The sequence below is a fragment of the Humulus lupulus genome, chromosome 8 (genome assembly GCF_963169125.1).
Source record: "Humulus lupulus chromosome 8, drHumLupu1.1, whole genome shotgun sequence".
In the NCBI taxonomy this organism is placed as follows: domain Eukaryota; kingdom Viridiplantae; phylum Streptophyta; class Magnoliopsida; order Rosales; family Cannabaceae; genus Humulus; species Humulus lupulus.
Genome location: NC_084800.1, coordinates 88,074,245 through 88,146,333, shown reverse-complemented (window position 1 = coordinate 88,146,333; position 72,089 = coordinate 88,074,245). Strand labels below are relative to the sequence as shown.

Here is a 72,089-nt window from a genome sequence, read left to right as displayed (position 1 = left end):
ATGTTTGTGCACTCGATCTGTAAATTTTTTTCTTTTCGCTTTGAATAAATTGGCGAAACTCTGGATCGGATATATAATTCAAATCTGTAAATAAAATTTTATTCTCTTATCTCATTCTAGCCACATCAACATTTTGTCTTAGAAGTTCATTTCTTTTAAAGTTACTCTTTTCTATAACGTTAAAAAGTTTTTGACTTTGATCCATTAATTTCTTAAATTGTTCATCATTTTTTTTTGTAATGTGTTATTATAATTTATCAAGCTTTAATATTTATGAAATTATTTTCATGTAATTAATAATAATATTTTTACTTAATGGATTAATTAAATAAATAAATGATAAAATAATATAATAATAAAAAGAATATTTTATTTTATTAAAAAATAATATAATAATAAAGAATATACTTCTTGGTGTAATTTTTGGTGTTGTGGTTGGAATAGAAAAAAAATATGATGCTAAGATGCTTTAGTTTTAGTGTTGGTGCAATACTATATATGATGTTATAGGTTGTAGATGCTCTAATAAAGTATTATTACGGAACACTTATGGTGTTGTAACACTACGGTATATAATAATTTAATTTAAAATAAAATATGTGGCACCAATATTAAGTTTAAGTGATGAACGCATGCAAAACATAATAACTATCACCTTTTGAGAGAAAAACATCAAGACTAAACCTTAACTCCTCTTTCCTATTCCAAACCTTTCTACTAGAAAATAAAAATAAATATGACAATTCTTTTCTAAAAAAACAAAAAGAAAAATATATTACACTAAGTATAAATAAATAAAAAGTTGTCTCATTTTTGTTTTGAATATCAGTGTTTTTACATTAATATTTATAATGTGACACAAAAAAATTTGAAGAAAATTTTATTGCATAATGTGCAAGTTTAAAGCCATGTATGGTTTAATATAGTATTTTGATATCGGTCCAAATATTTTGACTATGATCGTATAGTCATAAAGTTTGGATTTTTTTTTTCAACTTACGCATACCTTTTTTTATTTTATTTTATTTTTCTTTTTTCATATTCTAAAAAATACACATAAATAATATATATTTTAAATATTTAAATAAAAAATTAAAACAAAAAATATATAAAAACTTGTTAAAACAAAAAAAATTCTAAAAAATTATCATTATTTAAAAAAAAATGAAAACAATATAAAATAAAATTATTAAAATTAACAAAAATAGAAATTAAAGAATGTCAAAAAAAATATTGAGAAAAAATGTTAGAAATAATTTTTTAATTAATTGGGTGCATATATATATATTATTGTGGTGCAAATATAATGCCCCATAGTTCAATCATACCGAATGTTTAAACTTTTTTAATCGACCTTAGTCAAAATTGTTCAATAAGGTTTGAGTTTTCACGGAGAGGTCGTTTGGTATGAGGAGTTCACAGTTTTCATATTATTGAGGAAGTTGAAAAATAGTAATATGATAGTCTGGAAATTTATATCACTGTGTTTGGTTGTGCATTATAATTCTTTGGAATATCACTTTTTGTATTTAGTTGTTATAGGAATCTGTCAAATTTTCATTTTTTTTCATAAAATTAATATAATAATATATTTCATCAAAATAATAAATAATATAATTATAAATAGAAAATAACATTTTAAAAAATTACTAATTTTTTCCTTAGATTATAATTTATAAATAATTTTAATCATAAAATATTTTTTTTAATAGAATTAAAAAATACAGTTATTAAATACTAGAATCAACTATACTTTTTAAAAATATAAAAAAATACCCTTATTTTATTTTTAATAATATTTTATTTGTTATTTTAAACTAAAATAAAGATATAAATGATTTACATATCAATTTCTGTAAATAAATAAACATTATTTATCATTTTATAGCTTAATATATGTATATTTATTTTTATATTATAAAATAAGATTAGTTTAAGATTTTTTTAAAAAAAATAATAATAATTTTGAAGTGTTTTACATTTGGATATCTGAAAACCACCTGTCGGATCAGTTTCACTCGAATCCAAGATCAAGAAAAATTAAAACATTTGAAATATATTTTTTCATGTTAGAAAAATTCAAATACAGTACTAAATATGAAAAAATGTTCAGATTATCATTCTCGTCTCCATATTTCATAACAAGCTGTGCTTAATGTTGGAAGATGCAATTTTAATATTAGGTTTCATTTTTAATGAAAGTACAAGATAATTTTCAAACATCGGGTTAAAAGTATTTATCTTGTTAATATTATCATTATTTATAATAATATTTGTTTATCCTAGAAGATGTGGTAGACAGAAAGAGTCTCTCATTTTTTTTGTTTCTTTCATTTAGTTTAAAAATTTATATTGACTTGGTGACTATAACCGGTTAACTTGTTATGTGATGCGACATCTCTTGGCTCTTCAAATGGAACAATATCGCATTCTTGAGAAAACCAAAATTTATGGACTCAATCTTCATTACCAAGGAACATTACTTAATTATTTACTATCAATTCCTACTACACACAAAGAAAAAAAATCAGGAATTTTTATTTTTATTATCAAATATGAAAAAAAATCCAAAAGAAAAACATTTAGGGGAGATTAACATTAGGGGTTGCAAATTGAAAGATCATGTAAAAAGAATCTTTGGTTGCCAAAAGAGAAGTTGCAAAACATAACCCAAAATATAACATTCAATGACAATCAGATAAATCACCACATGGATTAGATCTGTCTTACTAGATTCAGCCAGCATATATTTGCTCTCTTTTTCTTCTAAATCTTTCATTTCACATGCTCAACCACAACAACAATAACACATCTTTATTCTCTCTCTCTCTCTCACCTTCTTCATAACATTTTCTTTTTTCCAATTCCATTCTAATTATTTGTACCTTTTTCCTTTTTATTAAAGTTACATTAAAAAAATAATCTTGGGTTCCCCACTCTCACAAAGTGGCATTTCATATTTCATCTTCTTGTCCTCTCTGCTCTTTTGTTCTCTCAAAAACTTTCATTTTTATTTTTTAATTTTTTGTTCCCATGATGAAAAACATTTAGACCATGTTTTGCATTTCTTTCTGCACTTTCGTTTTTTTTTTTGGTTTTCTATTGATCTCTTGACTGACACTAATTCCATATTCTTTCCTGTTCATTTCAAACTCCAAAAATGAGCTTCCCTTCTCTGGGTCTTCATTAGAATCAAATCAGTATTGATTTTTTTACAAAACAAAAATGGTGAACACCCAGATGCTCAAATTGATTCTTGCTCTTACTTCAACAACATCTTTAGTGTTTTTTGTTCTTTTCATCTACTTTTACTGTAAGAGAACGAGGAGAAATGAGAGTGAAGATATAGAGAAAACAGAGTATAGAAATGGAGACGAGACTCACGAGGAGGAGGAGGATGAAGAAGAAGAGGAGGACTTAGTGACTTTTCATGGTGGTCAGGACTTAACGGTTGGTGATATACTTGATGCTCCAGGAGAAGTGATTGGAAAATCCAACTATGGTACTTTGTACAAGGCCTTTCTTCAAAACAGCAAGTCAGTGAGGCTTTTGAGGTTTCTGAGGCCTGTTTGTGCATTAAGAGGTGAAGATTTTGACCAAATAATTAGGTTTCTGGGGAGTATAAGGCATCCCAATTTGGTGCCTCTTCTGGGATTTTATGCAGGACCAAGGGGTGAGAAGCTTCTGGTTTATCCTTTTTACCACTGTGGTAATCTTGCTCAGTTCATAAAAGGTACTTTCTTTCTTTCTTTCTTTCTTTCTTGTCTTGCCAATTTCTTCTTTTCATTCTGGGTTGTCTTGTAAGTACTTCAGAGGATATTATGTAGATCTTTTATTTCTTCTGGATTAACAAAAAATGGAAAAAGAGCTAACCTGAAAGAAAATGCATGAGCAGAGATAGAAGCAGAGTGGCATTGTTTGATCCATCTTTTAGTGTTTAAGAACTTGATGTTTAAAGTTGTAAAAGGTAATATGAAACTTAAAAGGAAATAATGGAAGAAGGGTAGATACAATTTAATAAAAAATTGAGCTGAAAACTATCTTCTCAGAATATCTATGTTGACTTGTTTTCTTTTCATAATTTCTTTCCCTTGATTTTCGTACCGTTTCATTTTCAATTTTATATTTGTTTGTACATGTTTTTGTTTTTATTACTTTTCCAATATCTGGAATGGTAAAATAGGTGCCATCTTGCCTGGGGAAGAGGGTGTTAGTAGTGTGTGTATTAGTGAGTTCAGAAGATGGTACCTTCGTTGTCAGTATAATGTAATGTAGCTCTCGTTTTTTCTTGCACGTCAAACAGCTGTTACCTTCATTTCTTTCCTGATCTTAATATCACCGTGCACCTACCATTGTCAGTATGCATTTCATCGTTCCCCAACGCACTGTACTAATTAATGATTTTGCTGCTGTTTCATTTCATCTCCATCAAAAACCTTATCTTTACATTCTTCAACTTGTTTTTGAGCAAGTCTTTTTCTCCCATCTACTTTATGGTTTGTATATACATATGTGCTCTAAATAGACCAACACTGGTTTCAATGGCAGACTGCAATAATGAGGCACAGAAGTGGGCCATAATTTACAAGATCTCACTTGGTATAGCTAAAGGGTTGGACTATCTTCACTCTGGCTTTCAGAAGCCAATCATTCATGGCAATCTCAAGTCCCAAAACATACTCTTGGACCGCTATTTCCAACCCCACATCTCAGATTCTGGCTTACATCTTGTCCTGAATCCAACTGCTGGCCAAGAAATGCTTGAATCCTTAGCCTCACAGGGTTACAAATCACCTGAGCTCATCAAAATGAAGGAAGCATCTGAAGTGACTGATATTTACAGTCTTGGGGTAATCTTACTTGAATTGCTTACAGGAAAGGAACCAGTCAATGAGAACCCAACTACACCAGATGAGGATTTCTATTTGCCAAATTATCTTAGAAAAGCAGTTCTTCGGCACAGAGTCACTGACTTATTCAATCCAAATATACTAATCACAAGAGATGACGATTATGAAGTACCAGTAACTGAGGAAAATATTCTCAAGTTTTTTCAGCTTGCTATGTCTTGTTGTTCACCTTCACCTTCACTTAGACCAACCATCAAACAGGTTCTATGGAAGCTGGAAGAGATTGGAAAATGAGGTAACTGGTAACTGGTTCCGAGTCAAATGTGTCTCCTTACAACAAAGTCTCTTCTCCAAAATCTGCATGAATCAAAGGACATGAAAATAACAACTACAGAAGCTGATGTTGACTTGTATAGATAGGATAAAAAATGCACAAATTGGAAGAGGGGTCTTCAAAGCTTAAAAGAAAGAAAAAAAAAAGGCATAAAATTTTGAGTACCCAACAAGGGAATTGAGAGATTGTTGATGTTGATGCCTAGAGATAAGAGGTAGTACATCCAAACTCATTCACTTTGTCCAATTCAACAAGGATCACAGAATATCTTATTTGGCTCTTTGGTTAATTTGTTTGTTTTGGACTTGAGATTTCTCTCTTGCCATGAACAGAATAGTGAGATAGTAAAGTCCCTACAGGGCCCCAAAATGTCCCAAAACTACTACAACAGTTTTGGCTTAAGTTGCAGAAACATGAAGTTTGACTATTGGATTATTGGTATGGAATCTCATTGACATAAGCTAATGGTATAACTCTATAGCTTTTAACCATATTGTTTATTGATTTTTTCTTCATTAAAATTTGATAAGTATGGGTGTGTGTCATTAGTTCCCAAGTTTCTTAGAAGTTGGAGCTGCTGTTGGGGTGACTCCATATTTCCATGTTAATCTTAAACATTACTTTTTTATTTTTATTTTTATTTTTATTATTATAAATTTATTTTCTTGTTTATTCCAAGAAAACGGCAACACTGCCATGTGAGGGTTGGTCACGTTGAGCTTGAATGTCATTTATGCTCCCTTTCCGCATTATTGTGTATTGACTCTACAACAACTCCATTTCTCCATCTCATTATTAGTTTATACGAAACTCTATCTATATATCATTTAATGTTTCTCTTGAATATAAATATATATATATATATTTCTATATAGGTAACCACTAGTATAAATTTTTTTTGCAACACTAGTACATTTTTATTTTTTATTTTAGCACCTGAAAGATATAATTATAATTATTTTTATATGACGGTATATATTGTAGGTATTTAGAATAATTTGTAAATTTTCAAGAAATTTTGAATAGTTTACGAAGCCGAAAACAGGGTTCAATCAGTCAAATTTTACATGCATACACAAAAAAAACAGACACGCGTGCAACAAAGAGTTTAGACCTGTTTCAGTACCATAATTTATTCAGAATTTTTTGAAAATTTATAAAATTTTCTAGATAATTATAATGTACACCATTATAAAAAAAAATTGAAATTATAACTATTCAGTGCCGAAACAGAAAAATAATATACCCGTATTGCAAAAAAAAGAGGATATGTTCCTATATATATATAAATAGATATACATACCAAAATATCTAGATTGCGTTAGAAAAAACTCTCATCCCAATTACTTATGTCTTTGTTAGTCTAAGAATACATACAATATTTGCATGTTTCTGAATCACTTTTTTTTTTGGTCCACTTTATATTTATAAGTGGCTAAAATTAATATCACATCAGATAAATTTTGGATAATCTAGCATAAAAAAACATAATAATCAGAAGTGAATGAGTATTATTATACTTATTAGTATATTTTAGAATAATTATAGTACTATGTGGTATTCATCAATCTAATTAATACAAATACAAGACCTTTATACAACTGTTAATTATTCTTTAAGATTTTGGAGATTGAGGTTTGGTGGGGTCGGAATGGAGAGGACAACATTTTATTTGAATTAACAATTAGTAAAAGCTAAGCACCACAAAAATAAAATTGTAGCTTTTTTATTAAATTCCTTTTTATGTCCCTAAAGTCAAAGTCGTATTGCCATTTCTACCCCTTAAGAACCATGGTCCCTACTCCTTGGGCAACAATCAACCAAGAATAAAATCTTTAAGCACGGTGGCAAAAGGTGAGGGCACTTAACATTAATGCAAAGAATAATGATATTTACAATAAATTTTTGCACCAAAATATTAAACCGATGACTTTTGACAATTTCATTTATCCAATCAAATTTATTTAAAGTATAATTTTAAGAAATAGTATCGGATCAGTTAATATAATTTTTTAGTGCATAATTTTAGTGCACTTATCATTATTCTTATTACAAATAAATAATCAATATTTATTCTTGCTAAAACCTTTTTTTTTCATTATTCTTCTTAGAATTTTTTTTTCTTAATTTTCAGTTTTCACCTTTCTAGGACAGTGATTGTTCTTGAATTTGCTTGATAAATTGTCTAGGGCAGAACTCAGCACCATATATGGGCACTTCTTTTCTTTAAGCAAAGAATGGCACTTCAATCCACACAAAATAATTTTTAACATTTATTTTAGCCTTTAAAAAGGTTTCTACTATATTAATATTAGTGCCCACTATATTAGCTAGAATTAATTCTTACTTGATTGGAAAAGTTGAAGTGGTCAACTTAGTTATCTAGGAGAATTTGTAGTTAAATTTGCATTGAGCTTTGAAAAAGAGCAAGATGAATCATTTTGTTATGTTCAATTTGAAGGCTTAATAGATAAATCAACCACCACATTGATTGGTTGGAGTTTTCCAAGTCTTAATATAGCACTAGATTTCTCACTACTATATACTTGTGAGTTGTCCAATAAATTTCCAAGCTGTGTGTAGATGGACCATAAATTTCTTAGTTCCAGATCTACTTCATAAATACTTATAAGAAATTAAAGTCCAAGAGTCTTTATCATGGGTTTTTTTTAATAAAAAAGGTCTTTATTATCATAATAGTACTTTCAATTTCATGGCCTCCATTACTTAATCTAGAGATCATCAGTTAAACACTTTGAAAAGATTTATTTATTTAAACAATGAAATATAGATTAAGTCAATGGATACATATTAATGATGATAAATCAACTAAAGAGAAAGAAAAGAAAGTAATTAAATTAACAATGATGACACCACAAACGGTTGAGCTTAATTATTTCCGTTTGAAAGCATATATACAATATCATCATATAGTTTGATGGGTTAGTTGTTCAATATTAAAAGGCATTAAATATTAAAATTCTACAAATGTGTTTACAAATTTCAGTGTAGCTCTCAATTCTCTAACCCAAATCATAGATCCTAATAACATCGTTTTCATTTAACCCATCTTCATTTCACTACATATGAAATCCCAAAAAGATCAATTTTACATTAACAAGGCAAGGATATCTATTACACATATATATTTCCACTTGTGGGCTGTTCGATTGATAAAATGAGGTCCATAAATTAATAATTAGACTTTAAAAACCCTTATGGTCAACTTTTTTAAGAAATATTTGTGTCTTAATCTGCCAGTATATGACCATTTTTTTAATACCATATATGAAGTTATTAACCTAACATGTCAACTTTGCTTGTTGCTTCCTATATTTGACATTGTTGTTTATACTTTATCGTTTTTTTTTTAATTTCCTTATGTAAATTAAATACAAATACTAGTGAAATCCCTTATGGGCTAACTTATGAGTCATATATAAATGTACTTTTGTATTTAAAGATACTCCATTTTTTTTCTATTTTGACTTTTTTCCTCTATTTAAAGGCACTTGATCAGTGCTTCAAAATATCAATTTATTAGTTTTAAAGTGTAAAATAGATTAAGTTTTAATTAATATTTTTATGAACTCTTTGTAATATATTTTTATAATTGAAAATATTAATTTATGTTTAATTTTCAGGAAATAAATTACACTTGAAAATTAATAAAAAAAAAAAGAGAAAGAATGAGTTGAAACTGAAAATAAAAAGTTAAAAGATGACATTTTTGAAGTGAAGTAGCCCAAGCCCATTTGGCCCAAACCTAGAAATCCAACTGCCTTCTCCTCCCAGCGCACCACATGGCACTTATCCCTCGCGCTACACGTTGGCCAGCAGCCAGCAGCTAGCAACCCGTGTCGTGACCCGACTCAGACCCGTGTGTGACCCGCGAGCCCCCCAGCCAGCTCCGGCCCAAACTGCCTGACCCAGCCCGCGTTGACCCAGTCAAACAAGCCCTTTCCTCCATTTTGAGCGTCCACGTGGCCTCTTCTTATTGGTTGCGGCTGGGTCAACACCACCAGCTGCCACCAGCCCATTTTGTGTGCTCTTTGGGCCTTGGAGCTTCCATTTTAAGCTTTCAAGCTCACATTTTGTGTTGTTTAAAAAAAATGGGCAGGTTGACCATTCACTAAAATAAATATGTTAATATTAATAATAAGATTTGATTTTTCAAAATCATATTTTATTATTAATGTTTCAAATTTATTTTGTAAACCCCATTTGTAGTTTAATTTCTTTTTAGTCAATTTCTTCTTCTACAAATAATGACTCTTCTTTCACATTTGGTATGTAATTTTGAGAGCAAAGAAACTATAGCAAAATTTCTATTCACTTTCTTTTCATACTTTCTTCTTAGAATTTTTGTGAGAATGATGAGCATAATGGTCTAATCTTCATAGGAATGTTAGGGATGATTCCATATGCTAGTGAATTAATTTTGCTACTTTGATTTACTATGTTCTTAATATAATGCATTTGAGTTGCTTATGTTCTTTCAACCTCATCTTTATTTTTTTATCTTTATTTACTTGTGCTAATAATATATAGGATTAGTCATGGTCTTTCTATGTGTTTCTAATTAGTAAAAGTAATATTAATACATAATTTACTTGTGCTAATAATATATCATCATGCACAACTAGGCAACGTTCTAAACGCAGTAAACTTAAATCATTAGATTTAATCAATAACAGGATATAAGTAACCATCCTAACAGTACATTTAGCTCAGTCCAATGCATCAACCAAACTCATCAATCAATAGAAACAGTAAACTGCAATCCACACTTCTGTTTATTATATAATGTTCAGGCTCAGCACCCTTAGGCCGAGTCCTTTGGTCTTATAGCCGACCCCAACACCCTTAGGTCGGGTTGCGTTCCGCACGCTTGCTATCAGCTCCCGACACTCTTAGGCCGATCTATAAACAAATATAATTACAAAGCACAATGCACAACAAGTATTCAATGGCAGCGTATACAAGCATGCCTATCCAGATATTCTCAGTTACAAATATGTTCACATTCATTAACAGGGATTTAAGCCCCCATTCACAACCTAGGTGCATTTTCTTACCTCAAGTCCCGAGCAGCTAGCATATGGCAGCCCCGAGCATGATCCCTAATCCTGAGCCCTTGTGGTATAACCTAGTTACAATGCGATAATGGATAACCATTAAAATCCTAAACCAATTAAAAACTTTGGAATAAAATACTAGCCTCTGGGACTTCGAATTCTACTAAACTGGGTAGTAGAAATCGTCTCGAGCGCTTAGGTTTAAATTATGAGCCCAAAAACCTATTTTGGCTAAGGCTGCCTAGGCAGGTTGCGACCTGGCCCTAAGGATCGCAACGCACCCCCAAGTCAGAGGCGCCAGTCCCAAGTCCCAGAGGTAGGCGGGCCGCGATTGGCCCCTTTAGGGCCCCAACGCACCTGCAAAACAGCAAGCCCCCAAGGCTCAGGGCATTACAAATGGGGTCATGCGGGCCACGATGCCCATGATCTAGGTCGCAGCGCACCCCCGTGAACCCAGAAATCCTGGGGCTTCTTAGCATTTTCTCCAAACCTAATTCAACAAAAAGTCATTGTAACCTTGAACTAAAACCATAATTGAGTCTAGGACTCTTAACAACATAGCCTCAGCATTATAGTTACCCAAAAACCAACCACAAATCTCACCTCAATTCAGCAATTAAAGCTACCATTAAAACCCAGCCAACGATCCAAACTAATCATAGAATTTATAGTAAAAATCAGGTTCTGGAACTTACCTCAGAAGTGATTCTGATCCTTGAGTTAATCCGCAACCAACTTTAGACTCAAATCTTTAATTTTCCTGAGTCAATCTCCCAAAAATTCCAAAAGCTTCCCCAGGGTTCACAAGAGAGAGAGAAAGAGAGATGTGAAAGATTGTTTCTAATTATTTCTAATTACTTCCTGAGGTTTCCTTGAGTATATCCCTTAACACCAAAAGGCCAAAAGACCCTCTAACTTATCCTTAGCCTCCTAATTCCCTTAAGGGCAAACCTGTCATTTTACCGCATTTCCCACTAATCCTCAAATAGTCCTATAAGTTCCCAATTAATCCCAACATGACCAACTAATCACCAAATAATTGTCCATTAACCAATAAATCCCAAATAGGCACTACGTCCCCAAAGTACACCCAGGCTCGCCCTGAGCCGGGTATTGGACCCCGTTGTGACTATTCTGCTCACTAGGATCGCCTCAAGCCGAATATTACAAATATATCCACATAATAATGTGACCTCAATCATTGAACGCATATAATCACATTTATACCATCAACGATTCAAAATTACAAATATGCCCTTATTAAAAAGAACGGGCCCACATGCATATTTAATACACATAAACATGCACATATGTTCATATTACCACGTAAATCATGTATCCAACATAGCCACACATTTATTCGCTTAATTCAACATATCTATCCTACTACGCCCTCCTGAAACAATAATCAAGGCACTTAGCCTTAATAGTAAATTTAGGATGTTACATATATTTAATTACATTTCACCGAAGTTCTTCTTCAAAAGAGTTGTGATATTGATGTTCATCAAGTTTGATCAAGTGAAAATCTTGCAGACTTATTCATAAAGTCATTTCCAACATCATCGTTCTAGAAGATGGTACTTAAGATCAAAATGCGCTAATTTAAAGATCTCCAAGAACGTCAAAATGAGGGGGAGTAAATGTACACTACATTCTTTTTCCCTTGACCGAGTTTTTGTCCCACTTAGTTTTTTTGGCAAGGTTTTTAATGAGGTAGATTTTATGGACATCAAATGTGGAGTGTTATAAATATTATATATATATATATATACATGGATGTCCATAATAATAGAAAATCCTCTTAGTCAAATATCATAATAATGGAGAATCACCAGGTTACTCAAAGTTAAATATTACCACTAATTTTTTATTGTATTTGTGATACTTACTTGATTTTCTTATATCATATTTATTTGTATAAATAGGAATCCATCCCCATGGAAATATACAAGAGTTTCACTCTCCTTTTACATCTCTCTCTATTACTTTGTCTATTTCTTTTCTTTATACTTTACATTTCAGCATTCTTAATAGTTTTATAACATTGCTATCTTTATCGTACATGAATTAATGCTAACCATCATTCATTACAAGTTAGAAGACCATAGCACACATCATCGGCTAATCTCATATATGACAAAATTTATACACATGCAACCATCCTTTCTCTAAAAACAAGATATTAACTTCAACATTTTTGAAACTCAACGTTCCGAAATATGAAGAGACTGCATCTAAATTCTAAGCTAAACTAAACTAAACTAAACTAAAACCCTTTGAAGCAGCTTTTAGAGTAAGCAACCCCATCACTCTATACAATCAATGTAAGTGTCCCTAAAAGAAAAAGAAAAAAGTTATTTGGTTTTATTTGGACTTCCAATCCATAATGGCAGAAAGAAGAGTGTAATTTGGTATTAGATTCTTGGTTGACAATGGCAAATTCGTCATTGGTGAAGTGTCATTGGATTGAAGCCACATTTCTATGGCTTTACGATCATAAGTGTATCCATCCGCCGCAGCACAAGGATCACTCATCACATCCTGTAGCCAAAGCCATTGGTTTTAAGATAATGACTATATATGAGCATTGACTGAGATTATAAGATTATGATAAACAATAGTCATACCTTAAGAATTGGGCAGATGAAGTGGTTAGGAGGAGGTGACAAGTGCACTTTAGTAGCTGAATCTCGGGCTTTATCAGCTGTCGCTTTCAATCTCTGTAGTGTAGGAAGTATTTGAGCTTGCAAATCAGGTCTATCTTTACGAAAAAGCTCCACACATCTGAGTCCCAATTCAGCCATTTCTTTTGTTTCTTCACTCGGCCAATTTCCTGCTGTTGAATCCAAAATGTCCTCTAGACGACCTTCCTTAACAGCAGTTTCCACTACATGGGCTAGTGCCAATGCTTGTTTTGCTGTCAGCAGTTGTAAAATCACCATCCCAAAAGCATAAACATCTGATTTTGGAGAGATTAAACCAGTCCTTTGATACTCGGGATCCATGTAGCAGAGGGTTCCAACTGGCCCTGTGTCCATAAACATGGATGATGAAAAAGATTGGTCTGACTGAAACAATGCAGCAAGGCCAACATCACCAATCTTGCTCACAAGATTATGATCAAGCAAGATGTTGCCTGGTTTAAGATCACGGTGGATGATTGGTTTGGGCTTGGACTTGTGGAGGAAGGCGAGTGCGGAGGCTACTTCCCAAGCAATTCTGTACCTATCAAACCAAGGGACGGGAGGTGTACCCTGTCTCTGCATCAACCTGTCCTCCAGGCTGCCATTCTCCATGTACTCATAAACAAGGCAGCCGCGATCTATACACGCTCCAATGAGGATAAGCAAATGGGGATGATGAATTTTGCCCAAGATGTCAAGCTGCAGGCCAACAGGAAACAAACATAAACCAGCTTTCATTATTTTCAAGATCTTGGTTAGTTATTCAAAACAGAAACACTAAGTCCACAATCTTTAACATTTAAAATCTCCGAGTACACTAGTTTTTTTTCCATCTTAAAAAAAGATAAATTTCTCTCCTATATACAGTTATAACAAAATAACTATTTTAGTTGATTTATTTGTGATTCTTTCATACCTCACGAAGGAACTGCGTATCCTTATAGCTCTCATTAGAACCAAGAACTTTCACTGCAACAGTTGTTTCATGAAGTTTGCATTTGTAGACAATTCCATACCCTCCAAGACCAATCTTAAGAGCCTCAGAAAAATTACAAGTGGCTGACTTAATCTCTTCCCATGTGAACAGCTGGTATTGTTGTAAAGGACCCGTGAGAGCGATCTCAAGCTTCTCGATCTCTTTAGCATCATGCATAGCTTTCATCTCTGCATCCTTCTTCAGAGATGTTTCTCTTTCAACACATTGCCTCACATACTTAGCCTGTCTTTTGGCGGCCTCATGTTTTTCTTTCTCTTCTTTTGCTAATGCTTTTGTTTTGTCCTCCTCGACGATAATTTCTTCAAGTCTTTTGGAATTATCCAACAGGTTTTTATTTAGATCTTTCAGCTGAACAAAAGAAATAAGTGTGTTATTCTTTCTGAATAGGACAGGTCAGAGTTTGACTCCCTTCACTATGTTTGCAATATGTGCCTATGGTCTATACTAGTTTTATGAAATCGTATTGTTGAGTAATCCTGACCCTCAACCATTGTAAGAGAAAAACTTCCAGATCTATTAGTACACAAAAGTTTGGAAGAGTGTTCTAAGAACTTTCAAAAGAAAAATGAATAGAAGATTATAAAGGAAAAGGAGTCCTTAGCAGAAATGACATTGAATGAGTTTAGATCAAGAAAAACTATCTAATCTGAGTATCTATGCAAGAGAATTTTAGAGCTTCTTTTACTATAAATTACTTGTTTGAACTTGAACCAAAATTTCAATCAACAATCTAAATTTGAGTAAGATTTGGTTTTAGAGAAATGTTTATAAAATTTTGCTAGCTGAAACAAAAAGTAAGATCATATAGTAATCTCCAGTTTCAATAACAAGAGTACTTGCCTTTCGAGAGGCATCATTTGTCTCGCTTTGAGCCATTGCATACATTCCTTTGGCATGTCTCAGTTCAATTCTCAACTTTTCTAGCTCAAAGTTGATATTTACCTGCCATATGAATGAATATCAGTATACATACATAATGCCTATGATACTCTGGATGCTTAATGCAACAGGTAAAGGCCATCAAAATTTAAGAAAAAAGAAGCCAGAAGACTTTACTGGGCTCTCAGACATAGAACTTTCTGTGTAAACATCAGAGGTGGAAGCTTGATCAGAAGTAAAGGAGTGGCTATCATTAGCAAAGCTCCCACTACTAGAGATGTGACTCACTGTATGTTCAGCATCAGAAATACTAGAACAAGAATCTGCATTATCCTTTCCTTCCTCAAGATCAGTCAACTTATTTCTAAAGTAGTAGCTGTCACATGAAAGTTTTCTTGTTTTGAGAAGAGTCTGATTCATAGTTTTAAGAGCTTGAAATCGTTGCATCGTAAGGGAAGAAGATTGGTAACTACAGGATGAAGAAACTGAACCAACGTCTGTGAATTCAAGAAAAAGAACAGGTTTTAAATCTTTCATCTACTTATTTATTGATAAATTAAGCATCATATTACTGCTTACTATTAGCTGTGTTCAGCTCATAGACTTTTTTTTTTTTTACGTATTTTAACACTAAATCAGACATATATAGCCCGATGAATCAAGGGTATGAAGCCTCAGCAGATAACAATTAGGAAAAGTATTTCAAATATTTGGTCAGACCCTTGAGACGATGCATATTCATATTTGTGTACCATACCAATATAGGTAGGTCTAATCAATGAGAAGGTGTATCATAAACCTCTAGCATTGTCCTTTAGAGATACATGTAAATTTACTAAAATAAACTGTATCAATTACCTGTTTGGGAACTGGAAGCATAGCTTGAATTAGATATGACAGAAAATGAATCACTATTGTCATTGTTCATGCTGTTGACACTTTGAACTCTCTCCAATTTTGATGGACGTACGGATGACAACTTGCCTTTCAAAACAGCATAGACTGTGCAAAAACTTGGAGCACATTCCGATATCTTGGAGGATAGACCCTTGAGTTTCCTACAAGTGTCAACAAGATAAGCACAATGTAACAAGAGACTTGAGATTGATAAAATGGATTATAAATCAAAGCTATAAAACTTAACAAAAACTACAAAAGAGGGGAAATTCAAAGTGAATAAGTTGTTGTGACATTACTTTAGCAGCAGCAGCAGCATTCATAAAAATACCTTGTAAACATGCTGCGAGAAGGTGCTCCAATGATGAGCTTGGTAATGGCTAATTCAGCAACCTTGGCTGCTATGGCATTTGGCACATCGTTTGATTCAATTACAACAATCTCTACCTCTACCTGTTTTCAAAGTAACATAAGTAATGGATTAGACTCTTGCTAATGACACCAGATCAAATTTCAACAAAAAGAAAAAGAGAGAAACTCAAGTACCTTTCGCTGAAGACACATTTTCTTGTAAGGAAGGAGGAGTTCAATTGCCTTCCAGTGCATTTCCGTTCTATAAGCCTCTGCAATGTCTTCTCGCACGTCCGAAATAGGAAGGAAATTTCCCACTGAATCAGAATAAGAAAAAGGTAGGTGCAAGAATGAAAAAGCTGCTATAATTTTGTTTTCCACTTTGTACTTTTCCCTCATATCATTTGGTTTATATGATCATTTGTACTTTCCACTATGCACTTTCTATGTAGCTATGGCAGAAAGAACAAAGGAGTTTTAAGTTGTAGAATTGAACAAAGAACATAAAAAGCAAAATCTTACTTGCAGTGGGAACAGACACAATCCTTGGATGAACATGTATCAATTTGATTCTAATATAATCCTCTGGGACAAATCTGTCCAGTGCCCATTGAACCATGTATTTGCTATTTTTGTTTCCATTGATTGCAATACCAATCTCTGAACTACATGAAGGTGTTTCCATTGAAAACATTTCATCTGCTTCAACCATTTCTCTTATATTCATTGCTCTTTTCCCCTCTTTCTTTTACTAAATTCTTTGCAGGAAAAAATAGATGAGAACAATATGACAAGCGCTGAAACTGCAGAAAACATATTGTTTGACAGAAACCCAGTAAGCATAAATCGATAATTAATTATGACAAACAGAAGACCAGAAATTTCTTCAAATGATATGACTTCTAAAAAAAGAAAAAAATCTCAGAAGGTTTTTCAATTTAGCTTCAAAATTAGTTTGAAGCCAAAGAACTATTATTACATTGCTAAGAAGAAAAATAAAAAATAGGAAGCATAGAATACCTTAAATAAATAATCTGTTAAAAGCTTCAAATAGTCATCCCTCTGTGCAGATCCCTTACCAACCCTTGATGTTCAAATCCATTTTCAGAGTTTAGAAAGTTCAGCCATCAGAAGGGGATGACGCAAAACGGAGCTACCACAAGAACAGTCCAAAACTTAATTTTGTAGACTAAACTTTGGCGTGATGCAATGTTTTTCATTGAAATTTACACACAATATAGAACAATATTATATATATATATATTATTGAATAAATAATAACTGGACGAGTTGTAACTTTGATGAAATGGATTAGTTAGTTTCGTTCTGTTAAGACTTTCTGAGTCTTCGTTCGTTGTGTTTTACAAAAATGACGCCATCATCCATTAGTTAGTTTAATAGTTTTTTTCTTCTTCTAAGTTTTTATCTGTTATTTATTTAATCTCTAATTTTATCTGCCATATGTGAAAAATCACTAAATCGTTGTAAAAATCTGATCTTTTCTTCTTCAACTTGACCATACCTGTGGATGGTTTGTTTGTTCACATGCTTATGATGATTTTTAGCTCAATAAAACTAACACGTTTCTTTCTTTATTTTCTTCTAATTATTCTCAAGTCTTCTATATAGACTTGTACTTAATAGTAGTATATATTTGGACAAAATTTCTTAATAAAGAAACTCGTTTGTATAACATGAAGTAAACTAAAATTAATTAAGATTCAATAACAATTTATGTATAAACATTAAATTGTAAAATGAAATTATTGATTTACATAATTGTCAGTGATAAACAGTGGGTTGGACCCATATGTAAACATCACCCAATAAATATCATATTTTTAAAACCATATAATGGGAAAATTCTCTATAAAATATCAAAACAAAAAAATTATCTCAAATATGTACATATTAATTTCTTTTTCAACAACCCACGCGATCATCATGAGTAGCCAAAGCCAAGAAAAAAAAAAGCAAGTCAAAAGAAACCCTTCTAGAAAATATGAGACTTTTATGAGTGATCACTGCCTAACACCTGATTATAATTACATGTTTTTTTTCCCTCATAAACACAATTCATACCATGATTTTTCATAACATGATCGCTAAGTTTTATTCCATCCAAAAAAAACTTAAGCAATTATTATTATTGTTGTTTAATTTATAGATTTTGCAACTTAAATCTGAAAGGCAGGTTTGGACTTCAAAAAACTTGAATAAAAAAAAATATATTGCTTATATCTAAAAGAGACTTGGTAAAAGTCTTCGTTTTTTCTGCAGGTTTTACTTAAAAAGGCTCTTAAATTTTTCTTTTCCAATCCCAACAAATTCACAATTTTTTTTTAACAACTAACAAATTGCACGAGTATTTGGAACTTAAATATCCAATAGTTTTATAGTTTTTTTATCCGTCACTTTTATTTATTTTATATATATATATATTTATCGAGATTTTTGGAAACTATACTAATGAATGTTAGCTAAGACTAATGATATGGAATTTAAAAGATTAACACAGGGTAGTCAGTTGTATTAGAGCTTGGAAAGTCTTTTACAATGGGGTTTCTCTTTATATTTTGACAAAGTAACTGTATATAAGTCGAAGAGAGACCCTTTTTCCAGTGTTTTACTGCCCGTATTTATAGGCTCATGGGAACACTGGGTCTGGGCCGGGTATGACCCGGGCCCATCAGAGATATGGATATTCTTGGCCTCTCTGGTGGAAGCCCAATATAAAAGATAAAACATGTGAAAGTTACACTTAGTACCCAATTTAAGTTAACCTCTTTAATTTTTACCCACTTTTTAAAACTCTTTGATTAATACCCAAACTATTAATGACTCTACCCATTATACAGTGGTCTATTGGAACTGACAGTGGAATATTATTTAAAGAGGGAAGTAAATGACACGACAGAGGCAAAGATTGAGATTTTTACATTGGACTTCTAGTAGTGTTTTAAGGGTAATATGAGAAATGTGCTTAAAAAAATGAGTATTATTCAACTAAATATTATTAGTAGCTATTTTTAGTTAACTAATCCTAAAACTGGGTATTTTTCAAGTTATCCCATAAAACATACATAAATTCCAGACCAATTAAAGCTCAATAAGGTGGCCCAAGACCTATGTTTCACCCGACAAAACGGTGCTTTTGGTCTGGACACTTCGAGTTACGAGGCAGATTCAGGGGACAAGACCAATCAGAGTACTTGGCAGTGCAGGTCTGAAACAGCGACGTGCAATCCCGAGGTGGCCTTTTCCGCAGGCGAAAAGCAGGGACAACATCCATTCGGAGTGGGGCGGCTTCAGGGTCCGGGACACTTTTGCCACCAACCGGGGACGACGTGATCCGGGTTCGTTTACCTTTGTCCCTCTTCATTTACCATAGGCTCGGACCGTTACCAGGCTCCGGGACCAGGCACGTATACCGCCAGGGGGTCTGAGCTGCCTGCATGTCTCCCGGATGATTGTCCCGGATAACCATATCGGACCCCCGTCTGGCCCAGAATTGCACTAGGCCTGTGCCCCCTTGGATATTCCCGTAAGAGGCATTGGGGCGGGCCCACATTTTGAATGCCCTGACCATGGGCCTGGACGGTCATTCCGGGGCCACGCAGGAAATGGGGATAACATTTACCCCCCAAGCCTTCGCCTAGGCCCGCCAGTGTGAGGCTTGCATTACTCCCGGACGCTCGCACGGTTGTCTTCCCAGTTCCTGCTTGGGATCGTGGGTCCGTGACTGAGGGCAATGATGCTGGCCGTATGCTGGGCCCGGACCGTTTACCAGTGTCCAGGTACGTTTACCTTAGTCCCGCTTCCTGGCAAGGGTACACGTGTCACCGGGTGATTGCTGCACGGATCTTGAAGGGTCGCCTAGCCATCTCAAGGGTCGCTAGGCCTAGGCTAGTGTGTCAACATAGGTCACAAAGCGTCCCATCCGCACAGGGGTCCATCACTAACACCTTTGGGTTGAGGTGGACCGTAGGATGGGGCGACTTTTGGCATCCGCCCCTCCTGGGGCGTTAGATTTGGGATGGCGAGGATCGGCTTGAGAGGGCTCATAAATACCTCTGTACGATTCTGGATCGTCCGATGGGGAGATACCTGTCCGTTGGATCAGGGGCCAGGACTTGGGGCCTTTATAAATACCTCGTAGACGCTCACCTGACACCTTTACACTCTCGAGCCATCTTAAAAATTGATCAGTTTCGCCTGAGCTTTGCCCGAGCGTTGCATGTTCGATATTGTCGACGACATCCACTACCGTCTGCTAGCTCTACACCGTCGCCTATTTCCAACACCCCCAACATCAGTCCATCCGCCTGAGAGCACGCCCGGGGAGTGCCCTATCGACGAGCTGTTGAACCGGCTTCACCACTTCAAAAACGAAGTTCTGCCGTCCTTATCGCCGGACAACCACCATCCTCCAGGCCAACAACTCACCGTAAGTCCTTCTGACCTTCTTGATGAATATATGGGCTTGGGCTGTTCTTTTAATTCGCTTTTTTAGGCTGCTAGAATATGAATACATTTAGGAGTTGTTAGGAAGGCCGCCTGGCTCGGGAAGCTCCATATCTGGAGGCTTCCCGGACAGATGGCGGGGCCTTAGTTCTTCCGTTCTCGATCGGGGTCTCGAGGTTCCTTGGTGATCCCGGACCCAATCCGCAGGGACTCCAAGCAGTCCTTAGGAGACCCCCTGTAATGCCCCAAATTTCCTAATAAGGTTTAGGACCTTGATTAGGAGGCCGGGAGGGCCATAATTGATTTATTATAGTATTTAATGAATATATGCATGTTTACGTGAATTATATTATTATATGATGGTGGATGCATGCATATGGGAGAATTTATTATCGTGAGGGTATTCTGGTAATTTGGCCGCTGTGGGTGTAATTGCATAATTTGGGTGCATGATTGTGATTAATTAATATAGCCACATTATAAGGTGGATTGGTTCGAGCTAGTCGACATGAGACGATCATGAGATGCGAGAGTTCGGTCTAGTCATAACGGGTATAAGTTCGGGGCTCGGGGTGAGTCTCGGGGTGAATTTAATGATTAGAGCATTACCGGGAATTAAAGGGTAATGGGATATGGCTTATTGGTGTTTGAGAATATTGGGAATAGCGGGAATTGGAGGATGTTAATTGTGATTAATGAAATAGGTGCAAAAGGACGGTTTTGCCCTTGGTGGCTGTTAAGGTTTTGTTTAGACCTAAGGGTATTTAGGTCTTTTTACCCTAAGAGATATATATCAGCCATTAAGGCTAAGGAAGAGTATCAAAAACAGAGTTTTCTTTTCTTTCTCTCCCGATGGATTTTCTTCCTCTTTTCTCTTTGGATTTTCAAGCTCAGTTTGTGGGATTAAGCCAAGGAACCAAGCTTAGCCAAGCTAGGGCTGTGCTCCACCATTGAAGAGGGTGTGTTGCCAAGATTAAGGTGAGTTTCTAGCCATTAGAACTCTTGGTTTTACTCTGTTTTCTAAGTTAAGTTTCAGCTAGTTTTTGAGTTGGAAACTTGGGAATTGGTTGGAGTTTTGGCTAGGGTTCTTGGGTTTGTGGTCCCTAGGACATGTGGGGATGGTTTTTGGGTTCATTTGGCACCAAAAATGGGATTTGGAAGCTTTGGAATCGAGTTAGAATTGAGGAAATCGAAGAAGGAAGTTTCAGGGGTGGTGCTGTCTGAGGGTAGCGCTACAGCGCCCATTAGAGGGCGCTATAGCGCTACACAGGGTTTCAACAGGGCGGTTGTGGTTCTGTCTTGAGCGCTGGGGCGCTAGAAGGGCAGCGCTGTAGCGCTACCTTGTTTCCTCATAACCCTGTTTTGAGTGTTTTTAAGGGCTTTTGGCTTGGGGTTTCAATCCTTAAGGCCCGGGATCGAATCTACTCACTGTGTGGGCGTGTTTTGAGGTCCCGAGAGTGGGGTTTAGGTTAAGACCCTGTTTTTTTGGTAATTTTCATTAATTGGAGATTGTTTTGGTTATGACTAGGTGACCGTTAAAGGATTAAGGATCGATCGTTCTCAGGGGTCGTTCTTACTCTAACTCTCACTCGAACCGGAGGTAAGAAAACTGCACCCTGTGTATATGTGACATGCATGGTTATTATTGATGCATGTCGGTTGATTATTATGTATGACGTGCATGGCTATTCTTGATGCATGTTGGCGGGTTATTAAACGTGACATGCATGGCTGTTATTGGTGCATGTTAGATTGCTGGATGTATTGTATATGATGCATGAGAAACAGGTGATTAGGACATGCTTTGTATACTGGGTATGATATTGTTCAGAGCTTGAGCCTCTGTGTTATTGCATAGTCCTAATTGTACTGGTATCTGTTAGTAAGCATGCTAAATACCTTGTTTATGGACATTGGACATGTGATATATGTTTGGTGGCATGGCTTACCTGTGTATGGCACTGACTTATTAGTCAGAATCGACAATGGTGTCAGATCCGTCTGTGAAGCTGAGACTTATCAGTTAAGTTCACCACGGGCTGTGCACTGGTCGTGTTTTACCGACCCAAGGGTCAGAAGTGGCAGTGCGTTGTGAACGCCGGGCCGATTAAAGATTGGATCTAATCGAGGTCGGCATTGAATGACTCATATGGGGTATTAATGCTAGACCGACCGGAAGGTCAATGAGAACTATAAGCGCTTGCCTGGTCTACGACCAGATGACTATAGCCAAGGTATATGACCCCGGTGACCGTTTGTCACATGGCTAAGGGACGTTGTCCATAGTTTCGACTCTAGAGTCGTGAGGAAGGTTATGTTGGTGACTAATCACCATGCACCTATCCTAACCAATCTTATGAAAGAAACACTTATCAGTTGAGCCACGGTGACCCTATCGTCACGTGGCTAGAGGGAGCGATGCTCATTATTGTGACTTTTTGCTATTGTCACCTATCTGGATAGACCATTGGTTCCAAATGGTTACTATGGTTATAGTTGATATTATATCATGTTATATTGTGTTTTCTTGCTGGGCTTCGGCTCACGGGTGCTACGTGGTGCAGGTAAAGGCAAGAGGAAGCTGGACCACCCTTGAGTTGGAGAGCTTAGGTGATGACGTGTACATATGCAGCTGCTCGTCCGCCACGGCCGAGGTTTAAAGTGGAACTAGGGTTGAACCCTGTTTTGCCGCTTAGAACGGCCTGTTGTAAATATTTTCTGTAATGAACTCTGAAACTTTATTTTCGGGATCCCAATGTATATGCTAAACGTTCTAGTGAAACGTTACCTCTTAACCAAAATGTTAAATCCCTAAACCGCTAATCATACTTAGTTCACGATTTTGGCCAAATGACTCGGTTAGCGAGTTTAGCACTGTTTACAAGGCACACTGTAACGGTCCCTGGAGTTTGGGGCGTTACACCCCCCGTACCTTGACCAACTTTCCTGGGTTTAGGTACTCACTGCTTGGCTTTCTTTCTGTGTTCCCAGATCAACTATGACAACGGGTGTCACACTCCACTCCGAGGAAGAAGTCAACAGGACTCCTGTCGTCATAGCTGAGTCCCGGACACCTAAGGGTAACCGGTAGGAAATGGACGTGGCGCCCAACCTGTTCCGGAACTACCGGATGATGTACCTCCTGGAGCAGCGTCTGGGCATAGAATCCACTCCTGAACTCTTCTATAACAGCATGGCCAGGATCGAGGAACGGGTGCACACGTCCGTAGAGGCGTTCGGGGCCTGGAGCGCTGGCCACATCAGCGAGGGAGCCACGCTCCCGCTTCATGAGTACTTTGTGCGTTTCTTGATGTTCATGGGGATCACGCTGTTCCAGCTCCTGCCGCAAGCGTACCGGCTACTCGCAGGATGGCGGGTGTTTTGTATCGCGAAGGAGATTGCGGAGCCCACTCCCGCGGAGGTCTTGTATTTCTACAAGCTGGAGCCGCAAGTCAACGTCAAGGACAAAACCCTGGACGGCTTCTACAGACTGAAACCGCGGAGTAGCTACCCAGCCCCTACCAGCTCCTGGAAGCACCCCCCGGACATCCGTCACTACTGGTTCATGACGTCCGGGTTCCTCATGGAGAAGAACCCCACATTGCTGCTGGACTTCCAGCAAGTGGGTAAGTACCTTCCTGGTCCTCTTCTTTTTTCCTGGATTCACTCTTCTTCGTCGTTTCTCATCTTGTTTTTCGGTGGTAGGGCCTTTCGCTCAAACTCCCCTCACCAAGTTCATTATGGAAAGGAGGAGGTTTTACTCTGGGCTGAGCGTGGAGGATCTGGATGTAGGTGGCTACGTTATGGATGACAATCTCCGACTGGTCAGGATGCTCGCGGCCACCCAAACAATCCTCATCCCCAACCTCCAGGGCATCGCCTGCGAAAAGAACGTTGTCATCCGGGAACAACTTGCCCTGGATCACACCGCGGAGGTGGAGAAGAAGGCGCGGGCCGACGTGACCAGGCGAAGAAAGGACCAGGCCCAGGCGGAGGCGGCCGCCTTGGAGGAGCTGGAGGAGCTCTTCGAGGATGCCTTACCGAACACGGGGACTCCCGGGGCTAGCGTATCGGGGCGAGGTAACTCCCCTCTAATCTTAACTTATGCTCCCCACGTCGAGGACTTAGATAGGGATAGGCTAGTACTCCGAGGCCCCGCGTTCGGGGCTGACGGGGAGATGAGACCCTCGTCTCCCGTCCCCATAGGCTTGGAGGTCCTCATGTTCCTATCCGGGTTCCTTCAATACGGGAATTTTTTGAACCCGGACGATATGGGGGATCGGATCCATTCCTTCACTTTAGAGGAGTTGAGTCGCGCCCGGGGCATAGATGAGGGTTCGTCCTGGGCCATTATTAGTCTTGAAGTAGTTTCTTTTGGTTTGCCGTACTAATTCCCTTTATTGTGCTTTTGCAGGAGACTCCAGCATGTCTACTCCCGCCAGCGAGATGAGGCAGCGCCTCAAGGATAGGGCGGCCAGGAAAGCGGCCAAGAAGGCAAACGAGGCGACGGGCCTGGAGCCCAGCCTCAACAAGGAGGTGTCTGTTAGGACTAGTTTTGGTATGTTTTTATGGCGTGTTTTAAGATGCAATTTTAATCTTTTATTTGGTTTTGTGCGATATTATGCCGGTGTTTATTGTGTTTTCAGGATTAAGTGTGGTTATGGAAGAAATAGCTTGAAATTGGAGGAAAAGTGCTTAATTTTTGAAGAAACGGTGTTAAACGGGCTAAGGAATGGAAACTAGGCGAAACCGGGGGTTAAATTGATGATTTGGTGAAAAGTTGGAATTAGAGCCGCGGCTCTATGGTGTAGAGCCGCGGCCCTATGAGTTACAGAGAAGGAAAAACAAATATGTCAGCATTAGAGCTGAGGCTCTATCAGATAGAGCTGAGGCTCTATTAAAATCTGAATTAGAGCTGCGGCTCTATCAAGTAGAGCTGCGGCGCTACATGAAGTCAGAGAGGAAATCCGGGTTGCGAAATGCACTAGAGCTGCGGCTCTATCAAGTGGAGCCGCGGCGCCAGTCCGTACGGAAGCCGAAGTTAGGGCATTTTTCAAGGGCAATTTTGTCCTTTCGCACGTAATTAATTAGGGATTATAAAAGCTTTCTTAATGACGTTTTTAGAGGAGATTAACCTAAGGAGACGGCTGAAGGCACATGATAGAGGATTGCGAGCAGATTTGAAGAATTCATCACAGTTTTTCTTCTTTTCTACTTTGATTTTCTGTATTTTGGATGTCTTTTATTTCTTCTATGGTTATTATGGATTTAATCATGAACTAAACTATTAGCCTAGGGTTTTAATGGATTCTCCTGAACCTTTATTTTAAATTAATGCAAGTTTTATGATTTCAATTTTATCTTGTGATTTATTCAATTCGAACATAATGCTTGTGAATGATTGATCACCATTAACATGAAATATATGGTTTTGATTCGAAATCTGAAAAGTGAGAATTGAATATGCTGTAATTGAATAAACATAGATTTCATATTAGGACGAGAGTACCTGTGTGGTCTGTGTAGTTTTAGGGTTGTTAATCTTAATGCCTATCTTATGTTTATTTATCACAGAGATGTAGAAAATTTGCATAAGATTGAGACTTATATATCCTAGTACGAATATAAGTTATTATTGTTGACCTGCTATCACAAGAGAAGAACTGAATAGTAAGATTTGTGTTAAGGAAAATTAAAGAGGATGGTTGATGAAATTAATTGCCCTAGTTTTTAATCCATTGAATTTCCGTCACGTTATTTATTTTCAGTTATTGAAGTTAATTTTAGATTTTTGTTTTACAGTTTTAGTTAATTATTGTGACTCAATTATTGTTAGCCAAATAGAAATAGGAATTAAGTTTGGGTATTTAGTATACAGTCCTCGTGGGAACGATCTCACTTACTCTTTATTACTTGTTACGATTACGTGCACTTGCGTATCGATTTTACACAACAGTGTCCGGGACAGAGCTTCGCCCCGGTGGGGGAGCCCTTGCCGCGGTCCCCGTTCAAGCGGTGGAGCAGGCTGTAGTCTCCACCCCCGCCCAACACCCGGTAATCGACTTGGAGGCGGGTGCAGCGGCCAGCCAAAGCTCTGGAAAAAGGGGCCTGGACGCTAGCGCCAAAGAAGCCAACACCAGGAAGAGGCCCCGGACGAGGCGTGTGTTTCGACCGACGAGTCGTACGGTGAGAGTCGGCTCGCCGCAAAGGAGGTCCCCACCCTGCCCATTCGTCCGAATCTTCTCGAGGAGGGGGAGTCGGCTTTGCGAGACGAGCAGTCCCAGCTGATCAACCGGACCTGGGAAAACGGCCGAGGCTGGAGGGAAGAAACATACAGGGCCCTGACGATCCGCCGTCAGGCAGAGTTTTCGGATCGCCCGGCCGAGTTCAGTGCTCCTCGACCGATCGTGGATCGGCCAGCCGCTGAAGCGGGTTTCCGCGTTAAACTCGGACAGGACACGGCCCCCCTGACAGCTAACCTGCTGGAGCAGGTGGGGAACACCATGTCCAACCTCCAGCTCAAGAGGTACGCCACGATAGCCAACCCGGATGTGCTGTTCATCTCCCAGGCACTTCGCCATCAGGCCACTACGGTAAGTTCTCATCTTTTATTTTCCCCTTCTTACTTGATGAGGATTTTTACTAACTTTTCCTTTCTCCAGGTTGATCTGTTGTCCCACCGGAGTGCGGACCTGGTGGCCGAACTGGCCGTGAAGATGGAGACGGCCCAGCTGGAGCTAGAGGCGGCCGTGAATCAGAGGAAAGACGCCAAGGGGGCCCTTGGCCGGGAGATGGTCCGTGCCCAGGCAGAGCGCGAGGAGTTCGACCGCGCCAAGGCCGGACTGGAGGAGGCTCTGTCTCGGAAAACGAAGGAGGCTGACGAGCGGGCAACACTTTTGGAAGCAGTCACGGCTCATTCCGTCCTAGACAAGGAGGAGATCCAGACCCTGAAGGATTGAGTCTGCGAACTGGGCGATTCTCTTCTTGAGGAGAAGGCGGCGCACGAAGCGTCTCGCCGCGACAAGGAGGAGGCGGAGGGCATGCTGGAGGTCACCTTCGAGGAGGCCATTTACATGGCCTAGTGCAAGGACAAGAGTATGAACCTCCTTGTCTTCCCCGATCCAGAGTCAAAGCGGGCCGAGTTTGAGGCCAAGGAGAAGGAGGACGCGGATCTCCGGGCGGATGGAGTCTAGGCCCGAATCCTGGCCCTCTTTTTTTCCTTTGTAATTTTTTGTTCGGACGCGTACGCGTTCAAAACACTTGTTTTCTCCGGTTTTTTTTTTTATATAAGTTTCTTGTCGTTATTCCGAGTAGAAATTTCACCTTATTGTCGCGCCTAACTGATTCTGAGGGTTTGGTCCCGGTTCCAACGGCCTGGGCTAGACCCGCTGACTTAACTTGCCGAGTTTTCAGATCTAACCACCAAGTTTTTAATCCTGGCTCCCAAGGCGAGGGCCAACGGGGCTAAGTTTTTAACTTGGAACCTTGTTCTCCTTTTATCAGCTTTAGGCCATGGCTTTGCCCTAGGGCAAACCAGATGCTTCTATCTCCTGGACATTCCTCGTCCGGAGCGGGACGAGCCTTGGGCTCGGTCCTCTTTATATTTTTATCCCCGGACACCGCTCGTCTGGGGCGAGACCGACCTTGAGCTCGGTCATCTTTATTTTATACCCCCGGACATCGCTCGTCCAGGGTGGGATCGGCCTTGGGCTCGGTCCTCGTTATATTTATACCCCCGGACATCGTTCGTCCGAGGTGGGACCGGCCTTGGGCTCGGTCCTCTTTATATTTTTATCCCCGGACATCGCTCATCCGAGGCGGAACTGGCCTTGAGCTCGGTCCTCTTTATTTTATACCCCTGGACATTGCTCGTCCGGGGTGGGACCGGCCTTGGGCTCGGTCCTCTTTATATTTATACCCCCGGATATCGTTCGTCTGGGGTGGGACCGGCCTTGGGCTCAGTCCTCTTTATATTTTTATCCCCGGACATCGCTCATCCGGGGCGGGACTGGCCTTGAGCTCGGTCCTCTTTATTTTATACCCCCGGACATCGCTCGTCCGGGGTGGGACCGGCCTTGGGCTCGGTCCTCTTTATATTTATACCCCCGGACATCATTCGTCCGGGGTGGGACTGAGCCCTCGGTCCTCTTACGAACTGGGGCTAGCCTGAGCTTACGCCCCCGCAAGTGAGCGGAGACTGGTCTGGGGTCACTTGAGAAAGATTAACATTGTTTTACAATATTCATTTATGGCGTTTTGTACACGCCATTTTCATTGTTTGAAAAAGGGTCGCCTTGAGGCGTACATTGTTTACAACGGAAATATTAAAGTGGGAACCGCTCTCTTGACTACTGATAGTATTTACGGAGATGGTCCGCATTCCAGGCTCGCGGGACTTCCGAGCCATCGAGCCGCTTTAAGCGGTATGTCCCGGGGCACACCTCGTGCTGGATCTCGTATGGCCCCTCCCAATTTGGGCCCAGAACCCCCACTCCTGGGTCTTGAGTAGCAGGGAAGACTCTTCGCAAGACCAAGTCGCTGGTTCCAAACTTTCGGCCTTTGACTTTGGAGTTGAAGTGTCGTGCGATCTTGCCTTGGTACATCTTTAGCTGCACCTGCAATTCCTCCCGCATCTCCTCAATGAGATCTAGCAATTCTTGGAGTAAGGCGTGGTTCTGGGCAGGGTCATACGTGTCTCTCCGGTGAGACGGGATGGTCGTTTCGATGGGGATGACGGCTTCACATCCATAGACCATGGAGTAGGGGGTGTGGCCGGTTGATGTCCTCTCGGTCGTCCGGTAAGCCCATAGTACGCGGGGCAGTTCCTCGGGCCATTTGCTCTTGCAGGCCTGGAGTTTTTTCTTCAGCGTCCCCTTTAGGATTTTGTTTACGGCTTCTGCCTGCCCGTTTGCTTGGGGCTTGGCAACCGCGGAGAAGCTCTTGACGATACCGTGCCTTTCACAAAAATCCGTGAAGTGGGCGCTGTCGAACTGCTTCCCGTTGTCGGACACGATTTTGTAGGGGAGACCGTACCGACACACTATGTTATTGATGAAGAAATCTAAGGCCTTTTTGGAAGTAATTGTGTTCATGGGCTCCGCCTCAACCCACTTCGTGTAATATTCCAGGGCCACGATGGCATACTTTACCCCTCCCTTCCCGGTCGGGAGGGATCCGACGAGATCGATCCCCCACACTGCGAAGGGCCAGGGGCTAGTCATCAAGGTTATTTCTGTCGAGGGGGCCCGTGGGACCTTCGCGTACCTTTGGCACTGTTTGCACTTGCGGACGTAGTCAATACAGTCTTTCCTCATGGTTGGCCAGAAGTATCCTTGGCGCAGGATCTTCTTGGATAGGCTGGGCCCGGCTGTGTGATCTCCGCAAAAACCTTCATGCACTTCATGCATGATGGCGCTCAACTCAGTCCCGGACACACACCTGAGGTAAGGCATGGATAAACCCCAGCGATAGAGTTTTCCGTCCATCATGACATATCAGTGGACTTGGTATTGGAGTTTCCTAGTTGCGGCCCTGTCTACTGGAACCTCCCCGGCTGTCAGGTAGCGGATAAGCGATCCCATCCAAGACGTGGAGTGATCGACGGTGTGGACCGCGGGGGCCCTGATGCTTGGGACGGGGAGATGATTGACGGGGACCAATCCGGCCAGCTCTGCCTCGGCGTCAGTGGCCAGTTTCGCAAGTGTATCCGTGAAGACATTTTGCTCTCGAGGGATCTGGCGGATGGAGTGCTTGGTGAATGCCTGTAGCATTTCTCTCGTCTGGGTCACATAGGCCGCCATTCTCTCTCCTTTAGTTTGATATTCCCCCGAGATTTGTCTGACAACTAGCTGGGAATCGCTGTAGATTTCTAGGTTCGCTACCCCTACCTCCCAGGCCAAACCCAGCCTGGCCAGGACAGTTTCATGCTCCGCTTCGTTATTCAACGCCTTAAACTGGAAATGGAGAGCATTTTGTAACTGGTGTCCCTGTGGTGATACTAAAATGATCCCGACCCCGTTCTCATTCGAGGCTCCGTCCACAAAGACCTTCCATACGGGTGCCGCGGGGGCCCCGGGAACACTGTCTTCCTGAGACACCCGGGAACACTCAACGATGAAATCGGCCAGGGCTTTCCCCTTGATAGACACTCTAGGGACGTAGGATATATCGAACTGGCTTAGCTCCATGGCCCACTTCAGGAGTCTTCTCGATGACTCGGGCTTCTGTAACACTTTCCGTAGGGGATGGTTGGTCAGGACCTTTATGGCGTGGGCCTGGAAATAAGGTCGAAGATTTTGGGATGCCATCAGCAGGCAGAATGTCAGCTTTTCGATCAATGGGTACCGAGACTCAGCGTCTAGCAATCGCTTGCTTACATAGTATACCGGAAGTTGTGCCCTTTCTTCCTCTCGTACCAACGCGGCGTTGATCGCATGCTCGGTCACGGCCAGGTATAGATACAGAGGCTCCCCTTCCACCGGTTTCGCCAGGATTGGAGCTTGGGCCAAGTGTTCTTTTAGCTTACGAAAGGCCTCCTCGCATTCGGCTGACCATTCGAAACGCTGGCTTCCTCGAAGGACGTTGAAGAACGGGATGCACTTGTCCGTGGCTTTGGAAACGAAGCGGCTCAAGGCGGCTATTCGCCCCGTCAAGCTTTGTACGTCCTTATGCTTCCGGGGAGAAGCCATATCAATCAGTGCCTTGATCTTATCTGGATTGGCTTCTATTCCCCGAAAACTCACTATGAAGCCCAGGAACTTCCCGGAAGCCATGCCAAAAGTGCACTTTTTGGGATTCAGCTTCATCCCGTACTTCCGGATGATTGCGAAGGCCTCCGCCAGGTCATCCGAATGGTTCCGAGACGTCTTGGACTTGACTAGCATGTCATCGATGTATACCTCCATGTTTCGCCATAACTGGGCCTGGAACATTCGATTGACGAGCCTTTGGTAAATTTCTCCGGCATTCTTCAGTCCGAAGGGCATGACTATGTAGCAGTAAATTCCCTTGACGGTTTACAAGCTGGTGTGCTCCTGATCTGCCACGTGCATATAGATCTAATTGTAGCCGGAGTAAGCATCCATGAAGCTCAAGATCTCGTACCTGGATGTAGCATCCACCATTTGGTCGATCTGGGGCAGCGGGAAATAGTCCTTTGGACAGGCTTTGTTGAGGTCCGTGAAGTCGATGCACGTTCTCCACGTCCCGTTCGGTTTCAGCACCAAGACGGGATTGGCCAGCCACACGGGGTACACAGCCTCGCGTATGAAGTTGATGGAAGACAGCTTCTCAACCTCCAGCTTAAGGGCCTCGGCCCTCTCCGTCCCCAAAGGCCTGCATTTCTGGCGGACCGGGGTTGCATTTGGGTCAATTCTTAACGCGTGGCAAATGATATTGCGGTCGATCCAAATCATGTCTGAGTGAGACCAGGCCAGGATATCTTGGTTTCCCTTAACTTGGGCGATGATGGCGGCCCGAACGTCTGCCGGCAGACTTTTTCCGACTTGGATGATCCGGGTCGGATCGGTGTCGCTGATGCACACCTCTTCTATCTCGTCCATTGGTTCCAGGACGCGGTCGTCCCCTATCCACGGGTCCAGGTCATCTTCTTCCCCGGACCATCCTCTCAGCAGGTGGGGGGGGGGGGGATTGGTTCGACGAAGTCCTCACGGGTTCTTCCCGGATCATGTATATGGGCCGGGCCGACACATGGTAGCACTTCCGGGCGCTCTTCTGGTTTCCCCAGACAGTTCCTACCCCTCCATTGTCGCATGGGAACTTCATGCAAAGATGACGGATGGAGGTGATGGCTCCGAACTCGACCAATGCGGGCCGGCCAAAGATGATGTTGTAAGCGGTGGGGCAGTCCACCACTACAAAGGTGCAGAACTTGAAAGAGTGCTGCAATTCATTCCCCAGCATGACGGGCAGCTGGATCTTTCCCATGGGGAGAAGTACATCTCCGTTGAAGCCGTAAATCTGGGTCGGGCACGATGCCAGATCCGATTCAGTCAAGCCAATGGCGGTGAAAGCGGGCTTGAACAACAGGTTGACAGAGCTCCCGTCATCCACCAACACGCGGGACACCAACTTGTTGGCGATTTGAGCGTCTATGACCAGCAGGTCGTGGTGCGAAAAATGGTCACTGCGGGCGTCGTCCTCCGTGAAGGTGATAGGGAGGTTCATCAATTTAGGGCGCTGAGCCGGGGCCTGGACGAGGGCGCATATCTCCTGATCGTGGTCTAGCTCGCTTAGGTAGCATTTTTGGTCGTTCCTTGACGGTCCTCCCAGGTGAGGTTCGCCCGAGATGGTGGCCACATGCCCGTCAACTCGAGGGGGTGCTGCCCCAGAGGGTTAAGGCATTCCGGGGCCGGGAACCTGCGCTACGGGGGCCCCCTGAGGGGCCTATGCCGTGGGTCCCTGTGCATACCCTCCCTGAGGGGGTTATGCTCGGGGCGTTCCCGAGACCGTGGGTTATTCAGGGCCTGCTGACAGGCCCGAGACTCCCACGGGCATCCTAACCCACTGGTGGAGGTGCCCCAGCTTGATGAGATTTTTGATCTCATCCTTGAGCTGCCGGCATTCTTCGATGGTGTGGCCCACATCCTTATGATAGGCGCACCTTTTGCTGGTGTCCCTCGGATTCCTTCCCCCTTTGAATATGGGGCTAGGCTTCCGGTAGTGAACCGCCCTTTCTGTGGCCAGGTAGATGTTCTCTCTGGTGTCCACCAAATTGGTGTATTCTGAATATTGGGGCTCGTAGCCCCTCTTTCCCTTCTTGACTGGCTCGGGCGGGTTCTGGCCTTTGCCAGATCGCTTCCCCCGGGAGGGGTTCACGCTCGCCTCAGTCACTCCTGCCTGTGACTGCTGGGCCCCGACGAGGGCGATGCTGTGTCCTGCCGGCGCGACGCCATAACTGGAGAAGTGGGTGGATTGGGCCGGGGCATACCCTGAAGTGGCAGGGCCATACGTTGTAGGAGTGTAGCTGACCCCAGGCGCGAGGGCCGGTCTCGGGGAAATGGGGGGCGCGGTATAGGACTGTGTCGGGAACTGTCCCCCATATCCCGGGAACGCCTAGGGGATGGGCTACGGAGCCGGAGGCCACCCGAAAGCCTGGATCTGAGCTTCCTCCCAGTTGATGAATCCTTGGGCCCTTCTGATGAATTCTTCCAGGGTAGCGGCCTTGCTACGCTGCATGTCATCCCAAAGGGGGGACCCGGCCTCGATTCCGGACTGCACGGCCACCAGGCGCTGTCCGTCGTCCACTTTCGTCTTGGAGACTTCTTCAGTGAAGCGCTGGATGTAGGCCCTCAGTGTCTCCGTGGGGAGTTGCTTGATATTTGCGAGGGCGCTGATCTACATATCCATCCTCATGGTGGCCACAAACTGCTTGCGAAACACTGACTGCAGCCCGGACCAGGATTGGATGGATCGCGGCTTGAATCTCTTCCACCACTCTTCAGCAGGACCGCCCAAAGTGATCGAGAAGCAGAGGCACTTGCCGTCGTCACTGACATGGGCCACTGTCATGAGCCGGTTGTATCGGGACAGATGGTCCCTGGGGTCAGTGTTTCCAGTATAGGCGGTGAGGCTTGGCATCTTGAACCCCTTGGGGAGTATGGCATCCAGGATGTGCCTTGCGCAGGGCTCTTTATCCTCTTCATCGGAGTCAGTGTCCGCGCCTTCTTGCTTGCGGACCAAACGATCCGTGACCTTTTTCAAAGCGGCCAGCTGCTCCATGAGCTGCCTGGCCGTGCCATCTTCTAGGGGGATTCTTTCGTTCCTCCTGTCGTTGATGTTGTTTCTGAGGTCACCACCTCGGGGGAAGATCTTTTCCTTGCAGGCCCGCTCTTTCCAAGCGTTCAGTCTGTCGCGTAAGTCTATCCGGGACGTATCGTCCCCTGAACTGAGGGCATGGTGTTCCTCACTGCGAGGCCGCTCCCGACGGTTCTTGTTAACCGAGGCGCTTGGGCGCAAAGATCTTTCCCGCCCGTCTCGCCCTGGGGCGTGCCGGGCTAAGCGTTTACAGGTCGCGTCCTCTGCGGATCGATCGGGTGGCCTCGTCCTGGGACGGGGTGCACTCTTTCTTTCCTAGGGAGCGGCCGGGAATGGGTCCCAGCCTTTGCGACGGGGGTGGTCTTTTCTCGGGTCTTTCCACCGGCCGTCTTTTTCTCCCTGTCCGGGTCTCCTGGAGCTGGCTCAGGAAACGTCTCCGGGGGAGGGGCCAGGCTTGCTCCTTCGGGACCCCGGCTCGCGCTTATGGAGCGGGCTGCTGCGCTCCTGGTAGTGGCCCAGTCGCGGGATTGGCTGTCGGACCCTGCGCGGCTATGAATGCCTACAGGGCTTGGAGGGACTCGTGCATCCGTCGATGCTCCTCCTCCTGCTCAGCGATCCTGGCCTCCTATTCCAGGACTTGCTGCCTCAGTCTAGTCACTTCCAGATCCTGCTGGTTGGGCTCTCCTTCGGGGACCTCGGGATCCACAGCCTCGTCTTGGTACTCCCCCTCATTTTCCTCTTCGTAATACTCCTCATTCTCTTCTTCGTACTCCGTCCCACCTTCGTAGTCTTGTGACTCCTCATGGTGAGACGTTTGAGGAGGCGCATTCTCGGGCGGATCCTGAGGGGGATGCTGCGAAGGTCGTGGGTCCCCATTGCCCTGTTCGGGATTGCTAGGGTCGAACGTGGTGTGTCGTGTGTTCACCATTGTAGTAAAGGCTTGACGTTAGCACTAGCTTTCTTCAGCTCTCAATGAAAGCACCAAACTGTTTACCGAGATTTTCAGAAACTATACTAATGAATGTTAGCTAAGACTAATGATATGGAATTTAAAGGATTAACACAGGGTTTTTACGTGGTTGGGGCGTTAATTAGCCTTAGTCCACGAGTCAGCTGTATTAGAGCTTGGAAAGTCTTTTACAATGGGGTTTCTCTCTATATTTTGACAGAGTAACTGTATATAAGTCGAAGAGAGACCCTTTTTCCAGTGTTCTACTACCCGTATTTATAGGCTCATGGGAACACTGGGTTTGGGCCGGGTATGACCCGGGCCCATCAGAGATATGGATATTCTTGGCCTCTCTGGTGGAAGCCCAATATAAAAGATAAAACATACATAAATTCCAGACCAATTAAGGCCCAATAAGGTGGCCCAAGAACTATGTTTCGCCCGACAAAACGGTGCTTTTGGTCTGGACACTTCGAGTTACGAGGCAGATTCAGGGGACAAGACCAATCAGAGTACTTGGCAGTGCAGGTCTGAAACAGCGGCGTGCAATCCCGAGGTGGCCTTTTCCGCAGGCGAAAAGTAGGGACAACATCCGTGCGGAGTGGGGCGGCTTCAGGGTCCGGGACGCTTTTGCCACCAACCGGGGACGACGTGATCCGGGTTCGTTTACCTTTGTCCCTCTTCATTTACCATAGCCCAGGACCGTTACCAAGCTCCGGGACCAGGAACGTATACCGCCGAGGGGTTCGAGCTGCCTGCATGTCTCCTGGATGACTGTCCCGGATAACCATACCGGACCCCCGTCTGGCCCAGAATTGCACTAGGCCCATGCCCCCTTGGATATTCCCGTACCAAGAGGCCTTGGGCTGGGCCCACATTTTGAATGCCTTGACCATGGGCCTGGACGGTCGTTCTGGGGAAATGGGGATAACAATATATATATATGAAAAAAATACTAATTTGGCTTATATGTTTTGCCTGAATCCTAATAGGCCACTGTTTTGTTAAATGATATTTCGAAGGAAAAGTTACATCCTACACAGTAATTAAAAAAAATTAATTTATACAGTAATATAAATTAATTACTAAAATATGGTAAATTTACACCACCGTCATATATTTCCTCTACTATTAACTATAAATTTGCTCTTCTACTTTTCTTATTTTATTATCTTAGTATTATACATATAAATTCTAATTAAATATGGGTTTTTTTACTTTTTTTTCTCTCCATTAATATTACTTTTTATAATTAATTTATTTACAATCGTATTTTTATTTAAATTGATATAAATAATCTTTCAATTTTATTATATATATATTCATAAATTTTTGTAAAATATATTAATAGTAGTAGAAGAGAGAGTGATAAAAAATATTATATTGTTATGAAAATCACAGCTAATCTATTCTCAACACTCAATGTTAAACTAAAATCTTAATCTAGTCAAAGTTTAAGCTTTGTTGGAAAAATATATTTTAAAATTAAAAAAATTAGTTTTGTAAATTTTTATAATTATCATGTTAAATAAATTTATAAATATTTATGTAAATGTTAGTTACAAAAATAAACTTTTTGATTGTGAAATTAGTTTTGCAAACTGTGTTATATTATTTTATAATATAATGTTTTAGATTAAATAAATGTGACATAGAGTGTCATATATTATAACATATAATAGAGAGTTGCATCATTTGGATATATGTGAAATATCCAAACATGTAACATATTTGGTGTTACAAATTCATCACAAATTTGTAACTCCTAAATATCACCCATTATTGTGTAGATTTGTTGTTACACAATATTGAGATGAATTTCTTAAAGCCATATGAGAAATGGCTAATAGAGATGTGATTTTAACTCTCATATTGTGTATGGAAGTTACAAAATCAAGTGGGAATAAATTGGAACGTTTTGGAAAAAACTGAAAAAAAAAATAGGTGCTGAAACTGACTGAGGGCTGCGGCACTTGGTAGCAAGCGTCGCGGCCCTAGTGCCTGACAGCCTCTTCCAACTTTGGTTTTTATCCAATTTTGAACGTTTCCAAAAGCCAAGTAACTCCCAAATATCTATTTTAATTCCATAAAACATCAAATTAATCATTGGTAACAGTCATGGGGGTTGGTGGAATTTGAAATTCAAAGGGTGTCTCTAAACTCTATAAATAGGAGCCTAATGCTCACTTGTAAGACACACCATTTTCTATCCACTAGAGCACTTGGCTAGAAACACCTTGAGACTTGATAATTCCATAAAGTTTTTCCAATATCTGAGAGAGATCCCTTAGTGCTTGAGTTAGGGGGAAATAAGCTTTTGGACAAAGGTTTTATACCTTGTTCAAGTTGGTGATCCCCAATCCTCTTCACTTAGGTTGTGTAAGTGAGAGTTTGATTGTGTTTCTGTTCTTCTTTTCATTCTATTGCTTTTCTTCTTATTCTCTTGTTCTATTTACTTGTATATTTTGTTTAAGAGTTGTAATCTTTTCATTTGGTCTAAACTCTTTATTTTACTTGTAATCTTTTGCTTAGAGTTGTATTCTCACTATTCTCTTCTTCATCATCATCTTCTTCCTTTCTTTGGTTTATTTGTATTTTCAGTTATAAAGTTGTAACCTTATTTAATCAATCTATATTTACTTGTAATATTATTGCATAGAGTTGTAATATTATAATCATTTCCATTGAGGCAAAACAATATTTTCCTAACAAACTGTAGTTACAAAAATGTAAAACTTGTTTACAAAATTATTGTAATTCACTACTCTGTAACTGCATTTATATATATATAATAAAGTGTTTTTATAAATAATACATATCTTAAATTTATATTTTTAAGCTGTACAATAAAAATTTGATGGTTCTTGTAATTTTTTGGTACAATATTGTAACATTTGGAAAAATATATTATTTTTAAGTAAATTTTGGTTACGATTTCTTAATTATAAATTATTTTTGTAAATGTTAGTTACAAAAATATCTTTCCTAGTTATGAAACTAAATTTGTAAACTATTTTTACAAAAATAAAAAATTAGTTACGAATTTGTAATTTACAAAAAACTACAATTCTAAAACTGATTTTTGTAGTTTACAAACATGTAAAAGATATTTACAAGTTTGTAAATGTTGATCACAAAAAATTGTATTTTCACACTTTTATTTACGATTTAAAAGCCACTCCATATTTAAGCTTTTACCAGTCCGTGTTTTTATCCAAAAATTATGTATTTTTGTAATGCACCGTATTTTTCATATTTTTTTTAATTTTTAGTGCATTTTTGTAGATTTCCCTATTTCGAACCCTATGCTTTTGCAACAGATCAAAATAGTACACCAGACCCAATTTTGGTCAAAATATTTTTCAATATCTAAAATACCCCTATTAATTAATGAATGAATTAAATAAAAAATTATATAAATTGATTTTTTAAAAATATATATTTATTTTTTTAAAAAAAAACTAAAAGCTATTCATCTAAAAATTTAAAACAAAATTTAAACAATATTAATGTAAAAAGAAAAAACCAAGACAATATAAAAAAGCTAAATTAAAACCAATTTTAACCATAACCATAAAATTATCATCATCTTCTTCTTCTTCTTCTTCTTCTTCTTCTTATTCTTTCCCTAGAAGGTGGCTGGCGGCATCTTCATTTGGTGGAAGAGGCACAAATATGAAGCTTAGGGTGCGGGGAAGCACTACTACAAAAAAGGGCAATTGTGTCAGTCAAACGCGTCAATCAACTGTTGAATGACGATGTTGACCAAGAATTAGTATTTGTGGCAGTTCGGCACTGCCACAAATGAGGGAGCAATTGCGTCATAACGTACACTGACGATGTTTAATATGGTCGTTTGCATCAGTGGCCCACTGACGCAAACGTCAAAGTGAAATGCACGTTTTACTTTGATGCTTGCGTCAGTGCCCCACTGACGCAAACGTATCGTTACCATCAGTAGGACACTGACGCAAACGGCCCATTTGCTAAATAAACTCCCATCGTCCGCAAACAGACGCCCCATTATACCTAAACTTTCTGAAACATAAACTGAAGAAACCAGTGGCACCCCCTTCGACTTTTGCTCATTTTAGTACGTTTTTAGCAAAAAAAAATTTCAATTTTAATGTAAAATAATGATGTATATATGTTTATGAAACTTATATATAGTTTTTTTTTTTAATTTTTTGTATAGATTTTGTATTTTTGAAGATTATTTTTTGAAAACCCATAAACTTGGTTTTTTTTGGGTTTTCTACTTCAAGAACCCACATTGCTCAATTACCAAAAGTAAGTGCAATTTTATTAATTTTTATAATTTAAATTTAATTTTTGTGATTTTTTTTTATAAATTGACTATATTTCGGACTTTTTAATTTTTGGATAGTTTTATATTAATGATTATGTAATTGTTTTAGGTTTAAACTTTGCATTTTAATATTTTATTTTTTTAGAATTTTTTTTATTATAATTTCTTTATTTTTTATTAATTTTTTTTAAATTTAATTAATTTCGAATTTACTTATGTAAATGAGTATATATATATTAATGTATATATTTTGTATAAGTTTCATTTTATTAATTGTTTAGTTTGATTATTATTAGTAAATTTTTGTTTATATTTTGTTAACTTTTTAAATTTATTTTTAAATTTTGGGTTTAATTGGTTAAATATGTATATATTAAAATTGTTTATTTTTTTAAGTTATATTTTATTATTGATTTAGTTATGATATTTATAGTCGATTTTTCTTTATGTAATTTGTTAACTTTTTTTAAAAAAATATTTTATTTCGGGTTTAAGTATATAAATGAGTACATATAACAAATTATTTGTTTTCTTTAAACACTTTATTGTTTATTTAGTTACAATATAGCTTTAATATATTTTTTTTTATATTTTGTCAACTTTTTTATTATTTTTTTTGTTATTGTTATTTAGTTACAATATGTCAGGCGTTTGCGTCAGTGGGACACTGCCACAAATGCAAAATGCCAGATTTGTGGCAGTGCCCCACTGATGCAAATGTCACTTTGGTTTGCGTCATGGACAATTGCGTCACATATTAAACTGACGCAAAAACTCAATTGTGGCAGTTATAAACTGACGCTAATGACCTTTTTGTTGTAGTGAAGGCATAAGCTTCATCCCTCCCACAGTCAAGATATGTCCAGGTTTATGAACGCCTGGGGTCAAGGAGCTTCGTCCCTGCCACAACTGAGATCTGGTGCACCTGTGCGACTGGTGAGGCCAGATTTGAAGTCCAAGAACTAGCGAGGTTTGAAGTCAACGGGGATGACTGAGTCCAAGGTGCGACGAGGAGATTTTAGGGTGCGATGACTGGCGAAGGATGTTGATCAGAGGGCGACTCGATTTGGGTGACTTACCAAACGAGAATGCCAAGTTTTATGTTTGAAGAAGAATAAGAAGAAAAAAAGTTTAGTTTTGATTTGATTTTTTGATGTAATGTTGAAATTAGGGATTGATTTTTTTATTTAGATTTTGTTTGTAAAACTGGGTTTGTTGTATTAATGTTGATTATGGATTTAAAGGATGAACTCAAGAACATATTTTTGGTTTTGATTTTGATGAATTTCTAGGTTTTTATTTTCTTTCATCTTGTTTTTCCATGTGTCTTGCCACGAGATCTAAAGTTGGAGACGACTGGGGTGTGTGATAGATTTGGGTAGAGGTAGATCGCAGAGCCAGATCTGGACTAGCGTCAACAAGAAATTTTTTGGGCAAGGGCAATGTTAAGCTTGATCGCATGGAGGGTATGGGTTGTAGCGAGGTCTGATCTGACTTAGGCTCGGACGTGATTGGAAAGGGCTTGTCGATGTGCTTGGTGCGAGGTCCAATCTAACTTAGGCTAGGTTGAGTGGAGGTAGATCTCTAACGAGATCATCGACGTTAAGGCAATAAATCTGGGTTCGATCTTTGTATGATGATATTTTCTGAATGATTTTGTATATATGCATTATTGACGGTGATATTTGTTTAATAATTTTGTGAATTGGGTTAGATAGATAGATGATGATGGATGGATGGGCAGCTGCAAGTGGGCAGATGGAAGGTTGAAGAAGAAGAAGAAAGTTTGGGTTTTGTTGTTAATTTTTAGTTTATGATAGATTTAATTTTGGTTGATTTTATTTTAATTAGTGATTTGTTTCTTTATTGGTTTTAATCAGTTAATTAGTAATTTTTAATTTACCGTTAATTTTATATATTATTTTAAATTTTATTATATATAATTTAATTTATTAATTAAAAAATATGAGAGTATTTTAGTCATATTGAAAAATTATTTGACCAAAATTAAACTTAGAGTATATTTTGTTTCATTTTATAAAATATATAGTCCACTTTATCATTTAATAAAACATAAAAATCAATATTAGACCAAAATACAGAAATCAAATTGGTATTTTCCCGGTATAAATCTATTATATAAGTGATTTCTTTTAACTTGTATTATACATATTGGCTTTATTCTAAAGGAGACAGTTGTATGACATAACACATAAAAGTCATCGATAAATAAATACATATATTGTGTTGATTAAATACTCAAAACATATTTTAAAGAATTGAAAAATTCAGAGGCACACAACAGAACACGACACCAACGCGCAAAACAGTAATTTATTTTTATTATTTTAGCTGTAATTTTCTTTCTTTGTAGTCTCTATGGACATGAAAGTGATGTCGTTGACTAACATTACTTTCATTTGGATGAAGATCAACATCATCTTGAACCCAATTTAATATTTTATATTTCAAAGCAAATTAGATTCAACATTATGGACAATTTTATAAAAATATATGTATTTTTTAATATTAAGAATAAGTGTTACTGTAAAATATAAATTTGTCTCTGATTACTTTTATTAAAGCTGCTTGTTTTTCACCAAAACAATTGTTTAATGGAGTATAAAAATGATTGATAATTAAAATCATAATAATTTTATTTTGGTTTTTGAAATTTCCAAATGGTCAACTGATTAGTGATTAGTCGAGTCTTTTAGATTAATTTGCCAACTAATTTTAGCTATTATATGTAGGGATGGAAATGTTAGAAATAATACAATGAAGAAAAACAAAATATATATATTAATATATTTAATTGAAGAACAAAAATACAAAGAATAAACCAAAACGGAGGCACGCAAAACGCGTTTTTTTTTAAAGCAGATTTGTTCCCTCTACTTGAACGGTGCTTGAGGTTTCGTGAGCAACCACTTCCCAGGATACAACAGCTATCAAGCAGTACAAAAATACAATTGTGTCTGCTTAAGCGAACTCGAAACAAACATTTCCTCTATCACCAGAAAATACTACAAAGACAGAAGAGAGAAATAAACCAAGAATATTGTGTGTAATACTTTGTATCTTTGTGTCTTAGAATGAGAGAAGAAGTCTCCTTTTATAGGCTTCATGGAGAGTTGAAATGTGTGTGAAATCAAGTGCATTAATGCCTAAATATCCCACAAATCTGTGATCTTAATTTTTGAAAATCAATCAGAATTAATCACATATATTCTAGTAATACCAGTTGTTGCCCAAAATGATTTTCTAAAAATCAATTAGAATTAATCACACAATATTCTAATATCTCAATTTTGACCAAAGTGATTTGTTCAAATCAATCAGAATAAATCACACAAAATAATGATAATCTCATCTTTAATCAAAGTGATTTGCTGAATCATTACTATTGACGCAGTTTTTCGTTAACAATAGATTAAGAAATCTAATAAGGATATTAGTGTTTATTTGTAAACCGTAATGAAATAATAAGAACCCTTTCATACACACACAATTTTTACGTGGTTCAGTGGTTAAAATTCACCTAGTCCACGAGACAGTATTACTGCTTTTCTCTCACAATTTCTGCAGAGTTTCAGTAATACAAAAATGCATTCCCCTTCCCTCTCCATTATTCCTGATATTTATAGGGGAATTTCCTGGACAGGTTTTAGTAACTGCGTGAACAAATATGGTATACATTTAATAAAGATTATTCCCATTTACATTGGGATACGATTGCATAATAGAATAGAATATACTTTTGCTATCTCGGATCATAAATGATAAATATGCAACACAGCCTGGACGTTAATGAGCGTACAAAGAGCATCTGAGCCTCTTGGGATCCTTCAGTATGCGTTCTGACCAGGTTTCCACGAGCTGAATATCCTCACTTAGTAGGTGACCAAAGATTATCTGTAACGTCCCAAATTCCTTAAAATGGCTTAGTGCCTGGATTAGGAGGCCAGGAGGGCAATAATTGATTTAATGTGTTATTATGTGATTATATGCATGATTATGTGGGTTGTATTATTATATGACTATATTTGTATATTTATGTGCATGTATGTGATATCTGGGTGAGACCACATTATTATGTGGATATATTTGAGCTATTCGGCATGAGACGATCCTAGGAAGCAAGTTAGCGGTTTAGTCATAACGGGGTTAATTGCTGGGCTCGAGGTGAGCCTATGGGTAATTTGGTACTTAGTACATTATCAAGAATGAGCAGGTAATGGGAAATAATTTGGTAATTATTTGAGGATATTGGGAATGACGGGAATTGTGAGACGTTAATTATGATTAATGGGGTAGGTGGTAATGACAAATTGCCCTTGGGTGGCTTTGAGGGATTAGATTGGACCTAGGGGCTTTTTAGTCATTTTAGGCTATTTGATAGACTTGACCAAGGAGGAAGGCTGTAGAATGAACCAAGGCAGTAGAAACGGGCTCTTTCTCTCTCTCGACCATTCCCTTTCTCTCTCTCTCGGTGTGATTTTTGGAGGCTAAAGTTAGAGGATTCAAGCTTGATGATTTAAGGTTTGGGGTCTAGAATTGAGTTTCAGCAAGTGAAGGGATTTAGATTATAGCTGAGGTGAGTTTTCAATCCTGCTTTTGACTGGTTTTAGTTGTGTTTGAACTTGAGAGTTTTAAATTGTGAATTGGGTATTTTGTGGTGTTTTAAGTGTTATGAAGTCAGGGTTTTATTGCTGGATTGACGGCAATGTTGTGTTGGGGTTTGGTATTGATATTGGGGTTGTTTGGTTGTGTTTTTGGTTGAGTTTGAATTGAAGAAAATGCAGGGGAGTTGGGTTTGCAGGGTCAAGTCACAGCCGTGTTCTTGGGTGCCGCGACCTGAGCGAATCCCAAAGCCTTGATTGGGCTCTGCTCTGTTCGCTAGGCGCGCCACAACCCTCAAGGGCAAGTCGCGGCCCGCCCCTAGCACCCAGGCAGGGGGGCTGTTTGTCTAGGAGGTGCGTTGCGACCCTTGGGGGGGCAGGTCGCGGCCCGCCTACTTCTTTTTGGCCAGGTTTGGTTTCTAGAGCGGGTTTTCAAACCTCAAGACTCGAGATCAAATCTACTACCCATTTTGGTAGAATTCGAGGTCCCGGGGGCTAGGTATTGGTCCAGGAATCTTTTATTGCTCATTTTATTGATGGGATTTCATATTTGGTTATTATTAGGTAACCACTAAGGTTTCAAGGTCAGGATCGTTCTCAAGAGTCGTTCTTTAACTATTTTACACTCGAGCCTGAGGTAAGAAAACTGCACCCATTACATGACATACATGATTGTTGATGAAGCATGTTGAGTGCGCTTTATATGGATATCTGCTGCATCATGAATGTTTGGTTGCATTGTTTACTTGAGAAACGCACTGACTCAGTCAGAAACGACAATAGTGATGAGTGATGGTTGTAAAGCTCTGACTTATCAGTTAGGAACGACAATAGTATTGAGTTTTGGTCGTATGACATTGCCTTATGAGTCAAGAGCAGCAATAGTGCAATGAGCACTGGTTGATATGATTAGATCTAATCAACAGAGCATTATACGCTTGTCCGACTTTATGGTCGAAGAAAACAAAAGCACTTGGCTAGTCTATGGCTAGTTACTCAGAGCCAGGGTTGAATGGACACATGGGTTAGGGCACGGGTCCCCAGGATGACTTAATCGTCATCTATTCAGGGCGCAGGACCCCAGAATGACTTCACAGTCATCTATTCAGAGCAGAGGACCCCATAATGACTTCACAGTCATCTATTCTTCTCCTCAGGGGTCATGGCAATCAATGCCTTAGCTCTAACAGTCATAGCCTGGGTCAGGAGCGGTCTATAAAAAGGTCCGACGTGTTTAAACTTGGAGTAGTTGGCCAAAGCCTAGGCCGACCACCTAGGGTTCAAGTCTCCAAAAAAATGTGCAACACAAGGAGGATTTAGGGTCAACCAAAACTGAGGATTTGAAACCTTGCAAATCGCCTAACTAAGAAAACCCTAGGGGTAGTCAACCTAAACCTTAATCCCCTAAGCCTAGAAATCGCCCAGGCTAGGGAAATCCTAGGATGGTCGACCTGTAAGGGAATTTGAAGACCTCGCCTATGGCTAGATGGGGAGCCCTGGAAATCGCTCAACCCTAAATTCCTAAGCTTGAAAATCGCCCAGGTCAATGAATCTAAAGGGTGGTCGGCCTACTAACCTCTAAACCCTAAAACATCACACAGAAAGAGGCAATGATCAAGCAAATTTTTGATTAAAAACAAGTTTTTTGTTTAGACAAGTCAGTTGTTTTGAATCAAAGCAAAGCAAAGCAAGAGATTCAGACAAATTTATCGAAGATTCAAAGTATTTCTACTAAATCTAAGCACATTTAAAGGAAATGATGTGAAGATGATGAGAAAATACTTACCAAAGTGAAGATATACAGAGTTGATGAAGAATTGGATAATCATGCTCAGAATACCCTACAGTATAGGCGCATGGGTCTGAGAATGTGATGAGTGAGTCTCTACTTATAGCCTCTCAGGCTAACCATATTTTTAGGAATTCAAATTCCTTGAAAAATATCTGGTATAGTTAAAAATTCAAATTCCTTGAAAAACATCTTATATTTTTAGGAATTCAGATTTCTTGAAAATTATTTGTATTTTTAGGAATTAATATCCTTGAAGAATATATTATATTTTTAGGACTTCAAAACTCCTTGCAAAATATATTATATTTTTAGGATTCCAAAACTCAGTGAAAAATATATTATATTTTTAGGACTTAAAAACTCTTTAAAAAATATAATTATTTTTAGGAATTACAATTATTCTTGAAAAATATGTGCTGGGCGAATTATCGATAGTTGATAAAAGTACTGCGTAATGTTCGGAGGGGCTTTTTTTTTAGAGTACTACTATGATATGTTTCTTGGGCTAGATCAAGTTTACTGTAATGTTGAACGCAGTACAATAAACTTGGGGGGAAAATGTTATCTCTCAAAATTCAAGGGATGACGTGGTGAATGAGAAAGCGGCACGTGACATCACATGTAATGCCCCAAATTTCCTAATAAGGTTTAGAACCTTGATTAGGAGGCCGGGAGGGCCATAATTGATTTATTATGATATTTAATGATTATATGCATGTTTACGTGAATTATATTATTATATGATGGTGGATGCGTGCATATGGGTTCATATTTTAATTATGAGGGCATTTTGGTAATTTGGCCGCTGTGGGCTTGATTGTGTATTTTGGGTGCATGGTTGTGATTAATTAATATAGCCACATTGTAAGGTGGATTGGTTCGAGCTAGTCGGCATGAGACGATCATGAGATGTAAGTGTTCGGTCTAGTCATAACGGGTTTAAGTTCGGGGCTCGGGGTGAGTCTCGGGGTCATTTTGATGATTAGAGCATTACCGGGAATTAAAGGGTAATGGGGTATAATTTATTGGCATTTGAGAATATTGAGAATAACGGGAATTGGAGAGTGTTAATTATAATTAACAAGATAAGTGGAAAGTACCAATTTTACCCTTGGAATGGTTTTAGAAGCCTTAAATGACTTAAGGGTATTTTAGTCATTTGGATGGATTTATATACATCTTTAGTTGGCTGTAGAAGGATATAGAATAAACAGATCCGAAACAGGGGTTTTCTTCTCCAACCCGTACACCATCCTTCACCATTTCTTCTTTGAAGTTTTTGAGCTCAAGTGGGGTTTCAAGCTAGGAAATCCAAGGGCTGGGTTTGTGGACTTGGTTCAGCTATTGAAGAAGGTTCAAGTCTGGATTTGAGGTGAGTTTTAGTCATTGGTTTCTGGTTGTGCTCTGTTTTTCCTTTAGTTTTTCAGCTTATGGATTCTTGTTGATAGTTTGGATTTGAAGAGGTTTTGATTGAGGTTTAGCTTGGGTTTTGTTGAGGGTGAGTTATGGGTGATGTTTAGAGGTTAAATTGAGTGTTTGGAGGAGGTTTGGAGCTTGTTAGAGGGCTTGGTTCCAAGGGAAAACGCAGGGGAAATTTGGTGTTACGTGCTGTCATTTTGGCTGGTCTGGGCTGGGCGCCGTGGCATGGCTGTGGTGTGCCGCGGCCCTTGGCGTCTGGCAGAGAGGGCTGCCTCTGTTAGAGGGGCGCTCCGCGGCGTAGCTGGGGAGGGCCGCGACCCTTAGTGACTTTTTGGCCAGAATGGTGTTTTTAGCTTGGGGATTCAAGCCTTAGGCCTCGGGGTTGAACCTAGTATCCGGTTAAGTGGGGATTGATGTCCCGGAGGCTAGATATTGGTTTGGGAACTTATGTTGATCATTTTTATTGATGGTATCTTATATTTCGTTATGACTAGGTGACCGCTAAACGACTAAAATTTGATTGTTCTCAAGGGTCGTACTTTAAATCATTCTAGCTCGAATTTGAGGTAAGAAAACTGCACCCTGTGTATATGTGACATGCATGGCTATTCTTGATGCATGTGGGTTGATTATTAAGTATGACATGCATGGCTATTCTTGATGCATGCTGGTTGATTATTGAACGTGACATGCATGGCGGTTATTGGTGCATGTTGAATTGTTAGATATTATGCATGTGATGCATGAGAAACATGTGATTAGGACATGCTTTGTATACTGAGTATGATATCATTCGGAGCTTGAGCCTCTGTGTTGTGCATGGTCCTAATTGTACTAGTACCTGTTAAGTAAGCATACTGAAAGCCTTGTTTATGGATATTGGACATGTGATATATGTTTGGTGGCATGACTTACATGTGTATGGCGCTGACTTATTAGTCAGAATCGGCAATGGTGTCAGATCCGTCTGTGAAGTTGTGACTTATTAGTTAAGTTCACCATGGGTTGAGCACTGGTCGTGTTTCACTGACCCAAGAGTCAGAAATGGCAGAGCGTTGTGAACGCCGGGCCAAATGAAGACTAGATCTAATCGAGGTCGGCATTGAATGACTCATATGGGGTATTAATGCTGGACCGACCGGAAGGTCAATGAAAACTATAAGCGCTTGCCTGGTCTAAGACCAAATGTACATAGCTAGGGCATATGGCCCCGGTGACTGTTTGTCACATGGCTAGGGGACGCTGTCCATAGTTACGACTCTAGAGTCGGGAGGAAGGTTATGTTGGTGACCATTCACCGTGCACCTGTCCTGATCGAACTTATGAAAGGACAACCTACCAGTTAAGCCCTGGTGACCCTATCGTCACATGGCTAAAGGGTGCTGACCCCACATTTGTGACTCTTGTGTTAGTCACCTATTTGCTTGGACTGTTGGTCCTGAATAATTATTACAATTACTGTTGATATTATATCATGTTATATTGTGTTTTCTTGCTGGGTTTCGGCTCACGGGTGCTATGTGGTGCAGGTAAAGGCAAAAGAAAGCTGGACCATCCTTGTGTTGGAGAGCTTAGGTGATGACGTGTACATATGCAGTTGCTCATCCACCACGGCCGAGGTTTTAAGAGGAACTAGGGTTGAACCCTGTTTTGCCGCTTAGAACGACCTGTTGTAAATATCTTTCTATAATAGACTCTAAAATTATATTTTCGGGATCCCAATATATATATTAAACGTTCTAGTGAAATGTTTCATCTTAACCAAAGATTTTAATCCTTAAACCGCTAATCATGCTTAGTTACACGATTTTTCCCAAATGACTCGATTAGCGAGTTTAGCACTGTTTACAAGGCACACCGTAACAGTCCCTGGTGTTGGGGCGTTACATCACAAGTCATGGAAAAAATGACAAAGTATTGAAAAAAAATCTATGAACAAAAAAGAATAGGTACAGGACCTATAGGGAAGTCGACCAGGCCTAAACCCCCTAGGGGTGGTCGGCCTGACCCCAACCCCTAGGGGTGGTTGGCCTAACATGCTCAAAAGCTGCATGGGGTGGTCAACCCACCCTATTCTTCACAGAGTGGTCGACCTAAACTCCAAATACACTTTGTTGGATAAAGTTCAAGCTCGTTCAAGCTGAAATCATCAGGCCTAGCACCCAGAAGGTCATCAGGCCTAGCACTCAAAAGATCAGCAGACCTAGCACCTAGAAGATCAATAGGCCTAGCACCCAGAAGGTCTTCAAGCCTAGCACCCAAAAGATCATCAGGCCTAGCACCCAAGATCTAAAGGGTCGTCGGGCCTAACACCTAAGTCTTATAGACCAACCAAGACTTAGCGTTTTCCCGAACGTTTAAATCGTGCATTGTCAACCACGATCCAGAGAAACAACGAGATGACCCACGATCTCATAATCATGGGGAGGTGGACACGTATCTCCACTACCCAATAATCATGTACCAAACCACGATCTCCAATATTACTATCATGTAATAGCCCCTGGGTATTATAAATAAAGGACCCAGGGCTTCATAAAAGGGACTTTTGGGATCTGACGAATATTTTGGGAGAAACTCTGGGCAAATTAGTAATGAGTGAATACTTTTGTTCATCCGTGTAATTGTCTATCGGGTGATTCAATACCAAAAAGTAAGTGGATAAAGTTATTATTGTTTATCGGAACAAGGCTGAACCACTATAAAATTTATGTGTGTTTGTTTAATATATTTGTACTCTGTCGTATATTATATTTATTTCGTTTAAAATGTGTTGTATATTATACATATAACTATTGACCAATTTCACAGGTCAACACATGGCGTTGACGTGGCAATGACAAGTCAGTGACCAAATTGCCACGTCACCAATGCATTAGCCACATAGGATAAAACTTAACTGAAGTCCCACTTTACAACACTGTGAATAGTTTGAGGGTATTTTTTAACGACTTGAAAAAATCAAGGGGCACAATAATGTATATGTCATAATTCGGAGAGGCAATTATCATAATTAGCCTATTTTTTTTTATAAACAAATTGAATATTTTAAATTTCTAATAATTTTGATTATAATTAAAATTAAAAAAAATTAACAATGTTCATATTTGTTTTTTATTTTGAGTTAAAAAATAAAAATAAAATTTGCGATTAAGTTTTTTATTCTAAATAGTAATAATTATTCTTAATTAATAAATTTTTATTGTATACTACTTGTGAGGGAAGTGAGAGACCGTGATCCATAATCGTGCGCCGATGCCATGAGGTGAGGGAAGAGAGAAACGGTGACTGAGAAATGATGGGTGAGGGTGAAGGTGAGGCGGGAGTTTGTCGTGTGTGAGTGAGATGAGTGACTCAGTGTCGACTGGGAGAGTGAGTGAAAACATTGGGACATTGATATTGCTAATATGTTCCCCTAACCTTTTTCGGATGATCTCATTTTTGTAATAAAGTGCTATGCGATTTGAACTATATTTATCAAATTTAAAAATGTAAATATTTGAAAAGTATACAATCCACAACAGCACTACAAAATATTTCAATGCGTATTTTTTGATGTGATATGATGCACTGTGGGCAATTTGATGAACAACTTACTTTCATATATAATTACTATATGACTATTTAGGTGACTTACTATTGACTTTGGATACGTATATATGATTGTGCGAACTATAAAGCCGCAGGTAGGCTTGGCTTTGACTGAGTCCAATTCTTAAGTCAAGATCTTGCATTTAGCAAAATTAAGGTCCAAAGCTAATAATAAAGTGAAGGATTGATTGTGAGAGCCCAACATGTTTGTCTTTTGGGAATTGTAGGTGGATGGAGACGATAGTGGGAGAGCACAAATTAATTATTTAACACGACATAGAGAAGTCCTTGAAAGCAATCATTTTTTTAAGACGTGAAAAAAAAATTAATAAGCATACAAAGTCTTACAAATTTATTGTTCTTTATTGGGTGTTTCTAGAGTAGGAGCTAAAAAGAAAGACACTCCATTGCACCTTTTTTTTTTTGTGTTTACTTATTGTGAATATTCTTGATTTTTTCTATGACTGTATTTATTTTATTTATTTAGAGTACTTTATATATTTTTGATAAATTCTCAATAATTTATTGTGCCAAAAGATTTAGGCTCAAATAGATTATTTATTGTGCGCATAAAAAATTTAATCACATGTGCAACAACATGTTTGAACATTGTTCTCGATATTATAAATTATTCAGAATATCTCGAATATTTGCAAGATGCTCTAACTAATTATAATAAACACGGTCATAAAAAGATACGTAGAAAATTAATCACGATAAAGAAACACAAAAGAGGTGCACTTGTGTGCCTCCTTTTTAGCTCCTACCAAAGAAAAATCCTAAATTTATTTAGTAAAATTTACATAATATACTTAATTTTGCTAAAACATTACATTTTTACGAACTAACAATTTTTTTTTTAATTTTACGTTTTTAATGAAATTTTTACATTATTATGATTTTGCATGTTTTTCTTCTTTTGTATTATTTTTTAGTTGTTTAAGCTTTTCAGGTTGTTTTTTTAGTTATTTAAGTTTATGTAAAGTTGTTATGTTGTTGTATTAATTTCTAATTGATGTTTAGATATTTTCAAATATATTTTAATTTTTTTAAACGTGTTAGTATGTAGTAGGTTGATTTCTAGTTGTTGTCCAATTATTTTTTTAGTTATTTTTTAACGTGTTAGTATACAATGGATTTATGTTTAGGTTGTTGTCCAATTGTTATTTTTTAGTTACTTTTTTTACACCGTATTTTTGTAAATAAAAAACTTTAAAAATGGTATTTTTGAAAACCTAAGTTTTGAAAAAAGAATCATGAACTGTAAAAATGTAAAAAAAAAACAACAAAAAAGTAAATTTATGAAGAAAAAAAATCACATTTGTTTAAACATAAAATTGAGGCTATGTTTAAACATTAATGGGCTTGCCTATATATCTACTTTAAATAAAACTAATACAAAGGAAATTACATGTTTATAAAATTTGTATAAAAATATGGCTTTTTTTTAAAAAATATATATTATTTTATTAATTTTTTTGGTTAAAATTCTTAAGTTATGACTTTTATTTTCCCATGTTTTTGTATTAATTGATGATTAAGCCATAGTTTTGTTGCTAATTAAATATTTTGAATTGGAAGGTTGATTTAGTCATTTCAATTTAATTTTTTATTATTTTTTGTTTTTTATATTTATTTATTTTTTTAATTTTTTTAATTGTTGGTTTTATAAAATTGAATTATTTTTATTAATATTATATTATATAATTATTTTTATATTTAATTTTACTGTGATTGTTTTGTGAATATATTTTTTTTTAATATGAATTGTTTATTAGTTTTTTTATTTATTGTATGTGTTTCTTTTTATTTTTTTTAGACTTTCATTGTATGTCTTTCTTTTTTATTTACTTCATTGATTACCTTTCATGTTTCCAATTTTGATTTTTTTTCTAGAAGGCTATCATAAGGGGTAACCAGTTCTATATATTTACAGTAATATAGGATATTGATTACATGGAAAATCTAAAATTATACTGTTGACCATCGATTTGGTCAACTGACACGGAGTCAAATGCTTAATGTGAATGAATGTGTTGAAATAGATCTAGTGAAAAAAACAGTAAATGACACAACAAATTATAGTGGTTCGCCCCCACAAAATGATAATGGCTTACGTCCACTTAAGCTATTTTTGATATTAGTTCTCAAAGGAGTGATCAAAGAACTAGGATTCTCTGAGTTTCACAGGCTTGAGAGAGATGAATAATACAATCGTAAAATAATAGCTCTAATTCTCTTGTAAGGTATATACTTAAATTAGCCAAAAGTCCATTCCTTGAGCTATTTTTCTCTATTTATAGGCTCAAGGAGGGTTACATGAATTAGTTACAGATATTCTTTCCTAAATAATCGGATCATCAGTGATCATGGGAGATCATCTCGGATATGATTACAATTGTACAAAATTATCTCTAAATATATGGAGTATACGACCAGGCTGGTCGTATAGAAACTTCAAATGTTACGCCAGGGGAATCTCACTGGTCGATGGTCGAACAGAACTTCTGCCAGGTGTCAGCCACGTGTTAAAAACGCCTGCCACGTCACCCATGCCTGCTTTTTGGATAACATAGACATATAAGAGAACGTAATGGTAACTTGTTACATATCTCAAATCTGAAAAGAAACATCAAATTTGAAGAAAAAAAACACAATTTAATATTAAAAGCAATCGTAAAAACTAAAAAAAATAAACTTTGAAGAAAAAGAAGAAGAACACTTCATCAAAAAATGAAGAAGTAGAAACTATATTTTCAGTAACATATGTAACCAGTTACCTAAAAAATATACATATATATCATAACGTGAAGAAAACCAGTTACATATCGTAGATATAAAGATAGAAAAAAAAACTTGAAACTATATTTGCAATTAATGAGTTACCGTTTACCTAAAAATTAGAAATGTTAGTGGTTGCTTTCCAAATCTGAAAAAAAAAAAGGTTTAGATCTAGAAAAAAAAAATCAGATTTGAAGATTGTAACAAAGAAGATTGAATAGCTAGTCGAATCTTTAGGAGGTTGCCGGATTTTGGTTGCTCTTCATTTGAACCTCATGGCTGCTAGCTATTTCACGATCTGAAATTTTGATTTGGTCTCTAAGTCGAATTTGCCCCTGCTTTGCTTATCGATTTTTAGTTTTGAATGTGCTCTTTCTCAATTTGGTAATTCCCTGGCAACAATTTGATTTTTGTCCAAAATTTAAGAATTTTTTTTGAATTTTTACCATAAAATTTGAGAAAAGTACTTTTCCCATTTTTTTTTTATAAACTATAGCTATAAAAGCCATTCTCAAAATTTCACAATAAGAAATTTGTTACCTCATAACAATAATAAAACCTATATTCTTATCATCGTAATTAAGAAGAAAATTTTATAATTATAATCATTTTTATTAGTTAGTTTATTACTTCTTAACTAAATAATTAACAAGGAAAAAAGTAAGAAAATTATTATTTTAAGATAATTGTTAAAGATAAAATTTTAATTTTGAAACTAATACCTTTATTAAAAAAAAATTAATATTTTGGTACTCTTTGCTCCAGGGAACCTTCAGCATGGGCCCAAATGGCCCTACCGTTGAGTTGGTCTGGAAGGTGACCTTCTTTCTTTCTTTATAGAAGGGAGTTTTTTTTTTTTTTTTTACAATTAGGACATTTATCCGAAAAGATGGGAAAAAATAAAAGACAAACGTGATTACAAGAATGCAAATTCGACAAAAGATAATCGATTTTAGACCATCACCCATATTAGATGTAAATATTATATTATATTTGGCCCAACAAATTAATATGTGATATATTTAGTATAATTTTTAATATTATACTTTAATGTACAATTATAAAAGATGATGCAAAAATTAATTTTTTATTAATGTTTATTTGATATTTATTGAGAATATATAAAAAATAATAATTTTCATTTATATTTTATTGTTGATAGTTAAAAATAATAGAGTGGGTACTTAATGATTACGTCAAATATATACTATCAATGATTACATTAATTCTAGTCATTGGATCGCTATTGAATGGTTGTGATTAATTCAGTAATTAACTAAAATTATTTAATGAGTGAGTTGTAACATAATACTTTATTATTTATTTAAAATATTTTGTTTCCTTACAAAACACTTATTAAGATAATTTTATTTTAAAATAAATTTAATTATAATTTAATTAATTAAAAATGTAAGTATTCCCATATCTATCTACATCTCCTTTTTCTTTCTTTTACGTTTTTGCTTTTGTTTATTTTATTCAATTAAAAAAAACATTGTTAATCCTTTTGATTTTAGTTTAAAATATTTATTTTTATTAATTTAAATTAGAGAAAATTATTATTTTATACCTGTCACCCATTCCATCATTAAAAAGAATAATAAGACGCAAATTGCTACCGATTTGACTTAATTACTCATTTTTAAAGTTTAAGTACAAGCTTACTTACTCAAATATAATTCAAGGGCTAATTTTCCTAAAAGTCCTCAATTTTTTAGCACTTAATTTAGTGATCAAAAGTTTTTAAAAATACATTTAATTCTATTTTTTAAAAATAGAAAAAAGAAATTAACTTGGCCACATGACCAATAATATAATTATTGAACATAGATTTTTATTAATTTTTTTAGTAAAATTAGTATTTATTATGGTGTAAGAGATTATTATTCAAAGTTAAATATTGAAAATTTAAATAAGAATAAAATATAAAATAATTGAAGGCTCTTAATTGCAAAAAAATTAATAAAAGAAAGTAATTAATTATTAATTAAATAATTAATTTAATTTTTAAAATAATTTTTTTTAATGTTAACCTATTGCAACCTGTTATAGCGGGTCACTAAAAATATAACCACGAAGGTTACGTAATTATTGAAAACTTCTCCAAAGATAATAATATGATAATAAGATAACAAGTTTAGTATTTAGTGTTGATATATAAATATAATAATAAAAAAAATTATAAAAGTAAATAAAAAAGTGTAGTATTTATGGTGATGCAAAATATATATCATGCTACATTGTGTGCTAAATTTGACATAATTTTTAGACCATCTTCAATGCAAGATGCAAAAATAGTGCTAAATTTAGCAAAAAAAATAAATAAATGACATATTTAGCACAATTTTTACAATTGTGTTTCAATGCACATAGATGTAAAAGTAATATAAAATAATCTACATTTAATGTCAATAATAAATAAGATACCAAAATAATAATAAAATAATAAGTAATGGTACAAAAATAAATAAAAAAAGTGAACATTTAATACCTAATAATAAATAAGATAACAAAAATAATAATAAATAATGGCAAAAGAAGTAAACATTTAATGTTGATCCAAATTTACATCATGGTATAGTCTGAAGTAAATTTGTATAAACTTTTAGTATGCGCCAAATTTAGTAAAACTTTTACCACACCATTGGTGAAATATTTTTTTTAAGTATGCTATATTTTAGCAATGCATCATAAATTTGAGTTTCCATTAGAGATGCTCTTAGCATGTGCCAAATTTAGCATAATTTTTGGCACAATATTGGAGAAAATATTTTATAAAGTGAATTATATTTTAACAATGTATCACCAATTTGACACTATCACCAATTTGACGTTATCGGATAAGTGGTCTGGGCTAACACTTTTTTCCATTAGCTGCTACTGTTGGAACTTATAATATATAATAGTATGAATTATTAAAAAATAGAAAATGTGCTTTAATGACTCCCTAGAGGAAGAGTCCCACATTGGTTTAGAATACTCTCTTGTAAGAGTATATAGAGTGTGGACTTCAGCCTTGGGGTTGTGCCCCAAGGGGTACCCACTTTTGTGGGAGAGGGAGGAGTCACACAAAGGCTCACCTGACCACCATACACGCGCGCGCCGCCGCCGTCCGTCCGACCGACCCGAGCTGGTTGGTGTGGTGTGCACCTTATTATTTTTTCTAAAAAAATTATTTATTAAATATTTTTTATTCAATAAAAACGTGGTTAATAAGTGGTAAACTGAAGACTTAATTTCTTCAGATTTTTCAGGATTCCAACTGCCATGCCTCTCCCACGTTTTAATAAAACGTCTTTATTCCTGTTAATTAAGATCGATTTTTTTTTCTTTAAAAAATGCGATTACTTTTCAGAACGATGCATCTCTTTTCAGAAAAAAAAAAAAAACTCTCTTTACGATTAAAAATCCGAGCAGTAGTATTATTAAGGGTGTGGTATACGACGGTTCTCTACGTGCAGTGGAGGTCCGATCACAGTTTAGACTGGGCTGTTTTATCCTGGGGACGACGGGGCTGATAGTCTGCTTGCACGAATTCTGGGCAGTGCCGCAAACGTCTTAAAGAGAGCGACCTAGTCCGCGACTCAACCCAGATAATCATTCGGTAATTTCGTTCCTTTTTATTTCTGCAGCAACTTTGTACAACAATTTTAAAACATTTAGTTTCTGCCATGACTACCGATGATAACTCTGGTGTTGTTGACATAAACAAACCATTTCGTTTTGAGGGTAACCACTTTAAAAGATGGAAACAGAAGATGTTATTTTTCCTCACAATCAAAAAGGTTAACACAGCTCTCACTACTGATAAGCCTACTGTATCTGAAAAGGATGACAACGATGAAAAAGAGAAACAAACTAAGGCTTTAGATGCTTGGGTCGAAAATGATTTTTTATGCAAAAATTTCATTCTCAATGGTTTATCTGATGACTTGTATGACTATTATAATTCTGACCAAAATGCCAAGGAAATCTGGGATGCACTGCAAAAGAAGTATGACACTGAGGAGGCTGGAACCAAGAAGTACGCTGTCAGTTGCTACCTCAAATTTCAGATGACCGATGACAAGTCAGTGGAAGCCCAATCTCATGAACTTCAGAAAATCGCTCATGAAATAATTTCTGAAGGTATGTCTTTAAATGAACAATTTCAAGTTGCTGTGATTATTGACAAACTGCCCCCTGCGTGAAAAGATTTTAAAAATTTTCTCAGGCACAAAACTAAAGAATTTTCACTAGAAAGTCTGATCACTCGCCTTCGTATTGAGGAGGAAGCTCGTAAATAGGACCAGAAAGAAGAAGTGCTTGTTGTATCCAGCAACAACAACACTAACAAAAGGTCCACTGCGGTTCTGAAACCCAATGGGAAAAATTTCAAAAATCAGAATCGAAAGCAGAACTCAAACCGCAACAATCAACCTCGGAACAATACTCAGAATTGGAACCATCAAAGGAACCAAAACAGACAGCAGCAAAACCCCCCTAATAATAAGAATGAACCTGCTCCATTTCTGTGCTTTGTTTGCAACAGACCAGGTCATATTGCACGCAAGTGCAGGAACAGGCCAAGCTCTGCTCCGCAGGCTAACCTGACAACTGAAGAGCCTTTCACGGCTATGATATCTGAGATCAACCTTGTTGGTGGATCAGAAGGGTGGTGGGTAGACACTGGCGCTTCTCGCCATATTTGCTATGATCGGAATATGTTTAAGACATATACTGCTGCTACTGAGGATAAGAAAGTGTTGCTGGGAGATTCGCACACTACGATTGTTGCTGGTATTGGTGATGTGGAATTAAAGTTTACCTCTGGAAGAACTGTGATTCTTAAGGAAGTCATGCACACTCCAGAGATGAGAAAGAATCTGGTCTCAGGCTACCTTCTCAACAAGGCGGGGTTTACACAGACTATAGGGGCTGATTTGTTTACTTTAACTAAGAATGGGATATTTGTAGGGAAAGGGTATGCAACTGAGGGAATGTTTAAATTGAATGTTGATGTCAATAAAGTGAATGCTTCTGCTTATATGTTGTGTAGTTTTAATACTTGGCATGCTAGACTCTGTCACGTTAACAAGCGCATAATCAATAATATGAGTAGTTTAGGCTTAATTCCTAAATTATCTTTAAATGATTTTGAAAAATGTGACTATTGTAGCCAAGCTAAGATCACAAAAACACCCCATAAATCTGTGACTAGAGAAACTGAGCCTCTAGATTTAATTCATTCCGATATCTGTGAACTTGATGGGACGTTGACCAGAAATGGAAAACGTTATTTTATCACCTTTATAGATGACTGTTCTGATTTTACATATGTGTACTTGATGAAAAATAAAAGTGATGCTCTTGATATGTTTAAATCTTTTGTGACTGAAATTGAAAATCAATTTAATAGAAAGATAAAGAGATTTCGTAGTGATAGAGGCACTGAATATGAGTCGAGCATGTTTGTTGATTTTTATAACTCACATGGAATTATACATGAAAGAATTGCACCATACTCACCTGAAATGAATGGCAAAGCCGAAAGGAAGAATAGAACATTTACTAAATCAATTGTTGCTATTTTGCTTAATTCTGGTGCTGCATCTTATTGGTGGGGAGAAATATTATTGACTGTTTGCTATGTGCTTAATAGAGTTCCAAAATCAAAAAGAAAAATTTCTCCTTATGAGATCTTGAAAAATAAACAACCAAACATCTCTTATTTTAAAACTTGGGGTTGTTTAGCATATGTTAGAATTCCTGATCCTAAGAGGATAAAATTGGCTAGTAGAGCATATGAATGTGTGTTTATTGGCTATGCTGTTAATAGTAAAGCATATCGATTTTTTGATTTGAAAGACCATGTTATTTTGGAATCAAATGACGCTGATTTTTATGAACATAGATTTCCATTTAAATTGAGAAATAGTGGGGGTGCAACATCTAGTAACATGCCTATGATTAGGGACATTGAGCATCATGAGGGGAATGAAACTGAACCTAGAAGAAGTAAAAGAGCTAGAGTCTCTAAAGACTTTGGTTCTGATTTTTGTGCATATACTTTAGAGGAGGATCCTTCGAACCTCCAAGAAGCTATGACCTCATTAGATGCTGACCTGTGGCAAGAAGCCATTAATGATGAAATTGACTCTCTTGAGTCTAACAAAACCTGGCATTTAGTTGATTTACCTCCAGGATGTAAGACAATAGGTTGCAAATGGATTCTGAAAAAGAAATTGAAACCTGATGGTACTGTTGATAAGTACAAGGCACGTCTTGTTGCCAAGGGTTTTAGACAGAGAGAAAATGTAGATTTCTTTGACACATACTCGCCTGTCACAAGGATAACATCTATTCGTGTGCTTATTGCTTTAGCTTCTTTACATGATCTTGTTGTGCACCAAATGGATGTTAAAACTACTTTTTTAAATGGTGAATTAGAAGAAGAGATTTACATGGACCAACCTGAGGGATTTGTGATCCATGGTCAAGAACATAAAGTGTGCAAATTAGATAAATCTTTGTATGGTTTGAAACAGGCACCTAAGCAATGGCATGAAGAGTTTGACAATCTAGTTATCTCACATGGTTTTAAAGTGAATGAAAGTGACAAATGCATTTATTATAAATATGAGAATGACATTTGCACCATCATATGTTTATATGTAGATGAATTGCTTATTTTTGGTTCGAACTTACATGTCATAAATGATGTAAAATTTGTGCTATGTGAAAACTTCGACATGAAAGATCTAGGAGAAGCGAATGTGATCCTTGGTATAAAGATCACTAGGTCTGAAAAGGGAATTTCTTTGGATCAATCTCATTACATTGAGAAGATTTTAAGGAAATACAATTACTTTAACTGTAAACCTGCGTGTACACCCTATGATCCCAGTGTAAAGCTATTTAAGAACACTGGTGATGGTGTAAGACAAACAGAGTATGCGAGCATCATTGGCAGTCTTAGGTATGCCACTGATTGTACTAGACCCGACATTGCCTATGTTGTGGGACTATTGTGCAGGTTTACTAGTAGACCTAGTATTGAGCATTGGCATGCTATAGAAAGGGTCATGAGGTACCTTAAGAGAACTATGAACCTTGGATTGCATTATCAAAAGTTTCCAGCTGTTCTTGAAGGATATAGCGATGCTGACTGGAACACCTTGTCAGATGACTCCAAGGCAACCAGCGGCTATATTTTTAGCATAGCTGGTGGAGCTGTTTCATGGAAGTCTAAAAAACAGACTATTCTGGCTCAATCTACAATGGAGTCAAAAATGATAGCACTAGCTACTGCTAGTGAAGAAGCAGGATGGTTGAGAGGCCTGCTAGTTGAGATCCCTTTATGGGAAAAACCGATACCAGCTGTGTTGATCCATTGTGATAGTATCGCGGCTATTGTAAAAATTCAGAACCGTTATTACAACGGTAAAAGACGTCAAATATGACGTAAGCACAGTACTGTTAGAGAGTTCCTCTCTACTGGAGCTATGAGAGTGGATCATATACGCACTGATGAAAATTTAGCTAATCCTTTGACGAAAGGATTAGCTAGAGAGAAAGTCCTTAAAACATCAAAAGGAATGGGACTATTGCCCTTAGAATGATGAATCACACATGATGGTAACCCGACCTATAGACTGGAGATCCCAAGAAATAGGTTCAATGGGTAATAACAAGTTATGATGTGATATGAGACAGATCATGCTATTACTTAAAGTTAACTTGAAGCATGAATTCCTGAAGCGACATAAGGATGAGTTAATCGAAACTCTTAATGAGATCTATACTCTATGTGGAGTGGAGTACCGAGCTACAGGAGTACTCTTGATAGACTCACCTACGTGAATGTGGAAGTGGGGCCGCTCCCTATGAAATTTAGGGCAAATTTCTAGAGCGTTCACTATACTGGAATAGACGTGCATGGCCATTAAAGCACGGGCTTTTGGACTACACCCTGGAAAGATTGTGCGTGGTGCAATGTTAGAGATAGAGTTCAAGACTACGTGTCACTCTAGTATATTCTAAATTGCATTCACTATGCAAAGGTTCAAGTTGAAAGATACCTTTGTTTATGTTCAATCTTATTGTTCTTAGGTTACTGCTCGATGAAAAATATTTTTTAAATAATTCAAGTGGGGGATTGTTGGAACTTATAATATATAATAGTATGAATTATTAAAAAATAGAAAAGGTGCTTTAATGACTCCCTAGAGGAAGAGTCCCACATTGGTTTAGAATACTCTCTTGTCAGGGTATATAGAGTGTGGACTTTAGCCTTGGGGTTGTGCCCCAAGGGGTACCCACTTTTGTGGAAGAGGGAGGAGTCACACAAAGGCTCACCTGACCACCACACGCGCGCGCTGCCGCCAACCGAGCTGAGCTGGTTGGTTGGTGTGGTGTGCACCTTATTATTTTTTCTAAAAAAATTATTTATTAAATATTTTTTATTTAATAAAAACGTGGTTAATAAGTGGTAAACTGAAGACTTAATCTCTTCAGATTTTTCAGGATTCCAACTGCCATGCCTCTCCCACGTTTTTAATAAAACGTCTTTATTCTCGTTAATTAAGATCGATTTTTTTTTCTTTAAAAAGTGCGATTACTTTTCAGAACGATGCATCTCTTTTCAGGAAAAAAAAATAACTCTCTTTACGATTAAAAATCCGAGCAGTAGTATTATTAAGAATGTGGTATACGACAGTTCTCTACGGTGCAGTGGAGGTCCGATCACAGTTTAGACTGGGCTGTTTTATCCTGGGGACGACGGGGCTGATAGTCTGCTTGCACGAATTTTGGGCAGTGCCGCGAACGTCTTAAAGAGAGCGACCTAGTCCGCGACTCAACCCAGATAATCATTCGGTAATTTCGTTCCTTTTTATTTCTGCAGCAACTTTGTACAACAGCTACTCTGTATCATATATAACTATATCTTCTTATAACAACATTAATATTTGTCAGATACCTTGTTTGTCCACTTCTATCCTTATCGTGCTCGATCGAGTCATTTCTCCTCAAGCTCTTTCTTGTTAAAATTCCTATAAATAATGGACACAAGTCTATCAGTATTTTATGTCCCCAACAATTGCTCTCAGTCTTTGAAGTGATTTTAATTATCTCGTGGACTATACTTAGTCACACACTCAATCTAAATAGTGGACTCTTCCCTAGGTTCATTACTATACGAATTCCCATTTTCGAGTTTCTTGTTAACATCAGTCAAGAAACGACGCTTAATATTCCTGACCATTAGGCAACTGCTAGTAGCCAATGCCATAACCAATGCTTTTAGGCTTAGGCAACTCTCCCTCTCTTGGTTGCTCACTTTCTCATTCTTGATCTTCTATAAGGGTGGCAGGTCTTAGGGTTGACAACTGAGGATTGCGTGGTAACTACACCAGTATTTAGTTGAGGACGAAATTGATGGTTGAGGACTACACGAAAGCTGTTCCAGAATTGGGCGTGAGAGAGAGCAGCTGAGGATGGCTAGACTACACCAAGAACACCAAGGTAGCAAACTCAATTGTGAGCTCAAGCCTCCAATAATGAGAACCCACAAAGAGAGAGGTTGTTTATGCAACCACGTGGCTTTGAGAGAGGAAGAGATGAGGAAATGTGGTTGGTAACTAATAAATGGGTCAGTCTTCTTTATTTCTTGAACAATGTTATGACAAATTATTTTCAAATTGCTTATTAAAGAAAATAATTAAACATGCATATATATATATATTCTGAAGATAAGTAAGAAAATTAGCTATAATACTATGACAATATTATTAATAATAATAGCTACAATATAATGTAAATAATGGAAATACCATTTCTGAATCCAAAACCGAGTATAGTGTATCACACTATCTTCTTAACACAATTACGCCTCTTTATTGGGTGCTAGAGGATTTCTATGACTTTTGTCTCCATGGATAAAACGATCTATGAGCAGCAACTAAGCATCTTGCTTCTACTTTGAACGAACTAACCAATGTCTAAAAGCACCCCCAAGATCTGACTTAGGGATGCACATTTTTCCCACGGGGACAGGGCCCCGCAGGGACCCGCTCTGTAGCGTCCCGAAATTTTACTTAGTTAGCTAGATAGTAGTAGTTGTAGTATTTTAGATTTCGTAGATTTTGGTTCAAACCGGGACTTAGTTGGAAACTCATAGCAATAATTATGAATTTTATAAGTTTAATCTATAGTTTAAGAATATTAATTATAACATAAGGTTTGATTAATATTGCTGGTCCTAGGTGTATTATTTATTATAACCTAAGGTTTAGATAGAGCCAATAAGAATATGACACTTGTCATAAGCATGATTATTAGGGAATTAGAGTTTGTTATTTTATGGTTTGTTAAGAAATTTGTGGATTAGGTTGTTATTTAGATAATTAAATAGATTTTCTAGTAACTTTAGGGTATTGTAACTTCTGACCTATTTTTAACTTAGTTATATTATGAATTTCGAAAAATAGTATTTCTAGAAAGTTGTAGATAATTGAATTAGCTCTCTAACGGAATAAAGATGGTCTAAATCGGAGTCCTATAGCTCTAGTTATATTGATTTTACTACAGGTGAGTTTAGAGTTACAAGATTTAGGAAGTTAGAAGTTATGATTCTATTTTTTTTTTTTAAATTTTTAAAACAAGCTTTGACTCCTTAGACCTACCTTTAAACGATTTGACCGAGTCCTAAGCCTTGGACTGAAGAATATTCAAATATTTGTAATTAAATTCATTATTTTTACTCAAAGCTAAAAAGAAGATCTTTATTCCTAAAACTCTATAAATAGGACTTAGAACCCAGTCCTTCCATTCACTCTTCAGCTGTGATCAGAATCCAAGGTGCTAGTGAGACTTTAAAAGTGATAAACACTTGGTTTGGGAAAAATCTTTGTCATTCTTAAGCTTTATCAAACACATGGGAAGTAAGGATTAGAGTGTTTTGGTATTAGAGTTAGACCAATCCATAAGGTCAACTGAGGTACCCTTATTTTTAAGTTCAATTCGGTTTGATTCCTTAGTTTCTTTAGTTTTTTTAGTTTTCATTCAGGTTCTAACTTTTGTTATGGTTTTGTGGTTAGTGTTGACCCTCATTTTGGTCAACGACACGGAGTCTAGAAAACGACAGAAAAATAAATAAGAGCCTAAGACAGCGATCTAATGGAAAATAAAGAACATTAAGAATTATAGTGGTTCGGCCCCAGTGATTGGTAATAACCTACATCCACTTGATACTATTATTAGTATTGAACTCCGAAGGTGTGATCAAAGAACTAGGGTTCCTGAGTTTCATAGACCTTAGAAGAAGAAAAACAATACAAACGATGGATAATAGCAATAGAGTTCGGAAAAAAGAGAAAAAGATCGATCCCTCTCCTTGAGCTATTCCTTGCGTATTTATAAGCTTAGGAAAGGTTACATGAATCAATTAATAATATCTTCCCTTAATAAATGGATCTTCCAGTCAGAATGAAGAAATATTCTCGGATATTATTACAACTGTACAGATCTTTTACATAAATGAACGGAATATACGACCAGTCTGGTCGTAGATAAAACTTGATCTCCGCATGTAGAAATGTTTCTGGTCGATAGGCGAGCAGTATCTCTGCCACGTGTAGAAAATCCTTGCCACATCATCAACATATCTTTTTTGGATAAACATTTGCCCCCCAAGTTTATTTATTGCGACTAGCAGTAAGTAAACTTAGAAAACTAATTTTTCGTATGCCCCACGAAATCTGTCAGAGCCTCTCGTGCATTCTCGAAAACTGTGACCCAATCACGTCCAATCATGTCTTTTCAGTTTCCAAGTAACCTTGTCAGCAGCTATTACACTCCCCCATGCCTTGAAAAAAGTAACTCATGATTCCCCCTTTTTAACACATTTCAGCCTCTATAAATGATCCTCATTTTTGCCTTTTAACACTTTACTCGCCATTTTCTTGCTAAGAACCCTCAAGAACTCCATCTCAGAGCTCAAAACTTCGAAGGTTTTCTGTCGCCATTCCAAGTTGATAACTCTACAAATTAGAGTTATTTTACCATATTTTATATGCTAATTGTTGCTTAATTCTTGAGTTTTTAAATAACTTATTAAATTTTTATGTAATTTTTAATTTATTAGTCTTATTGTAGTTTTCTAGATTTTTATATGTTTTTATAGTTATTTTATTGTGTTATGTTGTAATTTAATTATATGAAATTTGTATTGTTAAGTTAGAAGTTAAAAATGTAATTCTTTTGAACTTAAATGCTTTATTAAATTAAGTTATAATCAATATTTTCAAATAATTAATATGATTTATTTATAATTGAAAATATTTGATTGTTATTTAATTTATTTTTATCTTGTAGGAATTATATTGCATGCTTGAAAGAAAGAAGAGAAAAGAAAACAAAAGTGGCAAAATTGAAAGAAAATAACATGAATTGTGGCAGTTTTCCTCTTGCCATCCTCTGCCCAAGCCTCCATTCGGCCCAGCCTTTCTCCCAGCCGTATGGGCCCAAGCATCCCCTTCCGAAGCAAGCCCAGTCCGCCTGCCCAAGGCCCACGCCTGGCCCAACTCCCTCTGCCTTCAGCACCTGCCCAAGGCCACGCCTGGCCCATTTCCCCATGCTCCAGCTGAAGACCCCAGCTGCATGTTCTTCTTCTCAGCTGCGCCTGGCTCCTTCATTCTCAGCCTTATGCAGCTGCCCAAGGAAGCCTTCAGGATGTTGTTCTTCATAAAACTTGGGCCTCTTCAGTTCACTCTCCCAAGGCCCACTTCCATATCCTCCCAACCGAATCATCACCAGCAGCATCAATCTTACTCCCTCAGGCCCAATAGCAGTCCAAAGCCTCCCAGCCGCCTGTCACTGCTGTCCATACACCCCTTGAGCCCATAAATGTGCTCATTGTCCCCTTGTCTAAAATGCCACCTTTTTACCCATTTTCTACACACTTTTTACCCCAAAATCATCATCACTCCTACAATTTACCCCTATTTACCATATTATTATTAATTTAATCAATTTACTTAATTTAAATTGATTATTTTAATAATCTCATTTTGGCTATAAATAAGGGTTTTGAAGACCATTTTGGGGTGCTTAATTTTTGGTTACCATCTTTTTTCTCTCATTTTCTCTCTACCATTCTATCTTCCATTTGGGTTTTTCAAGAGCATTTTGCAAGTATGTATGTCTTTTATTTTGTAATTTCTATTCTAGTTATGTGCTTCTAATCTTTTTTCATAAGATTATTAAGATCATGATGAAGCAACTTGTAACTAGGTAATATTTATGTTGTATGTTGATTTCCCTTGTAATGCAACAAAGTCTTTGGATTTTTCTTCTTCATATATTTCTTTCATCTTAAATATCTTGTATTTTAGATTGTTAGAACATATTTACACTTTGTTCTTCATTAGTGCATAAACATAATATTCTTTGTGTAAGGTGTGTCATTAAATTGTACACATCCATGCTTAGAACAAAAATATTATGTTTTGCCTTATGAATAATGTTCATTGATTTAATTGTTATTTCATTAGATTGATTTACACTAAATGCTTTGAAATTATAATTTTGAAAAGTGAAGAAAAATCCTATATTTTTATAAGAAATTTGTGTTTAAAATTATAAATCTTTTTTTGAAAAATGATAGTTTAAATTATTTTAACTATCACTAAAACTTGGAAATCAATATACTAATAAATATTATTAAACTTACATTTTGTGGATTCTAGTATCTTAATAATCTTTTCTTTTAATACTTATTTTCAACTCATTATTGGTTTATTTTCATTATCTTAAATAGCTTTATTTTTCAATCTTTTATTTTATGTTCATTAAAACTTATCAATCTTTGGAACTATGTTAGAATTTATTACTTTTGATTTAAAATAGTTTCATTTTCGATTTTAGACAACTCCTTTGGGTTCGACATCCTTGCTTACGATCACTATTCTATATGGACGATTCGTGCGCTTGCGATATATAAATTTTTAAACATACCCGTTTTGGGTTCATCAAGTTTTTGGCGCCGTTGCCGGGGAGTTGCAAGAGAAAAGAAACGAAATTTATCTCAAGGTTAGTGGATTCTTCTACTAGTTATTTTAATTTTTTTTGCACTTTAAAAAAAAAACTAAAAAAAAATATATCTATAAAAAACTAAAAAAAAAAAGATAAAAAGAAAATTTGGGACGGTTCAACCACCCATAAAAAAAATATACTTATATTTCTATATTTATTGTTTTTTTTTTAGTGACGGCACTTGTGCCTCCTATCTATCCTTTTAAATTTTTATAGTCGATGGCACTTGTGCCTCCTAATTTTGTTGTAATTTTATTTCTGTTATATCTTTGTTAGTTGACGGCACTTGTGCCTCCTAACCTTTGTGTAATTTTCTTTATTTATTTTGTTGTATTTTTATTTTATTTAAATTCCGCAAATTACTAGTTGATGGCAATTTTGCCTCCTAGCTAGTTGATGGCAATTTTTGCCTCCTAGTCCTCTATCTTATGTTTAAGTTGATGGCACTTGTGCCTCCTAGTTTTTACCTTAATTTTGTTATGGTTGATGGCATGCTATGCCTCCCTACTCTTGCCTAAATTTTAGTCTTATTTAATTTTTGCCTTATTTTTCTTTGTCTTCTTTAATATTTTAGTGTTACATTGTGAAAAATACTTGAAAAAAAAAAGAGAAACATAAATCTTGTCCTTTCACCATAAGCAATTTTTGCTTAAAGGAAATTTGAACAAAATTCCCATCCGCCTCTACTAATTAACCTCGGGGAGTTGTTAGTAGTGCGCAAGTAAGTGGAATCAAATAGGCCTGGGGACAAGTAAACCATAAGAATTATATTGTTGTGAAATCTCTAAAAATTCTAAGTATGCTCTGTGGTTGCGGTTTTAACTGATCTTCCACATCAGAAAATTGTTTGTTTGAGATTATCCTTGTTACCTTGTTTGTGAAAATTGTATGCATCATTGGGAACGTAACTCTAAAAAACGATTAGTAAAAAGACGTTTATCTTTGTTTGAAATTGAAAGTGTTAGTAAAAATTTGAGCATCATGGAACCTATTGCTAATATTGTTGATGAAACTGTTGTGCCTGAAAAAACTTTGCTTGAATATTTTGCACCTATTTCATCTAATGCTCCTTCATGCATTGTTTTACCTACTACTTCTGCTACTCATTTTGAGCTTAAACCAGCAAGCATTCAATTGTTGCCATCTTTTTATGGGTTAGATAGAGAGGATCCTTACATGCATGTCAAAGATTTCTTAGAAATTTGCTCAATGTTTAAATTTCAAAATTTTTCTGATGAGTCGGTCAAACTAAGATTGTTTCCTTTTTCATTAAAAGACAAATCAAAAGCTTGGTTAAATTCCCTTCCCACGGGGTCTATAACTACATGGGATCAACTTTATAATAAATTCTTACTGAAATTTTTTCCTATGTCTAAAACTGATAGTCTAAGGAGAGAAATCTCCGAGTTTTTTCAAAAAGATAATGAAGAGTTTTATGAATGTTGGGAAAGATTTAAAGATTTATTATTAAAATGTCCTCATCATGGTTTTGAAAAATGGAGACTTGTAAAATATTTTTATGATGGTTTGACTCCCTCTAATCGTCAAATGATTCAATCTATGCATACTGGAAATTTTTTAAAATTTCAAGGACAAGAGGCGTGGGACGCCCTTGAAGATTTATCTGTCAATTCACAACAATGGAATTATTTTGATCCTAGGTCTAGGTCAACTAATTCACCAAAAAGAGGAGGAAGGTATGAAGTAAAAGAAGAATTAGACTTAAGAACGTCCTTAGACAAATTAGCGAGAAAAGTAGAAGCTTTAGCCATAAGCCAAACAATAAACTCTCCAATTCAACCTAGAAAAGATGTTTGTTCTATATGTTCTAGTCCTTGCCATAATGCCCAATCATGCCCTTCCTACCAAGAAGCCTTTTCTGAGGAGGCCAATGCTCTTCATTCTTATGGGAAACCAAATGATAGCCCATTTTCGTCCACCTACAATCCAAATTGGAGAAACCATCCAAACTTTTCATGGAGACAAAACCAACCCCAAATGAATCAAGGGCACCAATACAACACACAAAACCAAGCTCATGCCCCACAAAATCAACCATATCCGCAACAAAGAAAACCTTCCTTAGAAGATACTTTACAACAATTTATGCAATCCACCCAACAAATCCTACAAAATCAATCTCAATCTATTACCAAACTCGAGACACAAGTAGGACAACTCGCCACTGCTTTAGCTGATAGAGAAAAAGGAACATTCCCTAGTCAACCTATCCCTAATCCAAAAGGTCAATATGAGATAGGAAAGTCTAGTCATAATGGAGAAGTCAAATCAATTTCAACTCTTAGGTCTGGAAAGAAAATTGTCAAACCCGATTACATACCCGAGGTTGAAAACGAAAAAGAAAAAGAAAAGAGTCAGCCTCCTAATTCTAATCTCAATGACTCATCAAACAAAGAAACTCCAATCCATCCTTTCATTCCAAAAGCCCCATTCCCACAAAGATTACTTCCAATTAAAAAAGGCAGCCAATATAATGACATCTTAGAAGTTTTTAAACAAGTTAGTATCAATATCCCTTTCTTAGATGCCATTAAACAAATTCCTGCCTACTCTAAATTTTTGAAGGATCTTTGTACTGTTAAAAGAAACACTAATGTTCCTAAAAAGGCGTTTTTAACTGAACAAGCTAGTTCCATTATTCAATATAAGAGTCTTGTTAAATATAAAGATCCTGGGTGTCCCACAATTTCATGCATTATTGGTGATCATTTTATTAACAAAGCTTTACTTGATTTAGGTGCTAGTGTGAATTTATTGCCTTATTCTGTTTATAAGCAACTTGGTCTTGGTGAGCTAAAACCTACCTCTATAACTCTTCAATTAGCCGATCGTTCTGTGAAAATTCCTAGAGGCATTATAGAGGATGTTTTGATAAAAGTTGATAAATTTTATTTTCCTGTTGACTTCATTGTTCTTGATACTCAACCTGTGGAAAATATGCATGCTCAAATTCCTATCATTTTAGGTAGACCATTCTTAGCTACATCTAATGCAATCATAAATTGTCGTAATGGTGTTTTGAAATTATCTTTTGGAAATATGACTGTTGAATTGAATGTTTGTAATATTGCTAAATCCGTTGAGTGTGAGGAAATACATGAAGTTAACATGATAGATAATATTTGTAAAGATGATGGAAATGACTTACTTGATTTTTGTGAAAAATACTTTGGTATGAACTTGCATATTGATGACTTTAATGATGATGTGAATGCTTTGCTAGAGTCTATACCCTTAAATGAAACCAAAGTTGAACCTTTTTCACCCTTAGGTCATGTTCAATCAATTTCTGAGTCTCCAAAGTTAGACCTTAAACCTTTGCCAGAAAATTTAAAATATGCTTTTCTAGGAGAGTCTGAAACCTTACCTGTTATCATAGCATCCGCTTTAGATAAAGAACAAGAAGGTAAATTGTTAGATGTCCTTAGAAAACATAAAGAAGCCATAGGTTGGACCATTGGAGACATTAAAGGAATTAGCCCATCCATATGTATGCATAGAATCCATCTAGAAGAGAATGCTAAAACCTCTCGGGAATGTCAAAGAAGATTAAATCCAAATATGAAAGAAGTAGTTAGAGAAGAGGTCATAAAATTGTTAGACGTAGGTATCATTTACCCTATTTCTGATAGTCAATGGGTTAGTCCTGTTCAAGTTGTGCCTAAGAAGTCTGGGATTACGGTTGTTGAAAATGAAAAAAATGAATTAATCCCTACTAGAGTACAAACGGGGTGGAGAGTGTGCATAGACTATAGGAAGCTGAATAATGTTACTAGAAAAGACCATTTTCCATTACCTTTCATTGATCAAATGCTTGAACGATTAGCTGGCCATGCATATTATTGTTTTCTTGATGGGTATTCGGGGTATAACCAAATCCCCATCGCCCCAGAAGATCAAGAAAAGACTACTTTTACATGCCCTTTTGGGACTTTTGCCTATCGTCGCATGCCTTTTGGATTATGTAATGCACCTGCGACCTTTCAAAGGTGTATGATTTCAATTTTTTCTGACATGGTTGAAAGATTTCTTGAAGTATTTATGGATGATTTCTCTGTGTTTGGTTCCTCTTTTGATGAATGTTTGCACCATCTTTCACTTGTTTTAATTCGTTGCAAAGAGAAAAACCTTGTGCTTAACTGGGAAAAATGTCATTTTATGGTTAAAAAAGGAATTGTTTTAGGTCATGTAATCTCATCTGATGGAATAGAAGTTGATA

General features: G+C 37.4%; 2 protein-coding genes and 1 non-coding gene across 4 annotated transcripts; 1 reads left to right on the top strand and 2 right to left on the bottom strand.

Annotated features, from left to right (window-relative positions):
• Positions 1–2,745: 2,745 nt before the first annotated feature.
• LOC133798055 (putative kinase-like protein TMKL1) lies at positions 2,746–5,933 on the top strand. Its single transcript, XM_062236238.1, has 2 exons — positions 2,746–3,733; positions 4,549–5,933. Exons 1-2 carry the CDS (start codon positions 3,226–3,228, stop codon positions 5,142–5,144), a joined length of 1,104 nt encoding a protein of 367 aa, XP_062092222.1. The 5' UTR covers positions 2,746–3,225; the 3' UTR covers positions 5,145–5,933.
• A 6,437-nt stretch (positions 5,934–12,370) lies between these two features.
• On the bottom strand, positions 12,371–17,418 carry LOC133798054 (U-box domain-containing protein 35-like). 2 transcript variants are annotated; one of them, XM_062236236.1, is made up of 10 exons: positions 17,094–17,418; positions 16,596–16,876; positions 16,269–16,390; positions 16,054–16,175; positions 15,684–15,883; positions 15,003–15,322; positions 14,787–14,888; positions 13,866–14,294; positions 12,893–13,648; positions 12,371–12,806 (listed from the first exon to the last, which is right to left on the bottom strand). In XM_062236236.1, the coding sequence occupies exons 2-10, from the start codon at positions 16,798–16,800 to the stop codon at positions 12,630–12,632; spliced, it is 2,433 nt and encodes an 810-aa protein (XP_062092220.1). In that variant the 5' UTR covers positions 16,801–16,876; positions 17,094–17,418; the 3' UTR covers positions 12,371–12,629. The 2 variants fall into 2 exon arrangements, with proteins under 2 accessions (XP_062092220.1, XP_062092221.1); XM_062236237.1 differs by having other exon boundaries at positions 16,269–16,354.
• A 51,814-nt stretch (positions 17,419–69,232) lies between these two features.
• On the bottom strand, positions 69,233–69,339 carry LOC133798837 (small nucleolar RNA R71). Its single transcript, XR_009876055.1, has one exon. It is a non-coding gene; the product is annotated as a small nucleolar RNA R71 (small nucleolar RNA).
• Between the last annotated feature and the right edge of the window lie 2,750 nt (positions 69,340–72,089).

Excerpts from the sequence above, each read along its gene's own strand:
- LOC133798055 (XM_062236238.1), top strand. The coding sequence starts at position 3,226 with ATGGTGAACACCCAGATGCTCAAATTGATTCTTGCTCTTACTTCAACA. Across the intron at positions 3,734-4,548 it reads TCTTGCTCAGTTCATAAAAG|ACTGCAATAATGAGGCACAG; the intron begins GTACTTTCTTTC and ends TTTCAATGGCAG.
- LOC133798054 (XM_062236236.1), bottom strand. The coding sequence starts at position 16,800 with ATGAATATAAGAGAAATGGTTGAAGCAGATGAAATGTTTTCAATGGAA. Across the intron at positions 16,391-16,595 it reads TGTGTCTGTTCCCACTGCAA|TGGGAAATTTCCTTCCTATT; the intron begins GTAAGATTTTGC and ends ATTCTGATTCAG. Across the intron at positions 14,295-14,786 it reads CAAATGATGCCTCTCGAAAG|CTGAAAGATCTAAATAAAAA; the intron begins GCAAGTACTCTT and ends TCTTTTGTTCAG.